At 41.7% G+C, this 72089-nt stretch overlaps 2 protein-coding genes across 2 annotated transcripts in view; both read right to left on the bottom strand.

The window, feature by feature from the left end:
• LOC306899291 (uncharacterized protein) overlaps positions 1-9658 on the bottom strand; it is an 11357-nt gene extending 1699 nt beyond the window's left edge. The window contains exons 1-3 of the mRNA XM_079465445.1: positions 9195-9658; positions 2205-2257; positions 1-1206 (exon numbers count right to left, since the gene is read on the bottom strand). The exon at positions 1-1206 is cut by the window's left edge and continues 1699 nt beyond it. Of these exons, the coding sequence (XP_079321571.1) occupies positions 540-1206; positions 2205-2236 (699 nt within the window). The 5' untranslated portion in view covers positions 2237-2257; positions 9195-9658 and the 3' untranslated portion in view covers positions 1-539. The remainder of the gene's footprint in view (positions 1207-2204; positions 2258-9194) is intronic.
• A 4467-nt stretch (positions 9659-14125) lies between these two features.
• nwd2 (NACHT and WD repeat domain containing 2) lies at positions 14126-54118 on the bottom strand (the record flags this gene model as incomplete). Its single annotated transcript, XM_079482223.1, has 8 exons — positions 14126-18025; positions 20202-20791; positions 22288-22438; positions 24405-24608; positions 33125-33241; positions 48221-48309; positions 53379-53550; positions 54104-54118. The coding sequence occupies 8 exons, from the start codon at positions 54116-54118 to the stop codon at positions 14126-14128; spliced, it is 5238 nt and encodes a 1745-aa protein (XP_079338349.1).
• Positions 54119-72089: the final 17971 nt, after the last annotated feature.

Below are 72089 nucleotides of genomic sequence, written 5' to 3'. Positions count from 1 at the left end.
ACAAACAGAAGTTTGACCATTATTAAAGATCTCTAAAAGTAAAACAGTTAAGTAACCCAACACCTGGACACTGGCTTGTAATTTGGTTTTTCGCTTTGTGCAGAACAGTGTGAAAATAAAAAGTAGTGCTTTGACTGAATTATCTCAGCTGAAAAATATCTGACCATATAGAGCTTATTTCGTTATAACAGTACAGTTTATACGCATTTAAATTCACTAAGGAAAATCACGCAACGTGAATTGTGTGAGTTCATCCCCTGAATCACAAGGAAACATTCACACGACCTTCATTTCCGGCAAGTGTGCTGTCTTTAAGTGGTCGATTTCTGGTGTGTAAACAAGAGGCAGCTCCTGTTGTCAAGTCTTCATTTCAATTGAAAGTTTGCTTTTCAGTCAGTCAAAATCGACACCTATAGAAAGACTTCATTTGATGAAAGCTATTATTTTGGCTATATTCAAATGTGCAGGGTGTGAGGGAGCCGGTATGGAAATGATCCACATCTACACAGCGCAGTACCGCGCCCTTTCTCACCTGGCCGTCACTCAAAATCCTCTCCTGCCGTCGCTGCATCCAGGGCAGCAAGAGCCTCGGCCACCATAGAGTCTGTGATGCTCAACCCATCGCTTTCTTGCTCCTCTTCTATAAACGCTGGCTCATTCTCCTCTCTGTCGTCTAGAACAAGCTTGGTGTCCGCTGAGGAGAGGCTTGTGCTGCTCGTGTGCATATCCACAGACAGCATGCTCTCCGTGTCTGGAGTGCTGGCTACCCTGCATCTCATCTCCGCGTATTCCTCCTCTTGTCCGTAAGGACAACCATCTGACCCCTCTGATACCCCCCCGCTGCCCAACCCGGAGTCTCGAAATCTCTCCTCCCGCTTGCAGGGTTCCGTGCCCAATATCGGCTTATCGCATAAGGTTTTGACGGGGGTCCCCTCGTCCTCTGGCCTGAGGATGTATCGGCTGGAGTCATGCTCAGGTTGGCTGGATCTGACCCGCTCGTCCAGAACATTAGCGTGGAGTTGATTTATGTGGTTATTGTCTATGTCGAGTTTGGTAGGGCTGGGTTGGGTGCTGTAACCCAGGTTGTGGAAGCCCTGTTTTTTGTGGATGTGATCTGCCTCCTCTGGGAATTTGTTAGACTGATAGAGAGAGCTGGTGGTGGGGTCATGCTTACAACCGGGAACATCCACAGGGTCAGAGATGTAACTGAGGAGAGAAATGCAGGAAGTGCATTAAAAAAATGCAGATAAACACGAGCTTGAGGAGACAATTTAAAAAGTAAAAATGCTACAATGTAAAAATAGGTCCTCATTGGTGACAACAACTTTATTGGCATAGAAATTAAATCATTATTAGTTCCTTAGTGTCGTCAAATTTGATAGCTGGGAATTAAACCCATGACCTTGCCGTCACTAGTGCCACATTTTACAAGATGTGCCACACAAACCAACCACACTTGTTATACTCATTACAATAAATACATGCTTATATGGGGAAATTGATGCAACCAATGAATTTGAATGAACCTGGAATTTGCATGGCGCAAGCAAACACCCTCATTGACGCAAGCAAGACTGATCCACATTTGTAAAAACTACAGGTCTATGAGTGCTCCATTGCACTGTATGCTCATTCTTCTCCAAAGGAAATTTTTCAATCCGAATGACCTAACCCAATATTTCCATTTCTACATTTAGAATGCAGTAAACATTCTGCACTCCATAGGAATGGAAAACAAACTGTATATTGAACAGAATATGTTTTATTTCATGATTACACACGGATCCACATGCTGTTTAGTGCACACTATACAAAATCTAAAAGTTTGGACAAAAAGCCCATCCAAACACACACAGGTTAAATGCGATGTTTGTAATATTTGCATGAGACAGCTCAAGCTAAGCTCACAAATGTGACATTCTGAGTAATTAAAGGGCAGCGAGAAAGTAAGAAAGATTCATATGTTAACTGGGAAATGCATCATAACTCAAGCATAAATCTTTAAGCTCAGTCAAGCCTAAAGAACACATCCGCTGACAAAGGCCAGAGCAGTGCTGTCATACTGAAATAATGTTTAAACAGCAAACTGATCTCAGGTCAGCCTTCCATGACACTCCATGACACAACATGACCCCTTAGTCTGGCTGAACTGTTAAAGATTAGTGGTTAGGTGCGTGGGAAATACACTGCTAGACTTCGCTTACCCTTTTATCATCCTACAGCAACTGCAACCCATCTGGACAGTTGTGTAGTGTACCTGGAGAGAGAGAGAGAGAGAGAGAGAGAGATCCATTAGTCTGTGTTGTTTTATGACTTACATTCCTGCACTTTCCTTAAATAATATTTTCCTAAACCAAAAACATTAACAAATTATACACCATCAAGACAGCATCTGTTTATTGGTAAAAGGCGGGAACTACACATTTAGTCAAAATTAAGTTAAATTGGAAACGGATACAAAATTCTTAACCGAAGAATCAATATTTTAGTTGGTTAAACTCTTGTTGTTCATATTTTTAAAGAGAAAGTCTGTCTGATGACAAACATTTTGTAGCATTATGTGAATACGGATGCACTTTCCATTTTCTATTCTTTCTACAAGAACATTACCTACTTAAAACACACAAGTTACATTTCTACGAAAGCTATTTGAAGAATCTACAGTTGTGTCAGATCCGACTTGCAGAATTGGTGCTTAGGAGAGTGAAACGGGATTTGAACAAAGGGCTATTCAAAGTGTGCTTATTCCTCACCTAGGCTGTTGGAGCATGTGGACTCGCGCGAGCACAGTCATATCAGTGTTAAGAACACAGCTGACACAGGCACAATATGCCAATTCTAAACCAACCAAAGATCTCTAACACCAAAGTGAAAATAACTGATTCTGTCCCATTGATGTTCGAAATGGTCCAGTATGTTGCTTCAGGTGCCGTCTTTAGTGAGGGGCAGCCACACATGTGTCGGTGACATTCAAGATTACTCCCTACAGCGCCCGCTCAAATAAAGTCTATTATTAAAACATCCTTATTCTAAGAAGAGCGACACAGATGGCTTGACCTTTCCGAGACCTCCAGCGCCAATTCTGGCATTGCCATTTCTTGTGCTTTTTATGAGCAAGTTGCCTTGTAAATAATTGATGGTTCAGTCTGGGAAAAAGATCTGTCCAATAGGACAAAGACAATCCCAGACACCCTCAATTTCTCCTGAGAGGAGGGAGGATGGAAAAACAGACGCAGCCTCACGTGATGTTAGACAAATGAACATTCAAAACTATGAGAGCGATGCAGGCCTGGCCCTTCTTAGCACATTATGAAAGTTATTTACAACGAGTTTTCATCTTAATCCTGATATCAGAAAATTCCATCAAACTATTTAATACAAAATAAACTATTTACAATAAATATTTTCTACTGTTGTACTTGGTAGCACTGAAACACAAAATATGGCTTACATCATCAAAAATAGTAAATAAGATCATCAAATACAAGACAATGTTTGTTTTTTTGTTTGAAGGTTTATTGGCAAAGCAGATGATGGTGCGTAAAGGCAAATGGTTTAAGCCACCTGTCACCAGTGGAAAAATTCAAATCAGGCCAAGATTTTCATTACTGTGAACCTGTGTGCCTTTCAAAGCTTTAAAATGAAGGTCACATTAAAAAGTGCTATTATTTAAAGACAATTATTAAAAAACTATAAATGTATAACTCCTATCTCACAGCTATTAGACAAACCGGTTGGAGGTTAGCAGACAGATGTTGAACACATCAGACACTTGTTAGGCAGCAGGACTATGACATGGGCACCTGGCAGCCTCTTTGTCAGCTGCTAGGAATTATTGTATTTTACAGTAGTCAACACAGCACACCCTCTCACTTCACAATCACAAATCTTCTTTATCACATTAATGACACAAAAAGGTTTGTGTAAGAAAAGATCAAATGTGACTCAATGAAACGTTCTATAGATCGAGATAACATCTGTATGAGAGGACATGAACTGGTCCTTTAACAGTTTTCTAAACTGATTGGTGTACCATACAAACAGATTAAATGAATTTGACGGAATCAAATCGAAACCTATATAAATCCGCAAAAATACTTGTTGTTGTTTGTTTCACAAACCGTGTCATCACACTGAAGAGAAAGGAAAAAGATAAAACAGGACTTCGAAAAGATTCACACTCACATACAAGTATAATATCACTTGGCGGAAATGTTTCTCCTGATTTTATAAACATTTTGATCTGAAGCATAATTTGTAGAACTTCTTTCATTACAAAGCCAACATATTCTTGCTACTAACCTTAAGAAGTAATAAACATATCGTCTCTGTCCTTCTGAAACCTTGGATGTCCAAATTAGCTTTTTTCAGGTAATAGAAACAAACATTGTACTAGATGATTGAATAAATATTAAATGTTGTCAAAGTTGACAAGGATTTTTTAATACTTTTTACTGGTTAGATATTTGCAAAACCTAATGACTAACATAAAGGCGACAAATAATTTATGGCAAAATATAAAAATCACAAAACATGGAGAAGCAGTACGAGGTTTCAGAAGCACAGCAGTGATAGGCAAGGGGATGTAAATGATGGGTTCTGTATGACGTACATTTGATTCGTTTTATGTTAGTGAAAGTGATATACAGGCACATCTTAAAATTGTACATGACTCTTGATCTGAAAGTTTCAACAGCTTAATGTGTTCCAAACAGCCAGGTCAAGTCAAAATACCCTGTCAAACTTTTCAGTGATGTCAATGATTCCCTTTAAAGTGATAGTTTAGCCAAAAATAAAAATTCTGTCATCATTTACTCACCCTCTTGACATTTCAAACCTTTGTGACTTTCTTTTCTCCGCAGAACACAAAGGAAGATACTTTGAAGATACAATTTGGTAATTCCCCATTCACTTCTATTGAATGAGGGCCAGTTAAAAACTTTCTTCAAAATATCTTCTTTTGTGTTCTGCGGTAGAAAGAAAGTCAGGTTTGAAATGTCAAGAGGGCGAGTCAGTTTTATTTCGGGGTGAACTATTACTTTAAGATATACCTCTTCAGACTTAAAGTTGAAGGGGACGGTTAATAGATTGGAAGAGGATTATCTACGATATTAAACTGTAAAAGTCATATCTAGGACTCCAGAGAATTCAAATCATCTGGAGATAAGGTCATGGGTAGAGGAGGCTAAAACGGAGGCAGAATGAAACCAGGAGTGTGATGACAATGGCAGACTTTTCTCCATTGGAATAAATTGGTGCAGGGAGTTTCTCATCTCTGTACCCTCCAGCTATACTCTCCGCTCTGCGCTGAATGTGACAAATGCTTAATCTCATGCACGAGAATGAGTTTTTTTCCCATTCCAGAGCCCTTAACCTAAGAACCACACACAAACAGGTAGGCTTTTACAAACACGCACACAATCACACACGGATGTTGAAGAAACAGGCAGGCTGACGTGTTTAGACTTAAAGGCAGACATACGATATTACTGACAAACACACATTTTAGATGACGCTATTTTCTCCAAGCGCTATTAAAATGTTAAAATCCCTTCACGGACTCAGCTGTGCCGCACAAAGAAACCTAATCTTCACACGTGCTGGCCTTCAACAGCCAAGATAAACAAATGCACAGGCGACGAATGTTTCATTTCCTTTCAATTTGCAGAGAACCAAGCCAAGCAAACAGGCAGATAAAACAGCATTAGGAGATAATTGGAGCTACCAATGAACGGCTGATATACACTTCTGATTCACACACATTCTCTGAAAGACACCTGTGAAATGTCAGGGCTCAAAATAAGCATGTACATAACCTACTATGGGTTCAAATGGCTTGATAATGTATTTTAAGAGTTTAAAAGAACGGTTTGACGATTTGACAATGAACCATTGACAAGTGCCCCAGAACTGTTTGTTTCCCTACATTCTTCAAAATATATTTTTTGTGTTGAACAGAAAAAAGAAATGTATAAAGCAATTTTTCTTGTAATAGTAGTCAGTGGTGGCCAAGAACTGTTTGGTTACACGCATTCTTGCAAATATCTTTCTCTGTGTTCATCAGAACAAAGACATGTATACAGATGTGGATACATTTCTTTGGGGTGAACACATGTACAGAGAAAATATCTAGACCTTGAATGCACTGCAAGTCGCTTTGGGTAAAAGTGTCTGCGTAATTCAAAAATGAAAAATGATTTAGCCGTTTCCCGTAATACAATTTGAAATTAACTACTTGCACTTAATATATACAATTCCTAATACACTTATTTTACCTGTCAATCATCCAATAAGAATTCAACATCAAAAGATTTGTTTTTAAAATGTTTAATGTAAAAGTATACTTCGTTTCATGAAAATCATAACCAAAGCAAAGTTACACGTACATTAACATTCCAGTTGTGGATCGATTTTAGGGTTCAAGTTCACATGAAGCCGCTTCTTTACATTTACATCTACGCATTTGGCAGACGTTTTTATCCAAAGTGACTTACATTGCATTATACTACACATTTGTTTCTTAATATGTGCAATCCCTCAGATTGAACCCACGACCTTGGTGTTGCTAGCGCTATGTTCTCATCACGGAGCTACAGGAAAGCAGTTTTGGTATTTGTTTTGGTTGTTCTTTAGTTTGGCCTGTTAAAAACTGGTTTGTGTTATCAGTAAAAACATTACACAACCCTGTATGTCCCATCCAAACACAAAAAAAGAGCCCATAGCCAACTTGAATCTCTATACACATTCTGGGTCATATCCAAGGATTTTATAGTATAGGACTTCAAAAGCCTAGTCTGGGGTAATGTTTAACTTTTAAATACTATTTTGCTGCTCAACGACTGAGCAAATGTTTCACAAAGTGCATTAGCTAATGCACAAACACTGTGTATGTGTCTGTGCTAAAAAGAGGTAATGTTAAGGGATTAGTTTATCTGCCAGTGGCGTGTGTGTAACTCAGTATTGGGTTATGTGTACATCTTTTACAGGTTGAGGGTTACTACGTAGGGGATCAGATTAAGGAAGGTGTGTAGCAAAACTGGTTTCTCTCTCTCTCTCTGTTATGCTCCGCTTCATTTTTATTTATGGCATATGGAAACAGCCAGATGGCATGAAATTATATTCCATGTACATTTGACAAGGGTCATTAACAACGCAAGAAACACTACGAATATTTCACAAAAGCCAGAAACATTTAAACAACATTTTCAAGTCTACTACACTTATCATTAATAGACGACGTTTATTAATCTCGTTTTGCTGATTTCTTTCATTTCTGTCAGTTCACATTTGTGTTTTTTTTCTATCTTTTTACATCTAAAAACATGCCACCACATGTGTTCTTTTCATTCTAAACATCAATTTAAAATAATGATGCTCCCTTTAAATATCGCCAAATATGGGTGGGTTGCCCTGGACACTGTTGCCAGGTTCTCAGTACCAAAGACCAACATGTGCAAAATGAGTCCTCTAGAGGATGGCCATATCATCAATTAATACCATGCTAAACATACCAAACACACACACACACACACACACACACACACAGACCATACAAACTATGTGTGTAATCACTAAACATACTAATTTCTTGCTATTTAAAATTTTATTTCAGTTTATGTGACTTTATTCAATTAAACTGGTTTTATATCCAGTTCTTTGAGAAGTCGATATTGTAGCTTATTTGAATATTATTTCAGGGTTTTACATTTGAATTCAACTGCATTCCATACGACTACGTATACTACTCCATATGGCTGGTAACACCGTTCACTTTGCCAAACCATAAATTTAAAGCATAACCCAAAATCAATAGTTAAAACTACATTATACCTGATATGAGACAAACTAATTTTTTTTCACAATACAGACGCCGGCTGCAGTGGAAAACTAACTCTCGCACAAAGCGAACCGCTTTTTCTTCCAAGAACACCAAGAGCAAAGTGTTCAGAAATCTCACTTCATTTGAGTTTTTCCTCCAAAGTCCACTTCATTCTTTGTTCAATCATCAATCTACGAAACACTAGTTATCACCACAATCAGAAATCCAGTCATGGGACCCCACGAGTGGGAAGAGGCGCGCATAGGCCCTGGGCGCTTTGTGTATTTTCATAATTCATCTTGGGGGTTAACTAAAACACGCACTCACTGTCGAATGCAATACACTTCTATCAAAATGACGATCACAAAGTAGGAAATGGCAGATGGGAATGACACAGATAGATCAAATCCGTGACTAATGAATCGTGGAAAGAGGTAATGCTTTGTTCTACACCACGTCATGCTTAGATGTACAATATAGGCTTGTGTACACACCAGTAGTTTAAATGTCAAGCTAAAATGCCATAGCCAGACCTAGATGGAAGCCCAGTGGCCACACCTTGTTTAGCACAGGCAGACCTCGCTCTAAAGTCAACAAGGACTGTAAACACCTATTCAAACTGAGCGAACCTGCTCGGACCCCCCAGTCCTAACACTGCCCACAGCTATAGTCAACACAAGCTGTACATAGATTGACCTTAGTGATCAAAATGACAAAAACGTGTTTATCAAGGGGTTTAAAAAAGCAAGTTCATGTGTCATGTTAAGCCAACGTGCAGCACTGGACCTGCATCGGCATCTCCATTCAGTCCCAGCTTAAAAAAAGCTCCTTGTTTTAGAACACAAATATTTGGTCATTTTTAGAGTTTATTGCTATCTCCTAAAAACATCACACTGTAATCGTATACTCGTACTGGTGACGTATACCAGATAATACGAGATACAAATTCACACAGAAATGAAGGATATGAGTTTGGACTAAGAGGGCAACAAAATGACAAACGCAACTGTCCCTTTAACACACAGACAATGCACATATAAATGCACATGTCGTACATATTTAATGGAAGGAAGAAAAACGGCATCCCTTACACATTCAACTCTTCCTTTTGTCTTCTTTCAACTTTTACGACAAAACAGCAGATCTGCGTCACTGCGACTCCGTTTGCTTAAACCGAACTAGTGATCCTTCCTCATATAAACTAACTTTATTTAAAACTGTCATGTGTCGTGACTTCAATCCAGTGAAAGGTGAAAGCGTTGCACCACAGGTGAGAATATAACACAGTCCGGTCAGAGCGCCAAACATCAACGCCGAGTGTCGTAATGTATGACAGTGTTGGAAACACGCCGAAGAAGAAGAAGAAACCCTTTACCTGTTACACGGACGAAGGTGCGGCGGTTGTTTGCCAGTACGGCTACAGTTTCACGGACAGGTCTGCTGCTCATTTATTTTATTCCCAGTTCGTAGCTCGTCTTCCCATTTTAAAAATAACAGCGGTCCCAGAAAGCGAAGCGTCCCAAAAACTTATTCCATGACCAGAAGACGCGTCGCGCGCACACCGCAGATCGTTTCCTCCGCCTTCTTAATGTTTACTTTCTTTCTCCCTTGTGTTAGTGCTTCCGAGAAAAAGCAGGTCCCCCGTGACTCTCTCCCATGCCTCCCAGCCACGTCTGTCTGAATCTCCGATGGCAGACCAAAGGAGGGCCTGTGCAGGGCACGTTTAATGACAAACCATGTGACGAGGGATCAGGAAACAGTTTTAAATCACTGGTGCGCAGGGCAAAACGCACGACTGCTCTGGCACACTGACTGACAGGTGCATCACTAACCAATCACAACAACAAAACAACAGTTTTCATAAACGACACTGTAAGATGAAGTTGTGTAAGTGTTAACTGCGAAACCGAAGGTTATGTTTATATGTCATTTCACTTCATTTCTAAAAATATTCTGCAGTGTATGTCAAGTCAGACATCTTCTGTTCAACAGGTGTTTTGTTTGTGTTTTCTTGGTGCTCTTTTTCTTTGAATTTTGTGTTGATATGTTCCGCTTAATGGTTTGGGGTTCTTTGCCTTATCACAACAAATTTCTGAGTGTCAAATTCTCACCTGCAGTGTGAAAATCAACACTTTTTCGGGGTTTATATAGGTCCACACTAAATTGAGTTAAATATAAACTTTTAAAAGGGTTATATTTTTAATACTTACACAGTGTTAAAAACACTCGTAGTGTTCATATTTAACACCACTATAGTGTAACTTTTACTTTCTGAAACGGCACATTTTACACCAAAGTAGTGCTGAAATGGATTATTTTTAACAAATAACATCTCAAACTATCAAATTAATATTTATGTCTACTATCCTTTGAGGTCTATGTATTTCAACTTTTTCTGACTTATGGACAATTCCCTATAATGCAAAAAACGTGTGATCTGTAAGTCACGCAGACATTAAAAAGTCTCAATGGTTGTTATAATTATCAAATGTTTCTAATAATTGTATTTAATTGTTTAACTTTCATGCATAATTCTGCAGAAGGAGTGTATTCTTTGATTGGTTAATCTGAATAATACAGGATAAACTGACTCTGATGAGCTGCACCTTGAATTACTCTGGCAAACAACATGAAAGTGTTTGGTTACACCATTGGTAAACACTCCACGCCTTTCCAAGCTCAGTCTTCAAATTTTCTTATCTGATCATGTATAGGTTTTGTAATGAGTTGCAATGATATTTCATGTTCTGATAAACACTGATATAATTTTGCTGTAAATATGCTGTATATTAGGTGTAGGCCTACATGTAAACTTTGCTTAATTTTTCCAACTAACCAAATAAAAGTCCTGGAAAAGTTACTTAAATTATGTTAAGATTACAGTTAATAAAATGACACTGAAGAAAACACCACAGAATTATAAAAAATATGTATTTAAAAACATACATATGTAAAGATATGTTCAAGTTTATCTGTTAAAAAGTTTTAACACATACACAACATATAGATTTAAACTACTTTTAAACTAAAAGGTTAGTAAAAACTAAGGTTAGTAATGGAAATAGTTTGTAAGAACAGTTTTCACCATTTTACAGGAAAATCTATATTTAAACTTAATGTAATAACAACAACCTACTGTCTCTACTCAGACCCCAACCCCCCGTGTTTTTGGAAATGAGAATGATGACTTAAAGTTGGTGCTTGGAACATGCTCATACCAGGAAACATGAGAAATAAACAGAGGGCGATCAGGATAAATGTGATATATTTAGCAATGCAAACATTGACTGTTTGATAACAATTCTCAGTCACAGCTCAAGGACTTCCTTGTGAGAAATGACTTGCTCAATCATGCACAATGCTGATTTGGCAGTTGCCAATGGGGGCCGAAGTCACAGAGGGTTCGACAGTTTCCTTAGAGGCCAGACACACTACTATTCCCGCCCGGATCTTCTGTTTGTTTACTGACATGCTTGACTGCTGCACACTTTTGTGAGAGAATCCAGGTGAGCAGGCATTCATTGTAATATTGCACCCACTGTGTGTTTGGAAAATATAAAATCTGCTCATCTGCACACTGCACAGGGGAGTCAAATTGTTGTCAAGCATCCAAATCTTTCAACGTCTCAGTTTCTAATTGTGCCATGTAATCTTTTAACAAAGCCTTGCTCGTGTAAACAATGCCTCTCAAGAGATCTCTGAGATAAAACAAGTTCATTAAACTAAGCTGGATTACTTTAATACAAATATATAAATCAACCTTTCTCTTTCTAACAGAAAACCAATATAGAGTACACAGACAAACGTAATGAAAGCATAAAGAAATAAAGCGAATTCAAGAGGCAGAAAGAAAACCATTTTATTACATTAAAATGTTCCATACAAACAATGCATACACACAAAGTCATATTGCTTTCAGACACGTTTTCTGCTATGTTTTCCAGAATACTTAAACAACTTTGTAACAAAATGTAAGTACAACATTTATGAAAATATATCAATCTCTAAACAGGTATTTCATCTTGACAATACAAATAATACAATAAACACATTCAATACCAGTATGTGAACTATATTTTGGAAACATGTAGTTAAAAGTCATTCAAGTTACATAACATACAATATACTGTTCAACTGCTCTCATATCGACACATTCAAATATAATCTAAAACTGGCATTCCAATATAATAGAGATGGACTTCTCTATGGAAAGATAATGCATCTTCACGCTATTTTCATGGTTACTCTAGAAAACACAATGAAGCCAGAAAACTCCAACACCAACACCATTTGACATTATAAAGAAAGAAAGAAATCTAAAATAAAACAGGAAAAATAAATAAATACTTTGGCAAATATTGTATACCTATCACTCATAAATACTTAAGGGCAAAGTTAATATGAAGAGCATAATTTCGACAGAAAGATAGTTTGAAAAGAAATTCTAAACAACCAATTGGCATGAGTTTGGCGCAGAATCATCTGTTTGGCTGACAAATGGCAGATGGGGGCGCCGTTTATCAGCCAGATAGCCCCACCCCAAATTCACTTCATTGCTCGAGTCAATGTTTTGAAGCGCAACAAAGCCACAATGTTTAGACTTTTTGCGGAACTTAATATAAGAATAGCTTACTTATAACCTTCTTGTTATACTAGACTCTGGGATGTAAGCTGAGATAGAAGAAATATTTTCACATAGAAAAAAATGAAACACTTCAGCTTTAACAAGACCTGAATACTGCTACAGGTTGTGAGTTGTACATGGGCCATGTCTCAGTATTTCCAGAGGTAAACATACAATTTGACGGAATAGCCCTTGAGGTATGGAGAAAAAATAGTTTGAATGGGGCATGGCTGATAATTTTGATAAAACTGCTTTCTTTTGCAAAATGCCAGTAAACACCCAAAAGTTAACTGAAGGCAAAAATACGGTACACCTTTTCAATGTCAACCTAAGTAAACAACCTGTTTAAAATAAAGTGCAACCACCTCGCCCTGCCTTGTGACAAACAAACTGTACAGGCCATTCATAAATCAACCTTTTTATGATAACAAGTAGTCTATTCATAAATATATCCAAGTCTATAACATGAAAATACTTTTTTTCTAGCAGTCATTCAACCATTACCTCACAAGGGACATAAGCTAACAATTTCAAATAGTTCAAATAAGATAACATGACCGAACTGTTTAAGGTGTAGATACTCCCGATGAGATGCTACATAGAAATTCTCAGTCCTTGAATACATTTTTTATATTTGTAGGTCGGCACAGCTGTACCACTTTTTTTAAGATGACCTTCGCAGTTTGCCGGTTCAAAGACTTTCACTGAGGTTATAAAATAATAGTTAAGTAAAACCTACATTACTTTTTTGTCAAATTTTGGCCAGATATGAATATTTCAGAATTATTGATCAAGCAGTGACAATAATAACTGGTGGTAAACATGAGGATGGATTTCACACTGTCTCTAATACTGTATAGTATTTAGTATTTAGAGTAAATACCACACATTTCACAATTCCACAGCTGCTTCTCTTGTCAAACACATTCTGAATACTAGCATACTTTTCAACAATGCTCCTTTAGATATAGCGGCAAACCATATTAACCAAATTATTATTAATTGTATGTTAATCATAGAATGTTTGTCGCTATGATATCTATTTGTATCAAGGTATTTGTGTTTAGAAATTCCCTGCAAACTTTTCTTCACCAGTTTCTGTACGAAAGAAAAGGTTAAAATCCAGGCACTCACTTGATTGCATTTAGCACAACGTAACATTTTTAAGTAGTTGCACAAACTGCAGCAGCCAATATGTACACATACGTACATACATTTTCCTTGTTAGTACAGTACCAGAGAACATTACTTAACAGACATAAATTAACATTTAGAAAAAGCAAAAATGGCAGCAACTCTTATATGGCTACAAATGTATTACATTTCTCTATGCATCTGTATAAAGTGACATTATGGCTTGATTTGACTAAACTCACATACGGCCACATTGGCGTAGACATAATATGGAAGAACCTATCAAATAAAGCCCACCGGGGGTTTTGCAATGAATAATGTTCATACTTTCATGAATTCGTTCCTCGAATATGATCCTGACCAATAACTTAATGATGAGAAAGAAAAACAAATTGATTGGTTGCAGCTTAATAGCAATTGGCCGGTTGTTGTTGTGTTACACAGAGAACTGATCTGTGCAGCTGAATTAAAGTTGCTGTAAACAATAATCACCTTTACCCAAACCTGGCCTTGTTCCACCAAGCCCCCAGAGTCCTAAAAGGGCGCTATCATTGCAGCAGTTCAGTTTTCTTTGTGGGCGTCGTGGTCTCTGGCTCCCCACTGTCAGACACATTGATGGGACTGTCTCGAGAGAAGACCTCCGTGGACTCCCTCCACACACAGTCAGCAATGGTTTTGAAGGCATTGGTGCTACACTTGGGTCGTACTTTCTGTGAGGCATTATTTACTATTTGGCGGCTGTTTGAGGTGGCGATCTTGATTTTCAAAGCGGCGTCCACGCGGTCCACTACGGTGTAGGTCCCGATGCTGCCATCCTCGAATCCCACAATGATGTTAAGTGCTCGCTGTGATAGGCACAGGTAGGTTGGCGTTTTGTAGAGGGAACAGGTGCCAATGCTCTTACCGTCTGCCAGTCTCATGACAATCAGACTTGAAACCACACCAGCCTCATCATCCTCATCGGAATTACGGAAACAGATGTACACTAAGTAGCGTCCATCCCGTGAGAGCTTTTGCCGCCATATAATGCCGGCGGCATGGACCAGGCGCAGTTTACCGCTGTGCAGGTCTAGGATGTTAATGTTATCATCACCTTTTGACACAATCCCAAGTTTCCCATTTGGAGATATTTGAAAATCTTCCAGGTTCTTCAGAAAGTTGCTGGGTAGCTGCACTCGCCTACACACAGACTCTTCAGCGACGCTCCAGATGAAAACTGTTTCTGTGGAGGTGATGAAGACGACGTAATCTGGACTGTCTGGGACTAATTTGAAGTTAACAATTGTTATCCCATCATCACAGATGAACTTTTTGGACACACTGCCTGACCATAAACTAACAGCCAACAATTTATTCTTGTTGGTACCCACAAGGAATGTGTTTGCTGTGGTAATGAGAGCATGCTGGAGTGTAACCAGAATGTTGCAAACCTTGTGACCGGTCGCAAGCCTCCAAACACGAGAGGCATTTTGTTCGCAGAGGGACACTACAAACTGATCATTGTGTGTGATGAGAAGCAGCGATATCCTCTGGCCATTGATGCGGAATATATTCTCACCAGTGTTCGTGTGCCAAATGTACTGGCTACTTTTATCATCGGATGTCACCATGAGGTCACCCGACATGGTCAGAACGCAGTTGTCCACAAGTCCTTCATGCTTGAACACCATCTCAATGAAACCTGTGCTGTAGTTCCACTTGTGGATGATCTCGGACCCATCCATGGTGTAAACAAAGTCCTCTCTGCCAGACAGCTGTAAGCTTTGGATAGGTTTGCCTGTTTTATCAATGTTAGACATTGCTGTTATAATGTCAATGTCCCAGACGGAAAGCACGCCGCTGCTGGCCACGGACAGTAGTAAGTTGTGGTGGGTAGATTTGATCAGCTTTACAATGGCTCCAGATATCTCTATCAAGCTGGCCATGCACTGTCCACTATCTCTCCGCCACACAAATATGGATGACGTGTTCTCCATGGAGGCTATAATACTCTGACTATTCTTTGACAGAACGGCCGCCACAAACTTCTCACTACGTTTGGCCTTGAACTTCTCTGCCATCTTCCAAATCTTGGTGTCCAGCACCTCAATGCTTCTCGCTTTGCAAATGAGGATGGATCGCTGATCCTCGGAGAGCTCTATGCTCACCACCTCACTTTCATCTCCTCTGCAGTCATAATCCTCCATCAGCTTCGGGTTTGTGATATCTTTGGTGTTCCACACAGACAGACTGCCCTCATTGTCAATCATCACCATTTGATGGATTGTGTCTAGAATCAAGATAGACTTAACAAAACCACCAGAGAACTCAGAAGTCATTGTTGCGAGCTTGTCGCCACTTCCAAGGTGAAATATAGTTGTGGTGTTTAGATACTGTCCACAGAATGCATACATACCATCAGGGGAACACTGAACACAGGTTACCTCATACCAACAATGGAACTGATACAATGGCCAGCCATAAAGTAAATCAATCACGTTGACATCTTTGCTTGCTTCCAGCCAAGCTAAGGCATGGTGGCTGGACAAAGTGAATCCATTGATGAATGCTACGCCACCAGTTATGCCGCAGTGCTTGGACCCTTTCACATCCACTTCAGACAGCAAGCAGGACTTGTGGTTGTCATAAATGAGGAGTGTGTTTTTTGTAGTGGCCACTACCAAATACTTCTCATCAGTGGTTAACCTGATGCCTAGAACAACTGACCGTGCTGTGTCTATCTGTCTTATCAACTCTCTACTCTCAACGTCCCACGTGCTGACGGAGCCGTCTTCAAGAGCCACAATGACTATGTTTGGAGCTAACGTGGGTAAAATCTCAACTATTTGCATGTAGCTGGTAGAGAGCGGTAATCTCTCAGGACTGTACGTGACATCCATGGAGGAGTGCAGTGGCACAATGGAGCAGTATTTAGGGCCATCCTTGTCACACTCGAGAAGAAGGTGTCTAAGCTTGGGAAGGGATGTGACAACAGGAAGGAGCCTTTGTTGCAGCTCAGCGGACAGAGACGCAGGATTCTTCGTCACTTTCTGTTTAATGCTGCGAAGCGTAGTTGCGAGAAACTTGAGCTCTTTTTCTTGTGTGCAACTGTAGGCTAGATCAATATCCGTTAATGCTTTGTCAAACTGCCCTATTTTTATCATAGTGTAAAGCCAACTGAAGTTCATGATGACACCAAACATGAGGTCATCCGTCCGGCCACTTCTCGTTAGGTGGTATGTTAGCTCTGTCATCTTTCTGTGGTTAACAAAAAAGATGTCTGGTTCCAGCAGGTTACATTGGAACACCCAAGGTTGCTCAGGTGTCTGTCTGTCATAGGAGTGCTTGTCAGCAGAAGTTTTGTCATGGAGGCTCTGCTGGTGATGCGGGTTTCGATGCTGGGAGATGTTTAGCGAGGCAAAGTGATTATTGTCGCAGTGGAATATCTTCTTTCTACCCCCTGCCCATGCCCCGAGGAAGTACTCGGCCAACAGGCTGTGCATCTGATGTACGTCTTCTTCGTTACTGAGGTATAGCTTTTGCGCTATGAGATGCAGATGCCGATTTGCCCAGACCATCAGCGTAACATTGCGGATCTGACGCTCCACCAAGTAACCCTCTAGTTCCTCTTTGAGCCGGGCTATGAAGTCATAAGAAATACGCAGTGGATTTTTAAGATTTGAGCTCACCATAATGTCCCCAAGGACACTGTTGTCCAAAGACAAGATGTCCTCCAGCTCCAACTCTGTCAGCCCCGCCCGTGCCATCGTGACGTAGCCCAGCGCCCGAAAGACAAAGCGTGAGCCAAGCTTCTTTTCAATGGAGTAGAAAAGTTGCTCAATACTTTCATGCACTGTAGAGCACAAAGATTTATCATCCACATCCTTATGTGACCGCCAGTGAACTACTTCTCGGTAGATGAGGTTTACAAACATGGGCAGCGTGCATTTGGCGAGAGCTTCGTTTACGTATATCTGCTGACCCGAAGTCACTTTCCTTTTGACACTCAGCAGCTGTTGTTTAAGTGTCTGACTGCAGGCTTTGCGATCTCTTTGCATTAGTTCAACATAACTGTCCTCGTCGTGTATAAGGCAACGCAGTTTCTGAAGAATCCCGTGCTTGTTGGGCAGTGTGGACACTATGATGCGGGCCGTACGTGGGAGGTGGACAGGCAGCCACCAAAGCTTTCTAGCCTCATCAACATCTGACAACTGCTCCAAGGCATCCAGAATAATAACAAGAGGTCGGTGGAATGACGACTCCCCTAGTAAATTCACCAGCAGTTCCTTCATCTCTTGAATCTTGTTTGGCAAGAAATGGATCAGGCACCGGTAGTTAAGGGCGATCTGCTCACAGATGCTCTGTAGAAGGGAGCGGAGGTCTGTGGAGAGGTCAGTTGAACCGATAAATCTTATAATGACCACTGGGTCTGTCTCAGGTCCCATCTCTTTCTGTAGCCACGAATAGGCCTAAAAGAAAGAAAATGAAATTGTAGTTTAGAAATACAGCACCTATATATGCATATTGCAATATTTTCTTGTAACATCATTACTTTTTTTAAACCCATTATTGAACGTTCAGTATATTCAAGCTAGACATTAAACCCATGACCCTGGCATTACTTGCACCAGACTTTAACAATCAGTATGCTCCATAACATAGAAGTAAACCAATTCTATAGAAAATAAACGATTCATTTAAGTACCATATCCATTTAAAAAAATAATATTCAAAGAAGTGACTAGAAGTTATTATCTAGTACAAAACAGGACATTTGCTATGAAAACCTTTGGTGAAAGTCCCAGATCTGCTGTGACCCTGAGCAATGTGATTATAAGCATGACTCCAGCAAGTAAAAAAATGACAAGAGTCCATCCATTATTTAGTAGATCCACTGTACACTAACCTTGACAACTGTGTGAGAAAATAAAACCAAGAGGAATGACTGTATAACAAATAATCGAATGCACTCAACGGTAATCAATTCAGCACTGGCTTTCTTGCCTCGAGTGCAACAAGGACTTTCTAAGTCAGTTTGATTCGTTCCCTCGTCATCTGAGCACATTTGTATTCTTGAATGTGGTTAGTGGATGCCCCCAGCTGTGATTCAAGGAAACGTTAAATATTATTTCTCTCTGATGATGCTGACCGTTAATATTGAAATGCTTTGCCAAAGCCATCATTTCCAAGAGGACTGCCTCCAAACATGTGTCTTTGTGCATTTGTGTGATTTGTGACAGGTTGTGTTTGTCTCCAGTGTTAGTCGTAACAAACATGAGTGAGAAAACAGGTTAGGAGTAAATATGAGACGTGGCGAATATAGACACACCCTTGAGAGACTATTAAAGGTGGTGTGACGTGTACGGATGTGCATTGCAGAAATAGCTTAATTAAAATATTTTAGGGTGTCTGTGTCTCTGTATTGTCTATGTTAGATAGTAGGACACTGAAAGACAGAGACAGAGAAAGGAAGAGAGAGAGAGCATAAGCAAGGACGAGGGACTTAGTCAAGGTCCCCAGGCTCATCATCTGTGAACTAACATTAGAGGCTGAGGTCTTTGACGGGTTGCCATGGGTGACGGGAAATGTCAACACTACCCTTCCTCCTTTGTTCCTCGCCCCCGAACTTATCACCACCATCGACTCTGACCACCAACACATTTAACACACACACACCATCGATCTCTACCAAAGACAATATCAGCTGAAGCTTACAGATGGGAATAGCTAGAGATCTGAAAAACTATAAAAGCTATAAAAACTTTAAAAAAGCAATTGAAAAATGCAAAAATGCAATGCTCGTGGGAAGATGCTCACAAAATAGCACAGGACATGATTCAGTCATGATAGGCAAATACATCTGTCAGAATGTGTACGGCTGTAGATACATTTTCTTAAAAATCTTACAACTTTTTGAATAGCATGCTAATAAAAGGCCTATTCCGTAAGTATTAAAACAAAACAAAAACAAAAATATATTGATACTAGTAAACCTCAGAGGTTGGCTAATTGTTTGCTGCACCATAACTCAACATGAATAACTGTTTTGACATGAACTAACATTAATACAATTCAATAATACTAAAAAATTTCTTAATGCATTTCATACTGTTAATAAATAGCGCCTAATGGTAAAGCGTTACCACTTGGATAATACACTTTAAAAAATGGGACTAACGGGGACAAACCTTTGAATGAACCCCCCCAAAATAACTTTTGACCCAACAATGGGAAAAAACAGCCCAGCATTTTCGGTTGAATTAGAAAACGTTGGATTCATCCCTCTTTGACCCAACGCTGGGTTGAAAATAAACCCATCATTGTTTAGAGTATATCAGCGATTTTTGTTTTGTTAAATATGTAAATATAACGATCAGTATTCTGTCTATTTGGCTTGTGCCTGCATATATATTGGCATACACAAGAAAATGTAAAATGTAAATGTACCAGTAACCCAAAATATTTAAATGTTAATTTAAATCTCATTGCACAACATGTTAATTCAGAGGAAGCAAAGATCAGCTTGAGGCAAAACCCAGGAACATGTGCCGTCATCCAGATGGCCTAAAACATATCTCAGGTCAGTATGTTCGCACTTGCATTGCCTCTATTTCTAAAACATACACACTCATTAATACTTCTTACCTGTTTTGCTACCTCAGCCAGTAACAAGGTCTTTCCGGTACATGGTCCTCCGTACAGCACGAGGGGAGTGATCCGTCCGCCTTTCGAAGGATACAGATATTCCTGGACCATATCCAAAGCTTCGCTCTTATACACATAAAAAGATGAAAAAGTCTTGCACAGCGACAGATGCTGTATAATCTCATCATAGAGCAGATCTGTCTCCGTATCAAAGTTCTGCTGCACAGTTGCCTGTATGATGTCCACCATGTCTTCATAAAACTGTTTACATAGACCCTCAACATAGTGGCTCTCTACTTCCTGCGAGTAGCCGAGTTTCATGTCGCAGTGTGTGACCGACGAGTACACCCGAAGATTGGAAGCAGCCACGATCATTGGAATGAACTCATCCCGGACCTTCAGTAGGCGCTCGTAGGCTTCCTGGTTCCTCATGACGCGGTCTTCGCTCACCACGATGTCCATGTAGCGTGCCATCTCGGGGAGTTTGGCGAAGCGATCGAAGTTGGAGATCTTTCGGATGTAGCAAACGCATTTCTTGAGGAAGGCTGGAGTTTGCTTGCCTAATGCAAAGTCAAGTTCATCTTCCAATGCTGAAAGACAGGAGAAAAAGACAACCGTCCATTTTAGCAAAACTGTGCTTTTTTTCATGTAATGGTTTTCTGCTCTGCCACTATATACTAATTAGACACATCCAGCACACACACAATGTCACTTTGAGAAAACAGGCTAAATTTGATGTCAGAAGGTGGACGCTTTCCACACTTTTGGCAGTGTTTAGCAAATGATTAGATCCAGCTCTCTGAGCAGCTTTAAGGAAAGAGAAATGTGATATGATCTCTTAATCCAGCATTGCCTGGTTTTATCAACCTCCAAAGGCAGCGCTCCAGTGAGCCTGCCAACCCCATCAGCTTAGTGTTATATACTTTGTAAATGTGAGGAGATGGGGTTCCAAAGTACATGATTGCAAAACTGCCCAATACCTCATATCATAACGTATCATATCATAATATATCATATACCATACCATCCGTCTGTCTGTCTGTCTGCATGCCTGCCTGCATCTATCACACATAAGTTGATGGTATGGAACAGTACACTCAATTGTATGTTTACATAAATAGCAGGCACAAAGTTTATTCATCTTAATGTGACAAAATGAACTGATAAAAAGTTTGGGAATAAACAATGTTTTTATTTCTAAACCATAACTGACATGCTGCAATAAGTAACCTACTAAAAATTCTTCAATATCTCCATCCTATTGAAGCAAATAAATCCTCAATACAAAAAACTCCCACATTCATATCTTTCAATAAAATGTTTCACTACTACAATTTGTGATGTTTGCATTAAGTAAGAAAATAACGGCCAAAATGGCACATATCTCGGACAGGAAGCGGATCAGAAATGACTTTAAAGCCAAATTCTGTTTTTTTTCTGAGTTTGAGAGCGGATTGTTCTTTGCATAGAAAATACCTTGCAAATGATCTAAAACACAGACATTCAGCGGTTCCATCCCATGTAAAGATTTAGGTGTTTCAGTGATATATTTAATTATAAGATCATGCTCTCAGGATGGCATCAAGTAGTAAATCTGTTCTTTCTCCTGGCTCGACCCAAAGTCCCTAATGTGGAGTATTGTGATGAGATTTAACCGGATCACTGAATATTGGATTAACCTGGAAGAATTAGGTTAGCCTAATTTGATCTTCTCTTATGCCGTCTAATGTGGGCAAACTTTAATTTAGTCACAATGGTTTTCAAGAGCGAGATAAAAATAACATTAACATTCATTATAGGCTTTGAACAAACCCTCTTTGAAACCACAAAGCTGTAAACTACTGCTGTGTTAAAGAGTTCAGTCTTTTCAATTATGCATATGATTCAACAGACAAATAATCTTTGTTGTTGAAATGTAATGTGCCATTGAGGTCTTTTAAAGACCCTCTGATGTCCTTCACACAGGTGCCAGTAAACAGTATCACATATGCAGTACTTTTAAACCTAAATGAACAACTCACTCAGGCATACCTGAACGTTTATTAGCAGTGAACTTAGACATAACTACAGTATAACTAAAGCTTACCAGAGCATAAAAACTTCTTGGCCTGACCGGTCTTCATGGTTCCCTTCTCCTGCAGCTGTAAAACAGAGGTTCTGAAGATCCTCTTGATGTCCTCAGAGACCGCCCTCCACGCTTTGTCGTTCTTTGACTTGGCTACGCTGCTTGACTCCATCTGTGGGGGTAAGCACATAAACAGTCATCCAATTATTCAAGGTTCCATTGTACTGCTGTCCTTCTAAAACCTTGTATCTCCATTCCTGGTGATTTTTATATTGTCACTGGGTTTTGCAAATATCTAACCAATAAAAAGCTTATTAAGTTTTGACAACACAGTATTAAAAACTACTGTGTTTTTTCCATTTTCTGGTAAACAACAAATTTGGACATAAAGGATTCGGAAGGACAGCGACAATATATATTTTTGCATATTTTAACACACTTCCTCCATTGTTTATAATTATTCCTCTATACAAACTGTACACATGTTGGCAAATGTTGGTACATTTATTTTACATTTATTCATTTTGACTAAATTTTTCAGATCTTGAAAACACAATAAAAAAATTATCTAGTATATAGACTAGGGATGCACGGATATGTAAATTGTGTCCGATAACCGATGATTTTTTAGCATTGGAAGTCGATAACCGATATATTGGCCGATATACAGTATCTAGATATTAATATAACATTTCCTAAGACTGAAACAAAAGGCAAGAACTGGACAAATGATATTATATGAGAAGATTAATTGCAGTTTTAGTCCTCTTTTTTACCCAGCCTATTTTGCAGTAGTTAAAGATTATTTAAACTTTTCTGGTATATTTTTATTTAACAAACAAATTGATAAATGTTCTTCCTGAGCAACCCAGAAAAAATTTCTTTATAGCCACAAGTCTAATAGGTCTCAAGACAGAAAGCATTCAGACAGCAGTCAGCTTCAAACAATATGCTTCTGTTTCTATAATTTCGGCATTCATAAATACTGTATCTACATACTGTACCAACATCAACAATGTTTTGCTATTAGCTGTAAGTGAATGATCATGACAGAAAGACAGTACTGTACAGCATTTTAACTGTGAGCAGCGTGAAGCTGAAGAAGTTTAACCAGAGAAAATGATTTATCCGCTATAATATATCGGCCCAAATATTATTATTGACCGATACCGATAACATAAAAAATTACCATTTACCGTCCGATACCGATATGGCCGATAATAATCGTGCATCCCTAATATGGACATTATTAGCACTAGAACCCTTTGTCTTACAACGTGAATTCAGATCAATCGTACCAGCTTTTAATGTTTTTTCTAGATTCTATTTAATGTTAAAGACACAAGATTGTTTCCCTATTTGACAGTTTAGTAAGTATTTTTCATGAACCCTTTTCAAGCAGAGAGACGGCTAGAGAGAGAAGAGAGATGGAGAGAAAGAGATCAGTGGGTGTTTTTGCTGAGTTCAGGTGAAAATTCATTGCATGCTGTTTTTCTCATTTAAGTCCAGCAGAGACCCTCAGCATCACAGACGCTCCCTCAATTTGCGGCCTCTCTACGTTAAAAGAACCTGATTTATACACACGCTCCATGATCTGTTTGTATGTGCAGGCATGATAGAAAGTGAAACGGAATTTGTGAGCGAGTTCAAGAGAAAAAGAGTTGCAGTAAAGTTTAATGAAAGACAAACTGAATTTATGAAGCTAATAAACTCCAGAGCCGGTGAACAGTGTTCTCTCCTGGAGCCGTTTATGCAGCGCTCAATATAAAACAGCAGTCAGGCTCTGACATTTACTGGCTCCTTCACTGTGAGCTGGACAGATCGGGTCTGCTGGAATCTGGATGTGGAAGCTTTAAAAGGGCCAAAAAAGCTGACTCAGGGTTTGCTTCATTGTAAGACTGCTTACTTTACGTCTAGACTAAAATATGGACTTTTAAATGCATTTGTGTTGTCTAGACAAGCTCTTTGATTTATGCATATTCTTTTCGGTTAACAAAAGCACATTCTTAATGAATATAATGATTATTTTTATTGATCGCAATCATTGAAAACAATGCTCCAGTTCTAAAAGGTAACATAATTACAATTATTCAGATATGATCTTTCTCTGTCTCTCCTTTATCTATTCCTGTACTCACAGAGTTCTGATAGTTCTTCAGCATCTCAGCTTTTGGTTTAAGGTAGTAGGCAGGCGGGACGGAGTTCTCATCCCGACAGTACCACTCCTCCAGGATCCGTGTGTCTAATCCCGCCTCCACTGCCGCATCCAAGATCATCTCAAACTCGGCTGACTCCACCTCCCCTGGGACCCGGATGCTGCCATATTTCTCCCCAATCAGCCCCTGGGAAAGAAATGTAATTATATTTCATTTAATATTAAATATCAATCACAACATACAGAGAAACGTGTTAAAATGAGTAAACATGCAGAGAAAATAGAGAAAGACGCATAGGAGGAGCACTGAAAGACAAAGGTAAGATTTCAAACAAACCTTCAGACAAATGTGTCAATTGTATGTCACTATTTCAAGAAAAATGGCGACATTTGAATAAATGTTGTGTCAGGGATAATGTACAGGCAGCTGGTTGTTATCGCATAGAAATAAGAAATAAACTCCCTGTACATTATCCCGTTTATTACAAGGCTACTTGCCACATGAGAAAAAAACTGGACATGAAATGTGAACTTGAAATATTTTATTAGCTCATTTTTACCTTCCGCAAGGAAATGCGGTTCACTTTCGGTTTAAAGGTAAGAAACCTCGTTCAATTGTCACAAATAGGCAATTTGGTTTAATAATTTGTAAATATAATGTCATATATGTTATTAAAATACATATTTATAATGTCAAAAAAACCTGTCAAAATTATTTATAAGGTATTCGTTTTGATAGGTTGTTATCTTGAAATAACGAAATTGAAATGTCGCGACTGGCCAATCAGAATCAAGCATTCGAACAAGCCCTGTAATAAGATGCATTAAAGATAAAATGGTTGATAGGCTGATAAAAGCTGTGTTGTTGTCAAATTCTAAGGTGCTCATATTTCACAGGGTTATCTTTAAAACATAACAGTAACAGGGTTGACATTTCATGAAAACGGTTAAACAGATTTGCCCTTGAAGAGTTCCCTTGTTCATCTTTATAAAAAATATGACAAGCTGCTATTTTGGGGTTAAAAATGAACAAACATTGAGTAAGTTCCTAAAAGAAATAGTGTGGAAATCTGCCTTACTCTGATTCACGTAGGTATATTGTTAACAACAAGTTCTTAGAACGATATAGTAGCCTACTGTAAGTACTGTATGACAATTTGAACATCCGAGGTTTCGGAAGAACAGCAGCAATATATATTTTGTATTTTAAACACTTCCATCCTTGTTTTTAGACTGTTCCTTTATACAAATAAAGGAATACAACACATTTCTGGTGCATTTATATACAAATATGAGGGGAAAAACTCCATTCTGAAATATTCTTGAATGCTCCTCAATAACAGGGTTCATTCCACAAAATCATTAAGAAACTAATTAAAACGGAGTAGCTGTTGTTTTAACCGAGGCATCAGATACCAGGAACCAAAGGAAAGCAGACCACCTTTGACATTTACCATTTGTAATGATTTACAAACATAAAGGCTGCTGGACTTTCTTTCTTTAGCAAGCTATTTAGCCCCCTCTGTGTTACGGCTGAGATTAGCAGAGCTAATTCGCTATATTTCCAGTGTCTTCGTGTCGCCATGACCGTAGCTGCCAGCTGTGAAGTAATATATAATCTGTCAGTTTAGTAACAGTAACCTTTCATTTGAGAGCCATGCTGCCAACACCTGTAAAACCTTGTTTTTCCATTTTAAGAATATTTCTAAACTACCTCATATGCTGTCCATCATGCATTCATGACGACAAGACTAGAATATTGTATGGCACTATTAGATGGCCGCCCTGTGGGCCTATTACAACTCCAGATAGTTCAAAACGCAGCAGCTCAAGTTCTTACACGAACTAAAAAGTATGAGCATATTACCCTGGTTCTATCAACATTGCACTGGTAACCTATTAAGCAAGGCATTCACTTTAACATCTTACAGATAATTTATAAAGCCCTACACGGTGGAGCTCCTCAGGACCTGAGTGAGCTTCTCTTGTATTACGGTCCTGCACGTTCACTATACGTTCTCAGGGCTCCGGTCAGTCGGTAATACCTAGATTTTTAAAATCAAGTGTCGTTGGTAGATCCTTTTAGTATCTAGCGCCTAAACTTTGGAACAGTCTTCCCTGTACTGTCCGGGAGGCAGACACACTCTGTCACTTTAAATCCAGATTAAAGACGCATCTTTTCAATCATGCAAACACTACACTTCCATAACATAAATTCTCGGAGGGTTAAGGCTGCATCAGTTAGATCAACCGGAACCTGGAACACTTCCAATAACAACTGACGCCCTTGCTGCGTGTGGAACGGTACTCTACTCTCGACTGTCTTTTCTCATTGTTCCGAGGCGACCTGACAAGAGCTCCTCACTACAAAAATGTCAACTGCTATAAGATTGTTAATGATAATATTAAACCTATTATCTACCTTTTTACTGTTTATTTTGTTTTTTTTAGCCTAGTTGTGCAAGCACTGTCGAGCTTGTAGAGATGCTGCAGCTTTTGCCAGAGGGGGTTTGCATGCTGTTTTGCACTGTTTGCCTGACCGGGTGGGGTGTGGCGTTGTCTGCTGACATCAGTTTTTAAGTTTTCGTATTTATCCATTTAGCTTTTAAATGTGATTTATTTATTATTATTATTTATAGTCCATTTGACCTGTGCTTCTCTCTTTTATCATAAATGTGTGCTTCTCTGATAACCACGCTGTGTGTGCATGCGTGTATATTGTGCTCTGTGCGTGTGGAGTTGTGTTTTGTATAACTTTAATGTTTTCTCATTCTGGCTGATGTCAAAAAGTCAGTTTTGCTCAACATTAGTGGCCCAAATGCGTTACAGGCATCACCTCGAGCAATAATAATACTGATGCTAGCATCACCAATAATACAATTTATATTAAATCCAATATATAGAAATATGAATAACGAAACCTTATATATCAATTAGTTCACTGGTGTAACTTTGTGCAAGCAAGTCTCATGTATCGCACACATCCACACTGAAAATCATGAACAAAGCGAGCTCAGAACTATACAGTGCTCAGCCTCCAGCAATTCTTAACATGTCAAAAATCATCTGGCTCCAATTTCAGGCGTCTCAAATTCAGGATATCTCATAAAAATAAACTTGGAATATGAGCTATATACAACCCATCTCTCAGTCTTACTAGTGTGTAACTGTAAAATATATAACACTCAACTGAAAAAACAGGTTCATGAAACTCCAACAGCTTTTATAACCAGAATAAAGCAACTGGCCATTCTCAATGTCCAAGAGATATACAAGCAAATTTATCACAAGCGTGTAACAAACACCTCAGATGTCGTGAAATCCATCTCCTCTCTTCTGGTGGCGAAAATACATACTATTATCTCACCCCCGGGCAAGAAGAAAAACAAGACGTATGTTTGTGTGTCTGTAAAATAACACTACAGTGCTATCTGCTTTACCACAATAAACAGTGTATAGAATACCTCTGAGGTGCTTTGAAACCAGCTTGGCCGAAACATTAGGATGTATTATATACTATGCTATGTGTAGCCTCATAAAAAGCAACACCAGCGGGTGTAAATAATCCAGCTGGACAGTGTGCAGAATTCCTTGACACTGGGCATCACTGTATTAAAACAAACAAGACACTTTGAAGTTGTCCTAGAAGTGTGTATCAGCAAACACTTGTTTCTTCTCTCCAAACTCTGTGTTGTTTGGTTTCTCTGTTACTGTCCTTCATCTCTTTATACTGTATGTTTGTTTCCCGCTTCTGGCTCTTTCTGCCCATCCCCGTCTCTCTCTCTCTCGCTGTCTCTCTCTGTCTGTCGCTGCCTCAGGCTGTGTGACAGTTTCAGCTGTGTTTCTCTGCCGTCTCCTCTTGCATGAGCTTTGATGTCAGCCTTACTGTCACTGAGCTGGGAAACCATAACCTCTGAGTGCAATGTGGCCTTGTGGGAAGTATTGCTGCTGTTGAGGATTAACGGATCAGCATTTTTTAGGACATTTTTAAATATCCTCAAAACCAAAAATGCCATTAGGTTTGTTTCGAAGCATTATTTTTAACACTGTAAATTACAGTTGATGGTTGGGTGTATGCTTACATAATGCATTATAATGTTATATAAATGCTGTAATGTATTGGATCTAGTGACAGCATATGTGATATTTCGACTTGCAGTTAAATGAAAATCATAATTGTGTTTTAAGTAGTGCATTGACTGTACACAATGGGTGAAGGCATTCTGTGAAAATTGACAGCATGCAACAGATACTGTTGACAGAGCTTCTTATTAAACCAAGAACAAATACAAATGATTACAAAGAAACCTGAATTTTCATACAGCAACACACATTTTCAATGCCATGCCGATTCCATTCATTATCACGAACGTTGTGTTGAATTTTTTTCAATCCGTCACATTAAGATTAAATCATTCTGTTTGGAGACCTCCTCCAAAGACACGCCAACAAGCACAACCCAGAACTGTCAGCAGCAAACCGTCTTGCACGCTCCCTCTCTCTTGCTCTGATCAAAGGCTCGGTTTTGACTCGAATACTACCATCTACCGCCACGCAATGACAACACAACATCGTCGAACAGCAGGGAGGAAAATGGATATTTAGATCAAACGCTCTGAGAGCTCAAACTGTGTCAGGGTTTGCTTGTTCCACATTCCAAACCATGAGGTCTAAAGGGAACTGTCTCTGAATTTAAGGCGGCTTTGGGCCAGCCGAGCTGGGCTTTGAGGGAAACGTCTTTCTTCTTTAAAATTACCACCATTTCAAATATAATGAAATAGTGAAATTGGGAAATTTGGCAGCACAGTTTCCAGGAAACTTACTGGTAACTACTGAAAGTACACTAGGGAAAAATACTTATTATAAAATTTTTGACAAGGCCACTGAGCAATATGACCTAAATCTTTCCCTTGTTCATCTAAAATAAGTCCTTGGTTAGTCAAATTATAAAATAAACACTTGTCACCAACCTAATCAAATGCATAGCACAAAGGGAGATCTACGCACATCTTACACGTGCATGTCTGCCAAAATGATGTATTGTCTTTGAATAATCTTTTTTTGGGCGCTTTCTCTGCAAATATTGATCTGTGAGATTAATCCGCATCTCATCTATTTAATTCGATTTTAATTATTTACCCACTCTTCTTATTTGCCTATGACCAAAATGAAGAGCTTTATCTTACATTTGGCTACTGCCGCATAACCTGGCAACTAATGCTATCGCATGAATGAGAAAGGCTCATATGGGTGAAAGCAGACGCTGCCCTACATGGAAGGAGGTCAAACCACTTCATATCATTTACTAATAGAGGATGGGAATATGGACGGTAGGGGGTTAGGGGAAGAGGACGAAGGAGAGGGTTAGGAGAAATAGCAGACACACAAATCATTGTACAAGGTGAAGTGAAATGGATGAAAGACACTAGAGCGCTGAATGAAGAGGTGAAGGCAGGAGACAGAGTGTTTGGAGTGCATGGAACAGAGATGGAAAGCTCTCAGCGGTTGAGAGGAAGGGGAGATGGTCGAGAACATAATTAAAGAGACAGTTGAAGGGCAAAGAGATTCTACTGAATGAAATAATTGAGAAACTTTAAGTTACGAAAGAAAAATAACGTTACTGTCAGGAAAGATTTTTCACTTTCCGGACATGATGCGAGCGGTGTTTGTCTATGAAAAACGTGGCAGAATTATCGAAGGTGTTGTGGGGGGTTGCCAGGGTGTTGCTATGCTTTTGCTAAGGTGTAAGTGCTAGACAAATTGCAATACACACTCAATGGGAAAACGTGGAAGGATGGAACATAATCAAAAACATTTATAATATCCAACTCTAGGCTTTCAGCAAAATCTCATGGGAATTTGTACAATTTTATGTGTACGTTTTAGTACAATTAGTTTTTGTGCCAGTGATACTGGGTTTAGGGGTGGCGCTGGGGGAGGGGTTTCAGTATCGCTTTTTCCCCAATAATCATACGTCACCCAATGAAATAGTTACCGGTGAGCTCAAGTTGAGCTTTCCTGGACTACCCAAATGGTGTCAGTATAAGTATAAGACAATAAGTATAAGAGAGAGAGAAAGAGAAAGGAAGGACAAAAGTGTTCATATTCCCTGTCGAGTGACTCTCACACGCTCCACTTCACTTTCACACACACACACGCACGCAGGGCCGCTGCTAGCCATTTTGGTTCCCTTAGCATAATTCCATTATGATGACCCCCCCCCCACCCCTTAAAGATGCAAACTTTTCTTCAGTAAACAGAATAGCAAAACAAAAAACTATCAATGTTTAACAGTAAAATCTCAATTCAGATTGCAAGCTGCACCGAAATTAAAGTTACTCGCCCCGCTCTGCACAGGCTTCGAACGGAAGTCGGTCCGAATGGCAGACGGGCGATCTGACGAGGAGGCTAAAGCGTCTCTGTTGGTCGAGGAGTGAGGTTTACACAGTACATGGACTTACCTGCAAGTGATGCACGGGCATCATCTCGCAGTTTTTTCTTCTTTCTTTTCTCAGATCCTGAATCCTGCTGTCTTTTCGGGGCCATTTCCAAATAAGTTGCCTAGGCTACCGTCTGTCAAACTGCGTCAGGCGCACGCGCGATCAACCGGCACTGCCGCGCTGACCGTACATGGGCGGGTGGTGGTGTGGATGAGGTGATATGGGATTGTTCAGCCGTTTTTTTTACATATACATGGCTAAAATGTGCCTGCCTAATAATTTTTCTATAGCCTAATGAAATAATATTAGATAAAAACATTTTTTTCATTAGGCTATTTTTGGTGCCCCCTCAGCACTTGGTGCCCTACGCACAGCGCGTGATTCACGTGGTGGGAGCGGCGGCGCTGCACGCACGCACGCACACACACACACACACGCACACACACAGTCTCACCTAACCCATCGCTCCCTGACTCCAATTAGATCCCAATCCACTCCCTAAGATTGCCCATTTACATTTTAATATTATGAAATCAATCTCTCTCCACACCTGAGAACTGACTCCTAGACCCCTCCCCATCAGAGAGCATGTGGTCATGTGTGAATTTATATTTCTCATTACATGTAAGCCCACTGATCTGTTAGTAACACACTGCTCTGGAGCGTGTGTGTGTATGTATGTCTGTTTCTGCATGATGTCACAGCGCTGAGAGTCACTCTGGTGAGCGTGTATGTGTGTGTTTGTCAGCAAGCCACAGAGGCAAAATTAGCTCCATCTTGCCAGTGAACTCAAGTGCTTGATTCCCATATGTGTTCAGCTCCTCGGAATAAGGCTGAAGACACATCATCCGTCACTCATAAATAAAAACATAACACCAGTTCCTCAATACTGTCTGACAAGGACAATAAAAACACCATTATTTTGTTGAAATATATTTTGGTGGGGCTTGAAACAGATTAAATGCAACATTGTATTTATATACTTCCGATGAGGGTTTTATTCAACTACACAATACTTGCAGCATTTATGATTTTAGTCATAACATTTCATTCAATTCTTAAAGCTCACAAATAAAAAACTGAACCCAAAGAGTACCCCAGAGATTTTTCTATGGCAACCCGTAAGCTAGATCCGTACTGGTTCCCTCGACCGAAAGCCTAAGCATTTTCCCCATAAACTTTAAGAAGATCGCAAAAAACAAGATCTATGATTAACAAAGGTTTATTATGTTTAAACTTTACACGTTTTGTCTGTCAAGATAATCTTAAAACAACTTTTGAAGCCTAAATACAATCGGAAGAAGTGAAAAGCTAACATAAAGCTATGAACACACTATAGTACAATCGCTCGATATCAACGTCACCACCACCAAGCCTCCGACAACTTTTTCAAACTTTATTAAAAATGTATTCCATGGTAACTTATTACTCTGTGAATGAACCCCATTGATGTTTTCAAAGATTTGTGCCCATGTTGCATTATTTGTCGAGATTTATATGCGCAATGACATCTAACGTCCCCACCAAAGGGAGTGGTCGCTTTTAGCAAACTTGTTAGCAACCTCCGTATTTTAAACCCAACAAAGCTTTAAAACAAATCACGAGTGGTGTGTTTTACGTCAGAGAATAAAATGGGAAATACTTAGAGGTTTTGTAAACCACAGATCTTATTTCAGACAATTTACCAAAGACTCCAACTCAAAAAACCCATAGACTTTGGGTCGATGGAACCTGGAAGTGCTAAAACTAGCTTCCAGGGTTTGCTTACAAAATACGTCATCTCAGCGGTACTATAATTGCAGTGCTTGCATGGTACTGATATCATTTATCAAATATGTATTTTTCTTTCCACGGTTTATTCAAACTAATTCAGCTTTATTCCTAAAACCTCATCTTGATATATCAGATTCAGGTTCGAATCATTCAATGACGTACATTGGTTGAATTTTTGCAATTCAAAATCTGACTTACGTCACTGTAGTATTTTCATACTAAATTCTGATTGGTCCTTCCTTCATCTTTACACCAAAAAGCTGGTACATTGAATACGGAAGCATTCCTTAAACTATGACTACGTCAATATTGCATAACACTACAGATGTCGATCTTTCCCTATCTATATTTTATCTATATGTGGGTTTGCTTCCTTAAACGTCATTGCTTTGCAAGCACTGATATTTCCCTGAGCAAATACAAATAAACCCTGATTATTATTCCTGTGACTTGCTGGTTAAGGGTTTGATAAAATGTTGTATATACCCACAACAAAGCATGGACCGGCTGAAGTCTGCAGACATTCCTCTAGGAGTTTCATCCGTAGCCTCTGCAGTTCTGGACTGTCCCACTCCTCTGGATCAATGCCCCAGTACAGATCCACCACCTAAACAAATACACAGTCAAAAATAAACACAACTTCCATTTTAACTGTAATTTAAAGTGATGCATAAAAACCCTTAACTAAAGCCTCATTATTTTTTGTAGTGAATCCTGGGAGAGTATGAATTTCCAAACTCTTTCAGTGCACATTACCACTATAAAACGTGTGAAATGTGGAACGAGACAGAAAATGTGAGAGAACAAGAGTGGAGAAGACATGAGCGAAAGCAACGTTCACAATGCGTGTTCCTAAAGTCAGCTAAACACTGCACGCATGCTGAGAACAGATTCCACGGCTAATCTAATTTGTGTCTGTATACGTGTGCTCGCCGAACAAGTAAAATATCTCAAGAATGCTATGCATTTACCATAACAACCTCTCACAGCCTTTCGTATTCTCTTCCTTATGCTCTCCAGGGTACTACATACGGTACAGTCACAAAAACTGTCTTTGGCACACAATTAATAGATAGATAGATTTAAACAAACACGCACAATATCCACACACAAATAAAGCTGTACCTGCATTGGTGAGACAATAATAGAGGAACGCGAGCGGGCAAAGGAAAAAGAGGAGGCTTGTGTCTTGGTGTGTGTTGTAATGGACTTAATGAAGAGAGACAGGCCATTTCCTCAGCACCAGTATGGCAGGACACAGGGATATCCCTGGACACATTTGTCAGAATCAGTGTCACTGGCGCAGATAATTCAAACGGCAAACAAGCTGCAGGGAAAACCTCTCTCTTTCTCCCCACACGCATGAGAGTGTACTGAAGGACTGGGGTTTCATAATCACATTATGGGTTTCAAGTGTGTGTTGCATTTAGTATGTGTGATTTGCATGCTGATCATCTCTGTTCAGTGATTTTAATTTCACGTGTTTTATGCTTTTCCACATTCATGCATTCACAATGCAGGTAGAATGAAATTCTCTTTTCATTTGTGTTGCGGTGGCTCTTTAAGATCTCAAGACACATTTCTCTTGCTCAGCTGGCTAATCCAAAACTATATTGCGCCCTGCTTTCCTCCCAGACTTCATTTAACAAATACAATCATGGCTTCCGTCCAAAAGCGCATAGAGCACAAGGGACTAGCAACATAAGGCGAGCTCTATACCCAAGATCTCAATGCTAATCAACCTTCTAAGGAGAGAAAAATGCTTCTTATGAACAATGTCTCGCTTCATTATAATCTGAAAGAGGAAAGTAGAGGTTGCTTTTTTCACATTTGGTTTTAACAAAATGCCATCAAGGCGGATAAAACATGCAAGAAAATGTATACATTTATATGAAAACTAAAGAGACTTTTAAAGTCTACTAGAAATACTATAAATTTATTTTGGGGTAAAACATGTAAAAAAAACTGTATTGTATTGTATTGTATTGTGTGTGTGTGTTGAAGCAGTATAAGATAATTTTTTCAAACACACTTATTACATGGCGCTCTGGAATACTTGATTCCGACTGGCCAATCTCTACATTCCAAGGTCAGATTTTCCCAGAAGGCTCAAAACTAATAACACATGGTAACAATTATATATAAATATGTCTCTTAATAACATATATGACATAATATTTATGAAATTAAACCGAAATTCCTGTGCCTGCTATTTTGTCATGACCTTAAAATAGAAAAAACTCAAGCAAACAGGTTTTCCCTCCGGTCTGCATTCAATAAAGTGAGCTAATAAAATATATCATATCAAAATGTAATGTTGAATGACCTACTTATGAAGTAAGTAGTAAACAGTATAATGTACAGACAGACAGCCGTTATCGCACTATGGTCACACTATCAGGGTTTATTCTTCCGATAACAGCCGTCTGCATGTACATTATCCCTTACTTAATATTTAAGGGTGTATTCTTTAGAATCTAAAAAAGTCTGTTTAATCCCAAAGACAGATATTATATCCAAAAGGTTTCAACTATGATAATCAGTGTCTGGTTATAATTGATTTTTTTTGTGCATTTTTTAGATATCATCAATATCATTCTGTACCATTTATACGCTTTTTTGCAGATGGGGACCCAAGAGTTTTTTGCATTCAGGTGTATGTCCCCACCGGGATACAAAAACAAAGCCTAATGTGGACACTAACACACTTTAGGGTTGATGGAGCTAAACTATTAACTAACCAAGCAATTACAGTCTGACAGCAAATCCCTCGGGAAAGCCCGATAACAAGGTATAAGAAGCCGAAACATCTGGATGTGACAACACGGATGACAAACTCCTCAGGTTTCACCGAGAGGGGGACAAAAGGAGATCATTAGCATGCATCCGGTGTTTTTCCCCCAAAACAAACACACAAAATTTAACAGAGGAGCTGACAGAGTATAAAAAAGTTGTGATCTTCAGCAAAACAAAGATATTTTGGGGAACTAAAGCCACAAAGCCATCGGATTTGTAGTAAGTGGATGAGCCAGCGCAGTCCAGCATGTGAAGGATATTAATGATGAACAAAAGACAGAATTTATAAACACAACGTCTGCTACTGAATCCCTAAATTATGACAGCTGTCATCTGCTTTTATGATAGTCATATCTGTAAATGACAAACAAATCACACTGATGAGATATCAGAACAGATAGAATTGAATTGAAGGATAAATGTTGACTGTTATGCTTTCTTTCCTTTAAATTTACTCAAACAGCACACGTTTAAACCATACCATACAAACTCATGTTCTTCATGGATGCACACATCTCACAGGGGATATTATTAAATGGGATTTATTACACCCAAACACAGGGGGAAAAGACAAAAATGCATTGTTTTCCACTAACAGTGCTGTAGTAAAGAAATGATGATGAGGTTTACACAGACACTGAATGCTCTGGCTATAAAATTTTATTTCCTAACAAAAATAAAATATGACTGTTTGTGCACACAGCATGTATTGAGACTTCATTTGAGAATTTGCTAATTTAACTGCGGGTAAATCTTGTATGGCTGGCGATAAGGGGTGAAAATGTGTCAAACTGGTCAGTTCAGATGCTACAATCCGTTATTGAAATGGACACAATGTAACATAAAAATCAAACAAAGTTGCAAACAACTACTTTCATATTTTTGGTTTCATCGTGTAGAGTTGCGGGGAGAATGGTGCTATTTATTATGAAGTAGCACAACAGCCTGAATTTAATTATAGAATCTGCAAGTCTACGGATACTATTGAAATCTTAGATTTACTTTTGCTTTACTGCCTGTGGTGATCACACTTAACAGAAAACTCTTCATCTTAAAGGTAAAGGGCAGAAGAGTCAAGATGGAGTGGTTTGATGCAGATAGTTGTGAGCCGAATTCACAACCAGCTCCAAAGCAATTGAGCAAAGGATGCACATCATTTAAGATGCAGCTGCCAATTTGATCTCAATAAAAAAGGCCTACAGATTCTCCTGAGATGAGAAGAGAAGACAAATGTGTGAAGTGATGACCCCCATTAAGAGACAATTAAGAGAGAAAGATGAAACTCTGAATTAGCGCCCAATGCTACAGTAGTATTACTATTAAAACACTAAACACTTTTTTTGCACTTTACTTTTTGTTACTTAGTCAAGTCTTTCACAGGATCGGGTCTCACACCATAGGTCATGGTTTTCAGTGACAAAATGTATCAAGTTCCTATGCTTTTAGAAATCTATGGATGAAAAAAATGATTGCCATTTACGTTTCAATTTACTGAACCATGCTTGAGACAGTCACGCATAGGACATTTTTGAGATTTGCTGACCCATGCAGCCATGCAGAGAACCACGTCCCTCAGACCCTTGGAGCAGTCACCAATCTCCATGCCTTCTTCTCATTTCACACACTACCCACAATGCACTGCTCTTGAGTGCTTCTGCAATTAGACTACTGCTATGGCAACCAGCTGCCTAGCCTGCTTGCCTTTCCAATTTAGATGAGGGAGAGTCAGAGAAAAACAGGAAAAGATAGAGAGAGAGAGAGAGAGAGAGAGAGAGAGAGAGAGAGCAGCCAAATGTTAAAACCATAAAACCTTACATCAATCATGCCTGGAATGAAAACGGCCTATTTTCCTGCAAATGGCTAATCGATACGTTTGAAGTCAGAACGAAGAAGCCACATTAATTCCATACAAGGCCCTGGATCAATGGGCCCGGCACAACAACACACAAGCCCCAAGAGAAGTTAGCATTTGTACCTCGATCTCTGCCCCTGTATATTTTCATCTCTTCCCGTTCCTGTTACCCTTCAGCTGTTTTCCATCCCATTCCTCACCTTCTCATCCGATGAAGCCCCAATGAATGCTGACAGAGCCAATGTGCTATCGCCAGCATGGAGCACTCACACAACTTCCCAGTGTGCCAGTAGAGGTTGATTTATGGTCTACTGAGGAGTGCGAATAAGCTACAAGCTAAAGGGTTTCATGGTTCACAATCCACTTTATCACCTTTATGAACCTATGAATGCAATTAGCCCCCTTAGTTACTGGCACAAACTGCTCATCTGTGTTTGTCTACTGCAGGTCAACACACAATTTCTGGATGTCACAGAGTCTATTAAACAGAGTTCCAAAAGAAATTTGAAAAAGAAGTCTACTTGGTGACACAGTTACAAAACAAAAGATATTTAAAGAGCCTTTTATCTTATTCTGACATTACAAACCTTATCAGAATGACGTCGAATTCACTCTAATGACGTAAATTCCTCTTTTTACCTGCTCAACTTCACTTTTATATGTATGCCAGATTTTTTAAATAAGAAACTTGGCCACCAGGCCTTACGTTTTAATACATTTCAGGCAATAAATTAATAAATTTTCCCTGTTTGACTCCCATAATGCATGTTTAAAAGTAACACACAGCATGATCAACAAACATCTAATACGCAATGCTTTATTCTCGGTGAACTTTGAAATACATTTGTTTTTTACTTTTTAAAAACCCAAGTTCCCTAATATGCTGTTATTTGCCTTATTGCCAATATTTTGTACAATTAAATATTGTACGATACCATAAAGGAGGACCAACAAATATTAATAACAAATAAAATTAAATAATAAATATTTATTTGGTTTTTAATGCATTTTTTTCACATTCAAATTATACCTATATTCCTTGATATGCTGCAATTTGCCTTTTTGCCAAATAATTGTCCAGACAACACATTCAAAAGCATTACAAAGACACATTTTAATCACTAGGTTTGATGGCCTGAATGTGTCTACACCGGATGCGACAGGCGTACCTCGCCGCTTCCGGTGTGGACACATTTTAAAATTATAATGGGTTCTAATGCGTTTCTAATGTCTTTTGTCATGTCGCGTCACGTCCGACACGGTGTAAGGCGGCTCAACTGCCCTTCCCACAGCCTCGACTTCAGCCTAGTAATCAAAAATCGCCTCTGCGGCCGTCGTCATGGCAGCCAAACACTATTACCAGCTATTTGCAAGTGGCTACAGCTCGTCTCCTGCTCCCTCATTGAACTATTAAGACCATCATTAAAAGGTATTTTTTGTATGAAAGCAGGACGTCATGGTGTGCATGTGCATGTTGAGTTGAGATTATGATGGCTGATGTGATTTAGTTAACTGGAAGCTTAATGGGAGCTTGTTTGGATGGTCAGTTAGACCAAGTGTGACCCTCTGGGTAACAGCGAGACAGGGATGTGGAAGTGCTTTTGGACAGACTGAAATAAAAACATTGTAATATTTTGGACACATTGATTTTTTCAACCCTTCCTTGAACCGCCACCTTAACGTGGTGGAGGGGTTTGAGTACCCGAGTGACCCTAGGAGCTATGTTGTCGGGGGCTATATGCCCCTGGTAGGGTCTCCCAAGGCAAACAGGTCCTAGGCGACGGGTCAGACTAAGAGTGGTTCAAAAACCCCATATGATGTTTACAAAAACAAGGACCGTGACGTCGCCCGGTATGGCGCAACCGGGGCACCACCCTGGAGCCAGGCCCGGGGTCGGTGCTCGTATGCGAGCGCCTGGTGGCCGGGCCTTTCCCCACGGGGTCCGGCCGGGCTCAGCCCGAAGGAGCGACGTGGGGCCGCCTTCCCGTGGGCTCACCACGTGCGGGAGGGACCATAGGGGGTCGGTGCATTGTGGATCGGGCGGCAGTCGGAGGAGAGTGCCTCGACAGCCCGATCCCTGGACACGGAAGCTAGCTCTAGGGACGTGGAATGTCACCTCGCTGGCGGGGAAGGAGCCTGAGATGGTGCGGGAGGTTGAGAGGTTCCGACTAGAGATAGTCGGGATCACCTCTACGCATGGCTTGGGCTCTGGAACCACACTCCTCGAGAGAGGATGGACACTTCATCACTCTGGAGTTGCCCATGGTGAGAGGCGGCGGGCTGGTGTGGGTCTGCTTATAGCCCCCCAGCTCTCCCGCCATGTGTTGGAGTTTACCCCGGTGAACGAGAGGGTCGTTTCCCTGCGCCTACGGGTCGGGGTTAGGTCTCTCACTGTTGTTTGTGCCTACGGGCCGAACGGCAGTGCAGAGTACCCGACCTTCTTGGAGTCTCTGGGAGGGGTGCTGGAAAGTGCTCCGACTGGGGACTCGGTCGTCCTACTGGGGGACTTCAACGCCCATGTCGGCAACGACAGTGACACCTGGAGGGGCGTGATTGGGAGGAACGGCCCCCCTGATCTGAACCCGAGCGGTGTTCAGTTATTGGACTTCTGTGCTAGTCACAGTTTGTCTATAACGTACACCATGTTCAAGCATAAGGGTGTCCATCAGTGCACGTGGCACCAGGACACCCTAGGCCGCAGGTCGATGATCGACTTTGTGGTCGTTTCATCTGACCTGCGACCATATGTTTTGGACACTCGGGTTAAGAGAGGGGCGGAGCTGTCAACTGATCACCACCTGGTGGTGAGTTGGATCCGATGGCAGGAGAGGAAGCTGGACAGACTCGGCAGACCCAAACGTACTGTAAGGGTCTGCTGGGAACGCCTGGCGGAGTCTCCTGTCAGAGAGATCTTTAACTCCCACCTCCGGCAGAGCTTCAACCAGATCCCGAGGGAGGCTGGAGACATTGAGTCCGAGTGGACCATGTTTTCCGCCTCCATTGTCGAAGCGGCCACTCGGAGCTGTGGCCGTAAGGTCTCCGGTGCCTGTCGAGGCGGGAATCCCCGAACCCGGTGGTGGACACCGGAAGTAAGGGAAACCGTCAAGCTGAAGAAGGAGTCTTATCGGGCCTGGTTGGCTTGTGGGACTCCTGAGGCAGCTGACAGGTACCGGCAGGCCAAGCGGACTGCTGCCCGGGTGGTTGTGGAGGCAAAAACTCGGGCCTGGGAGGAGTTTGGTGAGGCCATGGAGAAGGACTATCGACTGGCCTCGAAGAGATTCTGGCAAACCGTCCGGCGCCTCAGGAGAGGGAAACAGTGCCCTACCAACGCTGTTTACAGTGGAGGTGGGAGGCTGTTGACCTCAACTGGGGATGTCGTCGGTCGGTGGAAGGAGTACTTCGAGGATCTCCTCAATCCCACCGTCACGTCCTCCATTGAGGAAGCAGAGGCTGAGGGCTCAGAGGTGGACTCGTCCATCACCCAAGCCGAAGTCACTGAGGTAGTCAAGAAACTCCTCAGTGGCAGGGCACCGGGGGTGGATGAGATTCGCCCTGAGTACCTCAAGTCTCTGGATGTTGTGGGGCTGTCTTGGCTGACACGCCTCTGCAGCATCGCGTGGCGGTCGGGGACAGTGCCTCTGGGATGGCAGACCGGGGTGGTGGTCCCTCTTTTTAAGAAGGGGGACCGGAGGGTGTGTTCCAACTACAGGGGGATCACACTTCTCAGCCTTCCCGGGAAAGTCTATGCCAGGGTACTGGAGAGGAGAATACGGCCGATAGTAGAACCTCGGATTCAGGAGGAACAGTGTGGTTTTCGTCCAGGCCGTGGAACACTGGACCAGCTCTACACCCTCTACAGGGTGCTGGAGGGTGCATGGGAGTTTGCTCAACCAATCCACATGTGTTTTGTGGATTTGGAGAAAGCATTCGACTGTGTCCCTCGCGGCATCCTGTGGAGGGTGCTTCGGGAGTATGGGGTCTGTGGTCCTTTGCTAAGGGCTGTCAGGTCCCTGTACGACCGAAGCAGGAGCTTGGTTCGCATTGCCGGCAGTAAGTCGGACCTGTTCCCAGTGCATGTCGGACTCCGGCAGGGCTGCCCTTTGTCACCGGTTCTGTTCGTAATTTTTATGGACAGAATTTCTAGGCGCAGCCAGGGGCCGGAGGGTGTCAGGTTTGGGGACCACACGATCTCGTCTCTGCTATTTGCGGATGATGTCGTCGTGTTGGCCCCTTCAAACCAGGACCTTCAGCATGCACTGGGACGGTTTACAGCAGAGTGTGAAGCGGCTGGAATGAAAATCAGTACCTCCAAATCCGAGGCCATGGTCCTCAGTCGGAAAAGGGTGGCTTGCCCACTTCAGGTTGGTGGAGAGTTCCTTCCTCAAGTGGAGGAGTTTAAGTATCTCGGGGTCTTGTTCACGAGTGAGGGGAGGAGGGAACGGGAGATTGACAGACGGATCGGTGCAGCTTCTGCAGTAATGCGGTCGATGTACCGGTCCGTCGTGGTGAAGAAAGAGCTGAGCCGCAAGGCGAAGCTCTCAATTTACCGGTCAATCTACGTTCCTACTCTCACCTATGGTCATGAGCTTTGGGTCATGACCGAAAGGACAAGATCCCGGATACAGGCGGCTGAAATGAGCTTCCTCCGCAGGGTGGCTGGGCGATCCCTTAGAGATAGGGTGAGAAGCTCGGTCACCCGCGAGGAGCTCGGAGTAGAGCCGCTGCTCCTCCACATCGAGAGGGGTCAGCTGAGGTGGCTTGGGCATCTGTTACGGATGCCTACTGGACGCCTTCCTCGGAAGGTGTTCCGGGCCCGTCCGACCGGGAGGAGACCCCGGGGAAGACCTAGGACACGCTGGTGGGACTATGTCTCCCGGCTGGCCTGGGAACGCCTCGGTGTCCCCCCGGAAGAGCTGGAGGAAGTGTCTAGGGTGAGGGATGTCTGGGCATCTCTGCTTAGACTGCTGCCCCCGCGACCCGGTCCCGGATAAGCGGAAGAAAATGGATGGATGGATGGATGATTTTTTCAAAAATGATTTGATTCAAGGTTTTTATGAAGAATAACTCAATACAAGTCCAAACAAATGCGCAATGCAGGTATTTTCAGTCAGTCGGTATCAGGCATCACAATAGTAGTGTACTGGAGATATTCAGACTTAAAGCAGTCTAAGATCAGTGCATTCTTTGATGTCATTCAATTTCCAAATATTGCTATTCTAATTTCAAGAGAAGACCCATTGGGAATACACAAAATAATGAAAATAACGTGTTAGAAAAAAGGTTATTCTATTAAAATCTATTAAAAATAAAAAAACACATTGTAACACACTATCAAACAAACCACTCGCTCCGTCATTTATATAAGATTCATCTACTTCAGCTCAATGAAACTAAAGTTTCATGTATCTTATCATGTATTCTTATCATTATTACCGGTACTTGTCACATTAAGCAGATTATAGCGTACACCTCAATTCTTTTCTCACACTGTCGAAGCCTATTACAGTTTATTTTAGATCTGATGGCCACACTGTTACACACACACACACACACACACACACACACACACACACACACACACACACACACACTCTCTCTCTCCCAATTCAATTTTTTCAAGGTTCTCTCTCTCACTTTCTCTCTCTCTCTCTCTCTCTCTCTCTCTCTCTAACAGCACACACACCATCCCTGGGACACCACAGGAAATAGAATCAAATAACGTTGACCAGAGAGAATCACGATTTGCCACATCATATTTGCCGGTTGAGAGAACTTCCCTCTTGGTCTGTTTTCTCTCTCACTCATTCCTTTCAATTTATTTGAAAATAAAAACATTTTAAATGTAAAGCCAAGATGACATTAATACGATTTTTATGAGCCATGTTCACGCACACCTGTGACCACACATTCAGTAGGAATGAGTCAGACTACATAAGCTACAATGATTCACCAGTACAAAGGCAAAGGAATTATTAGAATTATTCATAAAAATCATTTTATGGAAAAACAAATTTATATAAACAGTTTGCAGGGATGCACGATAAATTATTGGCCATACCGGTATCGGCCGGTAAATGGTCATTTTCATGTCATCGGCAGTGGCGTTGCTAGCCCCCTTAGCTAAAGCCCCCCTTAAGTTCTAGCTTAGCCCCCCTAAAATATTGTAAGTACAAGTCTGCACAAGTATTCGAGATCGCTTCATAGTCCCCTTTAAAACTCTTATTATGAAAACGGCTGTAGGCTACGTTATTTAGCGCATTCTTCAGTTCATAGCAGCACAGATTGGATTGAACGTAATAAGCAGAGTACAATGTGACATCTGCATCTTTGCCATTATTTGTTATAAATGCAGCTTACATAATATGATGCAGGAGCAATACAATTCCCTTTCTCATCCACTGTAAAACATTTTATCAGCGTTCACCCCTCGTCACACTGTTAACTAGTTGTTTACGTAACCTCTAGCTAAATTAAATCATGTCACACCAATGACTGCATACTTTAGAAAACAAGCATGATGATGTTGTTGCGCACAGAAATGTGACATTCATGATGATGTGTTGTTTTATTTTTCTGCACCTAGTTATTGAGAGCCGGTGGTAGTTTCGAGGGCCCCGGAAAGACCACGGGCAGATAGAGTCAGCCTGGTGCGGCTGCTGTGTTATTTATTGTTCTGAGTTTCGAAGACGAATATTTTTATTCATTTAAAATATATTGTGGATGTAATACATGAACACGCAGTCATGCACAGGAGTGACAGCACTCGTGCTGATTAGAATGAATAGCAGGGAAAACATATCAATATCATATCAAGTTATTTCTTTCAGCAGTTGATTGAGACATTTATTATGTGGATTTATGACAGTTATTGTCACTTTGAATTATAAATGTTGCAGATCGATCGATTAATGTGATATTCATTTAAATAACTTGTCTTTAATCTACATATTCCTTCTGAATAATTTATTTTAGTGATGTAAACAGTATGTGGTGCTAAGAGAGGGGCTATGTATTATTTATTTATATATATCCTCATTGGAGGCTGAGCCTCCCTAACATTGAAAACCTAGAATCGCCCCTGGTTGTCGGTATCAGGCGATATTACAATTTAGGCCGATATGTTATAGCCGAAAATCTTGAATCATTTCCTCTAGTTGAACCACTTCAGCTGCACGCTGCTCACAGTTAAAATACAGTACTGATATAGCAAAACATTGTTGATGTAGCAATGTAGATATTTATGAATCTGTAAATTATAGAAACAAAAGCATATTGTTTGAAGGCGACTGCTGTCTGAATGCTTTATCTCTTGAGACCTGTTAGACTTGTGGTTATTAAGAACACCTTTCTGGGTTGCTCTGGAAGAACATCTTTAATTTGTTTATTAAATCAACATAATACCAGAAAAGTACAGAAAAGTTCTTCTACCAGAAATAGAAGAACGAATATTTAGTTGGAGAACAGTAGACTTGGTACATGAGTTTTAGGAGAAAAATGGGTATATCGGTCAATATATTGGTTATCGGCTTACAATGATAAAGAATTATCGTTATCGCAAAACGGGACCAAGAAACCCTACTATTAGGCTAACAGGACTGATACATCTGAAAAACTTAGGAACAACCAACAGTGAAAGTAACAGGGAAGGTTTGGTAGGTTCCTTCTGAAATGAAAACTTAAAGTCAATACTACAGGCTTTGAAAATACTAGCTAGTTTGTAACTTACGCTGTACATTACTCGGTTGCACCCCTTGCTCTAAAAGCAGACATAGCTAGTAGTTCGTAAGCCCTCCGTAAAGTAAAGTATAGTCGCATAAAACTACATTTACCTTCAATAGTCCAAAAGCAGCCTTTAAATTCGTGAGTAAGAGTGTCGAATTGTTGTGAATTTCAAACGTTCTTGGCATTAAAACATATTATAAAAATGATTTGTATTATTTAAAAAGTTGTATTTATTAACGGTAAAATATGTTTTTATTAAAGATAATAATACCTATATAAGAGTTACATAATAGGTAGTTTATAAAATATTCTAAGTTAAACAAAATAAAAAAAATGCTGATCTTTCAACAATACGAGTGCAGGTGTTTTCTGCTTTAAGTCTATGATTTGGGCCCAGTTTCACAGACAAGGCTTAGCTTAAACCAAGACTATGCTTTATAGCCCCGGTTTCACAGACAAGGCTTAAGGCTAGTCCCAGACTAAAATGAATGTGTGACCTGTTTTAACTGAATATAACTTGCCCAGAAATATCTTTATAAATATGCCATTGTTGTGTCTCGAGATGCACAACAGTAATGTATCCTGTATCCTGTAGGTATTTGTATAAAAGCGACATAAATATTTTAACTCAACTAAGGCATAGTCCTGGCTTAAGCTAAACCATGTCTGTGAAACCAGGCCTTAGTTAAATAAGTATATTTAAAATCGCTTCATTAAAAGTGCATTAGGAAAAAAACATGCTTACTGATATGCATCTTGAGACGAAACAATGGCACTGGCATTTTTTAAGATAGGCCTATATCAGGGCTATCAAGTTATTTTTATTTAAGACATCTCAAACATTAATTTTAGTATGGGACTATTAGTATGGGAGAAATTGAAGCCTTAAGCCCATTCATTTTAGTGGTAGCCTAGCGACATCCAGCAACACGAGCGAAAGTGACCACTGCCAACAAGAAGTGGGCGTGTCTAGCGACTCGACAGACTTGAGATTTGCTCAACTTTATGCACATGATGAATTACTTTCTGCACGGTGCGACTACCAATAAGAGTGAAGCAGCGGAGCTCACATCAGCCGTCTCTCGTCCGGTACTGCAGGGTTTGTTTATAAATGTTTCTAGCACAACCAAAGCTAGGAATGACTTCGGATTCATGACAATGTAAGCACTGTTTGAACTGCTCATCTATGATGATAGGATGTGGAGATACGGTAATTGTACTGGCTTCACCTCCAAGATCAACTATATGCAGATAAGCAGTAAAGCAACGAGAAAACAACCAATAAGAGTGTGAAGAGTAAGCCATTACTTCATACATTTAGATGGAGAGGCTAAGTACAGAGGTCAAGAGTGCAGAGACTCTGTGACCTTTAGAGATTAAATATTTGTATCTGAGGACAAACCCTACAGAGACAGAGCACATTTAGGCCACGCCCACATTGGGGGGAAACAGTCCAACCCTCTCCATTGACTTTCTATTCATTTCTGACTTATAACAAAAAACAGAACAATGTCTAAAAGCTGCTGTCTGACAAGGTGTACAGTAAACAATCTAAAAAACGCAAAACTACGTTTTTATAAGCAACCGAACTGTAAAAGCCAGAGTTTAAGGAGACAAAAGTGGATACAGGCAATATGACGTGAAGCATCAGCAGGAAGAAGGGGTAAATTGCCGGATCCAGACACACCCAGTGTGCTTAGGATATTATGCGTAGTTCTGTAGTTTTTAGCTTGTTTACTGTACACCTTTTCACATAGCAGTTTTTAAACATCCTTGTGTTTTTGTTAGAGGGAGGCAGCTTCCAACAATGGACAAGTCAATGGAGAGGGTTAAATGGTCCCTCGCAGTGGGTGTGGTTTTCATATGATGCGTTGCTCTCTGTTTCTATGCTGCAGTATGTCATGCATTGCTTGCATGCTCTGAAATGCGTGTAAGCCCCCTTCTTAGTCAAAATGCCCGTCTGGGCATTGACAGCTAAGGGAAAATAAAAAGGGTGAGGAAAAAAACAGATGTGTCAGTATATTTGATCTGTGCATTAGGTCTGGCGATGTAAATGCAGTCTAATAGACCTGCCACTTACCATTCATCAAACATCAATATTGACATAAAAAGAGAAGTCAGTGCTCTGGTCTGGTTAACTAAACTCTGACTGCATGGAAGAAGTTTAGAAGGTCCAATGTGTAATTTTTAAAATAATATTTTTTTATAACACTGCATATATGAATTTATATTCCATCTGATATTTGACCTGTGTTTTGACTTGCATAACCTTATATGTTTTGCTAATGTCAATATGTTTTCTCGTACAGCTGCTTTGTAACAATGAAAATTGAAAAAGGGCTACATAAATAAAGTTGGTTCGACTTGAGTTAATGGCAAAATTTGCATCATTGTTTTTTTTGTTGCCTTTATTAATAGTTGAACTTTTTTAAATGTTACTTAACTGACCAAGACTTAAGGGCTTTTAGTTTGTGCTGTTGTATTAAAATGTATACTGAGAGTGGTGACATTTCACTGGTATTTGTATCAAGCACTAAAATAATGACAATCCAAGTTGTCTTTGCACCTTAGGTTGCGGAAGCACTTTAATGTCTAAAACATGTCCGCTTTGTTCATATGGTTAAATGTTTTCTAAGAAGGGGAACTATTTATGAGACTGCAATGTATAAAAGACTCACAAAGTCACTTTTTTGGCAGCACCAAAGACAAACCCAAAATCACAGACTAGGTTGCTGTTTAATAAGGCATAATATCTTACATAAAGATCTATTCCTTAAGGGAAAACTCTCAGAATCAGGTCAAGCCCTATACCTATGTCCAATCTCAGCATGCTGTCTGTGCCACTGGCCATGGTGCCTCTTCCCGAGTCTGCATTTGCATTTGTTTATCAAATTGCATGATATAAATCTCCCCACTGCTCCACTCTCTCAAAAACAGACCATTTGCATTGTAAATACCTCTCCAGAGAAGAGGAAGAGAGTGGAGAATTTAAGGCCATGTTCCTGAGGGCGAATATAAGAGGCATGTTTGCGTCTTGCAAGTCCATATCATTGCTGAGATCACACACTAGTCCCAAAGAAACTCAATATTTTCGAGCAATTGACAAACAGAGGAAAGCAAATAAAAAGAAACAAAAAAAGAGAAGAAATGTGTTCACATTTTTCATGAACCTAACGGCTACTACAGACTGAGATGTACCCACAGATAGTCTGTTACCTGGAATTCAATGCCATAGTTTTCCCTGCAGAAGTCCCGTAGTTTTGGATAGACGTGTTCTTTAAGAGCATTTCTCTCTGCTTCTGTGTCTGTAACAAAAAACAAAGAATAATCAGAGAACAATTGTCTGTATGTGTTTCTTTGTAATTGTCTGTATCTTACATTGTAACAGACTGTCAATGAAAAAATAAATCTCTGAGGTGCCACCATTGTATAGTGGTTGTTTCAGATGGTACTACCACAGTTCTTTAATGTATACCATGAAACAATGATCACTTATAATTACCCATCTACCATTATATTTATGTTGTACTTTAAAGAATCATGGGAGTACCCCGGTGAAACCATCTTTACCATGTTAATAGTTGTTAGTTCGCCCCAAGATATTTTGAGACATGTCTGAGTGGTATTGTGTCCAGCCAATGCTATTTGGTAACCATTCTTAAATATCTTCTTTTGTGTTTGACAGAAGAAATAAAGTCACACAGGTTTGGAATGACATGAGGGCAAGTAAAAAAGGAAAGAATTTTCATTTTGGGGTGAACTATCCCTTTAAAAGCAAATCACATACAAACACATACAAATGCCTTGCTCACAATTCCTTTCATTCTCTTAAAGACTCTGTTCTTTCATACATTGTATTTTCTCTCACTGGGAGTAGCTGCCAGAATTATTTGAAAACAGAGATGACCTTGTGTGTGTGTGCGTGTTTAAGGTTCACATACATGTGTATTGTACGTGTGACGCTGCTTATAACATGACACTCTATAGGCCTTTTCACATTGCTCTTAACCCCGGGTTATCTTCATTCTAAACCCCAGTAGAATGATACGACCAGACGCTTAGCAACGGACACCCAATCAAAAACTGAAAAGCGTTTACCTCTTTTCACAAGCTGTGCACAGTCACAGAAACTCTGGGCGATGTGTAAACAATCCTTTGAGTTTTTATTTATCGGAGTAGGTAACGTCACCTTTGGCTTAAAACGCCCAAAAAGGATTTGCAAGGTGTCATTTTTTCCCGGATGCGGAACAACAAGGTATTTTTATTCCGCCAGTTTGACGGCGCAGTATTTTTCCAATCATGACTGTTGACAGTGCAAATATGCACATAAGAATGTTAACCCAGGGTTTAGTGATGTACAGTGTGAAATATCAGGTTATGAATACCCAGGGTGATCTCTTAACCCCTGGTCAATTATAAACAGTGTGAAACGTGAAACAGATAACCCAGGATTCGGTTTACGTGGGGTTAAGAATAATCCGGAGTTAACAATTTCCCACAGGTTTGAAATGACAAGAGGATGAATAAATGCCAGAACAGTTAACACTGCAATTACACCCCCTTAATGTCTTCTAAAGATTACAGATTTTGGCTGAGAATACATGATGGCAGTCAACTGTTTCATGGTCACGTAATATCCCTACGCTTAGTGAAACATCTCTTTGTATGCTCTCCTCTGTCTTTCTTCGTCTGTCATTCTTTGATTTACCTCCGACTGACATCTTAAGCAGTTTTCTGTTCTATGATGTTTCAACTCCTGCAACATCGTTTCCTCTTTTGTCAGTCGGCGTCAGTTTTCCCATTTTCAGACATCCGCCGATAGCTGACAGAGATCGGGAAACTCTGACTTGAGAGCTTAAGATGAGGTCAATCATGTGCTTCTACTGTAGATATCTGTGTCAACCCATTCAAGAGTTTTTGTCGGGTAGAGCAGCTTGTGGACCTCTAGAGTGTTAAATCTTTCATATCTGTCCATTTTGTTCTTTTTTTAGGATAGTATTTGGGCCGTCCTTTAAAGTATCCAGTCTCAGCCTCACTTCTCTCGAGCATTCTTATTTTTTTGCAGGACTGAAAAGTGTTGAAATGAAATGTGTTTTAAATGAAGGATGCGAATACCAGTTGGATTCAAGCTTTGGTTGAAGGGAAGATCAAAAGTGATTCAAGTGAATTAAGGATTTCTGTACTTCATACAGTATGTTTGATAATTTTGGAACAGATGAACTCATATGCTTACAGTATAATGAACTGTCGTATTTAAAAGACCCATATAGTGTCTTTAAAAAATGACACTTTTCAGTTTAGTCTAAAACGGAAATGTTCAAAAGGTACACATGCAAAACCTCAAGGCATAAAAAATCTAATGCTTTCATGATCAGTGACTTTGTCAATTAACAAGACTTATGCACATTGATCTAACACCTAAATCACCTCATACTGTGGAAGACATTTCACATGCCACACACATTTTCATATCCGATCTTAACTTTCGACTTTTATACATCGAGAGCTGTGTTAATGAAATAAGGTATGAAATATTACATTTACGCATTTGGCAGACGCTTTTATCCAAAGTGACTTACATAGCATTGAACTATACAAGAAAACATTGAACTTTCACATACGCATGTACCATGTTTGGCGTGATTGACGATAATGAAAACAGGGACAACAAGAAAGAAAACTAGTGAGGTCATTCCCAATGGGGGTGGGCGGTTTTATCGAAAAGGAGATAGGATTGAATGGAGGAAGGGAAACAAGTAAAGATGAAGAAGTGAGTCGTACGTTGGGGACGAGGGAAGAAAAGATTTGAACGTGACTTATAATTTCTATAATAAAGCCTTGTAGCCCCAATCAAAAGCTGAGATTTAACATCATCTCATACAAAAGGAATGAAAATTGTTCTTTATGTTACACATTGAATGACTCATCCCTAACATCTCTCAGCCTCCCATCAACTTTGTTCTATCCCTGAAAAAAAAACGTACTTTCATAAAACCCTAACTTCCTTAACAATTCCCTCCTGTATCGCGTGCCTGGAAAATAATAGACGCCACGCAACATTTACACGAAGGATGTCTTCAGAAAAAGCTTTTTACAGTCATTTAATGTTCTAAATGTGCTTAAATAGTTTATGAATATCCACATCGTTTTGAATCCCAAGCTGGAGCTATAACAGTGTCATGTTTAAAATCTGAGATGTCGCTCCCATGGGGCTTTCACATGTGTCTCCGGCAACACAATAACCGCATATAGATGAGCTCAGTGTGATAGAGCTGTTTGATGCCGAAGCAGACGACTCTGAGGGATTAGGAAAGGTCTCTTCTCTTGCAAGATGGAGGACGATGCAATGAGAAGTGGCCCGTGATCATGCGTGCTTAAATCCCTTAGGTGACTAAAACACGTCCCTGTTAGGAATCCATGAGCTACATGACATTAGTAAACTAATTACTAAATGCTCAAAGGCATCAATATTTTCTGAATATTTAAAGCACATAATTACCCATTATTATGATAAGCTGTTTAAGTGTTTTCTAAATGCAATGCCTAGAAAGCAATGATTTTTGTGTTTAATATCAACTCTTAACATCCTGTCAAAAAATAAACATTTATTACAAAAAATCTGTGTTAAATTTGGACCCTGGTCTCTAAACTTGATTTAACTCTTGTACTAAGTTCCGTGTTAAAATACTGTGAAAGCACATTAATAAATCAGCTCGGCAAAAAACGCACTGTTTTATACAGTAGGGTCATTCAATTCAAGGTCTTTAAAGCAGTACAAATGTTGCACATAAAACTGTAGGTGCCGTTGTTTGCCCCAAAGAAAAACAAACAAAACCAAACAAGCATTTTAATGTTATCTCACACATTTCCTCAGACGTCAGCAAGATTCTTACAGGTGCTGTCTTGAACTAAATCTGACCTCAAACCTGCCTCTAACATGAATTGAGATAATTGCTCTCAAGTCAGAGAAATTATGAGAGTCACACAATTGAGACGTGAATGTGTATTAAGGTCAACTCCCCTTGTAATTCTGTGATGCACAAATTGCACCCTCTAGTGCTTAAGGGGGAAGAGCATTGCACCAAATTCCAACAGCAGACCGTTTCAGCCACAGAAGGACAGAGGATACGCATAGTTCTGTATCATTAATTTTCCACCTTGACAATTAAATGAATGACCTCTGGGTTGTACATTTATAAGTCCGCCACATCGCAGTTCAAAGTACACCTTCTGGTCACACTGGTCACCTCTGCTTCTCACTAAATCATCTCCATCTGGCAGTTTCTAGAGATGACCGTTGTTGACCGGAAGAAAATACCTTACTATCTAATGCATTAACAGTATACTAGTACAAGACAAGGATGCATTGCATCATTTAAATAAAAGTGCAAGGTGATACTGCAAAAAAGTGAATGAGGTGTGAGCTGTCTCTTTATGCAAAAATAGAATGTTTTAGTTTGGGCAGTTAATAATGGTCTGTTTTTCAAAGAATTATATCAAAACATTATTGTGCATTACCACAATACATGACAGGTGAAACATCTTCGGTAGAGAATATCAGTGTTTCTTTTGCTATTCAGTTCATCATCATTTTATTAAGACATTTATCAATTCAATGTACCCAAAGGTATCTTCATCGTCAGCTCTCCACACAACTTACTCCTCTCTCACTCTTCCTCTTCTAACCCACTTCTACAGTACTTTCCCTTGGCTTGTTTACTCCTAGATTAGAAGTACTATTTTAAGGTCTCCCTGCAGCCCATATTTAAATGTATGGCTGCATATGTGCCGCCTAGTTCCCGTGGCACTCATTTATTTTAAGGTCAATTCTAAGAAGGATTGGGTTTTAGCCTTTACGTGTATAAACGAGAAATCGATGTTGGAAACGAGGACCGACTGCGAGCAAGAATTTTCTAGTCTTGAACTAATTAAACAGCGTGAGAGATTCCCTATAACGCAACTAAGGGAGATTGTGTAACTGTTAAAAATTTGTGTCACGGTTGCCAAGTCTTTGCTTCTGTGGACCAGCGGTAAGACAGACGGCTCCACTAACCGCTGTCACTGCTGGTCTTGTCAAAGCAAACGGGACTCCTGCAAACATTCGAGACAGCCGGATCTCCGAAGACGGCAGTGTGTGTTATGAAACGGGATAATATGGAACCGTCTGAATTCGTTACTGTAAAATCTGGTTCATTAACACATTTGATGATATCACGCGTCTTGCGCATCGTTGGCGCATTAACAGGTGTCCTTCTGGTTGACGGAAAACTTCCTGTAGCTCATTTGGCGCAGATGTCATGGGTTTGATAGTTCACACATACTAATAAAACGTAGATCTTGCAATGCACTGAAAACAGGTACTTTGCGCTCTTACCGTCGGGGTTGGCACAGATGAAGACTCGGACGCTCCTGCCCGTGGGGACGTGGAACGGAGGGAGCGCAAGGACGTTCCCACTGATGGCCGCTCTGCGCAAGGCAGAATCACGGGGACAGGGCTGCCTGCTGCCGACTCCAGACGGCCACATGGGTGGCGACTTCCAGCGCGCCTGCAAACAGAGAAAATAATCCAACGTGTTTACAAAAACAGCATCATCCATGAATGCCTGCGCATATACACGCGCGTTTCGTAAACTCTGCATCTTAAACGATGAAATTGACTTATAACCATTGCCTATAAAAACCAACGCTTGTAATTTTCTTAATGGAAGACCGGCGCTTAGTAGGAATATATTTTAGAAGAAATTCAAACATACAGTGTGTACTTACGTATCACTTAAACCCGATTTCCTGTGCCAGTGATGTGACCAGAGAAGAACGCATACGCGAACCGCAGTCCTTTACTATGGTCCCCGCACAAAGGGAACGAGCGATCGACGATGTCCGTGTATTCTCAAACAACGGATCTAAAGCAGTTTCAAAGAGTTGAAGGTGGCTTTGTCTTAATCGCGTTTCTTATCACATAGCAGATCTAGAGACAAAGTTGCGCGTCAATCGCACAGTAAACCAAATTCCTCCGAAACGCAATGTCTCGCAAACAAACTCAATGCCACGAAAACGTTAAGCATGCTTACACACTAACACAACACACTTGAAGCGCACGTTCATCCTCTTCATCCCGGAGCCTTGCACAGTATCCGATCAGGTATTCACGGAAATCAGCGGAGACGGCGATACAAACGCCCACTTAATTTCTTTGGCTACAAATCAATCGCAAGAGTGACGGTCATTTCCCAAAGCTCGGCGGTCAGCATCCTCCTCCTGCCGCGTCTTGTAAATGTCTGCGCTCGGCGTTCGCTGTCCGCAGTGCTTGCGGAAAACACAAGTGAGATGACAGATATGAGAGTGGAGGGATAGTCCTCTCATCGCCAGCTGTCTCGTAATGCGCAGCGGCAAGCAGAGGTACGAGATGAGGAGGAGGGCTCTGAATCGTTTTCAATAACTGCTCATCGTTCGCAGCGCGCTAGAAGTTAAAGTGAATTGAATTCATAGATTCGACCGCATTGCTGCCCGCTTGGGGAAATGCCTAAACCTCCCATATTTCCTTCCCAAACATGGTTTTTGTTCAAATAAAAAAGTGCACGGAAACCATGAACGTGACAGAAGTGTTAAAACTAATGTACGTGCCTGCTCCTATGCGCTGTTCTTCAGCACTTTGCTAAAATCAAGCACCAAGATTTTCCAATAATCACAAAGCTTAAGATGAGGAAGCATTTCTCCCCAAGCATTGCATTTAAAAATCAAGCATACAATACTTCATATAACATTAGTTTAAATTAGTATCTTACTGTTCTTAAGGATTGCTTTGTCGTTTCCACACTGGGTTCTGTTGGCCACGATGCTCTAATATAAGGGCCGGACCCTCTGCATGAGGCACGTGTGAACACTGCAAGAGGAGAGATGCTGAAACTGGCAAACAGCAGTGGTTTAACCTTTCTTTCCTCTCCTCTTCCGGTAAAGCTGTAATCCCTCCAAGACGGAAGCAACTCCCCTCTTTCGACTCTAGATCGGTTTGGCAGTGCCTACCTTTGTGGTACAGACCAGGCTTCGGATGGCTTGTGCTGATCACAGAGCAGTGCGAAAGATCATATTCTCTCATTCATGTGAGTCTTACAGTGAGCGGCGTGAAACTAATGTAGAGGGGTTTTGTTTAAACAGCCCCAGCATGCCGCTGGCAATTAGGGAAAGTGAAAAGTGTTGATGCACACGCACACACATTTATGGATCCAACTAAAATGATTGAAAATGTTGAAATCAGTGATTTAAGGTTGTGTACTAACAGCACATTTGCAATGTTTAAGTGTTCGGGCAGGCCACATTCACACACAAACAGTCATCATTCCGGCCATATTCTGACCATCTGCAATAACGTGGATGTATTATTATGCTACAGAAGTAGCCATGCAAACAGAACAACTCTATAGGGACAATGTTGGAATCCATATGGTTACATGGTTTATGGTTCTCTATCCAGACTTGCTGCTTATTTTAGACCACGAATGCACCAATGTATGGGTTCACATACAATACATGTAAGAGTATCCTTAAATAAGATTTGAGAGTGTAGGTTTGTTTATAGTACATGCCATTCGAATGGAGATATATGCGCGCTATAGAGACAGAGAAAGACAGACTAACATCTTCGCATGAATGCACGTTTGTGCATTCGTCCTTGTGTACCGACATTGACGCCAGAGACACCAACCAGCCAATGAGACCCATAAATCAAAGCCCAGCTTCCTTTCTCTTCCCCACACCTGTCCTTTGTCTGCTCAGAACCCTCCTATACATCTGCTACACCACCAGCATATCCTTGCCTCCAGATAATCCCTCCGCAGATCGATACCCTCAATCCCCGGGACAAATGCATGCATAGCTTCCATAGCTGGCCAGACAGAGGCTTTGTCTTCCTCTCAGAATGCATAGAATGTGAAAATGGTTTGCCTCCATCTCAGAGAGCGAGAGACTCACAAGGTGAATGTACGAGATCAAGGGCTTTGTGGTGCAGAGACCTTCATTGACGGATAGCCTATTGGCACATAGCAATTTGGGGCAAGTGTAAAAGAGAATAGATTTAGGCGATAAATATAGCTTGACCGAGTGGAGAAAGCTGATTTGTGTGGACAAACTGATTGATGTCATTTTTGACAGATTGTGAAAGCACCTGGGTTGTTTTATAACAGAATATTGTTTTCTGGTTATATTGGAAAATAGAGCCACTTTTTTGCTCATTTGAAGACATCGGTATTATTTTGAAGGAGATTTGGAAACATGAGAAATAATTTCTACTTCAGTATGAAAAACTGTCATTTAGGTTGGGGGCTTTGAGGAAAGCACATTGTGAGTTTTAAGAGGACGTATTTTGAACATACAAGTACAATACACTCTAATATAAATGCTGGGTTATTTTCAACCCATGGTTATGTCAAAAAGGGAACAACCCAAACGTTGGATTAAATAAACCAAGAAAATGTCCATATTTCATCCAACCAACCATATTTTATCTTTTAACCCAATGGTTTGGTTTGACCCAATCATGGGTTGAAAAAAAACGTCCCGGTTACGTATGTAACCTCTGTTCCCTGATGGAGGGAACAAGACGTTGTGTCGAAGCCGACAGATGGGGTTCGCCCTTGAGAACCAATCGTCTCTGACTATTTTGAAAAGGCCAATGAAATTGGCGAATGAAATTTGCATGCCGGGCTCCGCCCCCGGATATCCGGGTATAAAAGGGGAGCCGGCGTGCTCATTCATTCACCTTTTGTGCTGAGGAGCCTGAGAGCATCTCGTGACTGCTGCAGCGGACGGCTATTGTCGTGGCAAGAAGGACACAACGTCTTGTTCCCTCCATCAGGGAACAGAGGTTACATACGTAACCGGGACGTTCCCTTTCTGTCGGTCTCTCGACGTTGTGTCGAAGCCGACAGATGGGGTTCCTATGGAAAACGCCACGGCACTAGCCGCGTCACAATCTCTAGCGAAGCGACGTTGACCGGCCTGGGCGAGCCACACGTGAGCGCTATCGCGAAATTTGTAACCTTCCAGTGGGCAGGCAGGGGCTCCCAGAGCTTTTGGCAAAGATGAGTAGCCCCTGCCCTCTGCCAACTCGGACGGCCCCATTGGCGAGGGCCATCCAGTCGTAGGGCTACTGGGTAAGCGCTGTTCCTTCAATGAGGACGTGCGCTACGGAGACCACTTCCCACCCTAGGGGGGAATACAGTGGAGACACCAACATGGTCTCACCAAATAGGGGAGAACTCATGGGAGGTATGTGCGGAATGCCGCAAGGTGGATGTCCACCTGGGGAGGTCATGGGTTGCCACGCGGGGAACCATCTCATGACGACATCTCAGACGGAACCACCCTAGTGGGGGGTTACTACGTGTGGGGCACTAGGTCCGGTTAGAGCTATATGTAATAACTCAGCTTGATACCCGGCCATAGGCGGCAGGGCTGCTCCGCCGAGCCCGCCGCCCTGAGTGCTATTGATGGATGGACGGACTGCCTATTCTTCACCCTTGGGGAAAGAAGGGAGGCAGCCCATAGCGCACTGGTCCACCTCAGAAGGGGAATGGCGCTATGCGCAGGCGTACGCCCCACGACTGCTGGTCTCACCTGCTGGCAAGACTCGAGCTGCCGACTCCCCACGGAGGTTGTAAGCCTCTGCGAGGTATAGCGTAGCCCAACCCGCAACTCTACAGATGTCTGCCAGAGAGGCGCACTAAGCCGATGCCCACGAGGAGGTCACACCCCGAGCGGAGTGTACCGTCACTCAAATGGGCACGGGCTAGGATCGGCACGCCGTAGTGACGGCGTGTGCGACCCAGCGCTACAACTCTCCTCGGATACAGCACTCCCGTTGCTGACCTCCATAACAGACAAGAGCTGCTCAGGGCCTTGAAGCCCTCAGTGTGGTTCGAGTAGAGGCGCAATGCGCTTACTGGACACCCCACGTACAGGTTGGGTCTTTCTCCCGGTGTGGGAGCGCCTGCAAGTTCACCACCTAGTCCCAAAGGGGGGCGGCGGAACTTTGGGCACGTAAGTCGGCCGGGGTCTCAGGATCACGTGAGAGTCACCGGGCCTGAAATTTGGCAATCGGTGGACACGGAATGCTTGCAGGTGCCTCACCCTCTGGATGGACTCGAGCCCCAGCAGGAGAGCCAACCCCCCTCGCAGAACGAGGAAGGGGCTCTCGGCAGGGCCCGAAAAAAGGGGACCCAAAGGTCCACCTTAAGGTCCCAAGAGGGTACGGGGCGCGGACGAGGCCTTAGCCCCTCGCGCCCTAGAGGAACCTAATAATCAGGTCATGCCGCCCCAGAGGCTCACCAGCAACTGGTACGTGATAACCACGACAGCGGGTACCCACGTTCCAATGTGGAAGGGGAGATTACTCCCCAGCCTCTCCTGCAATAGGACAGCACGTTCCTGAGCGAGCAATTCCGCGGGTCTTCTCCTCGAGAAGAGCACCAGGACGAGAAGGGGCGCCACTTAAAGGCATCCAGCCTTGTGGGCATGGCCCTTGCCTGAGTGACAGTCTCCACCACTGAGGGGGGTAGGTCATCCAGGAACTCCTCGTCCCATCCAGGAGCCAGACCCAGAGGTCCGGCTCGAACGCCACAACGTGTCCATCCCCTGCGAGTAGGCCCTTCGCCAGGGGATTTGGCCAGGGGGAGTTGTCGTCAGGAGTATTAGCTCCGAGGACCAAGTGTAGTTGGGCCCGTAAGGCGCAACTAGCAGCACTTGATACTCCCTTCCCAGACCTTGCACAGGACCTGCGCAATGAAGCTCACTGGGGGGAAGCGTAGTTCCGCTTGTCCCGCGGCCAACTGCGCGCTAGGGCCTCCGTGTCGAGGGGGGAGCCTCGACCAGGGAGTGCCCAGCGGCACTGGGGGGTGTTCAGGGAGGCAACAGGTCCACCTGTGCCCGCCCAAACCACACCCAAGCCGGCCGCAGTGGTGGAGTCGTCACTTCGCACGAGGTGTCAACTGACGAGAGAGCGCTTGGCTGTCTGGTTCAGGACACCCGGTGGCGTGTGACCTGCAGGGGCCTTGCCACCTGCTGTCTCCACCAGGGGTGGAGTCGTCACTTCCCACGAGGCGTCAACTGACGAGAGAGCGCTTGGCTGTCTGGTTCAGGATATCCGGTGGTCATGTGACCTGCAGGGGCTTTGCCACCTGCTGTCTCCACTGGAGGCTGCGCGCTAGGGCCTCCGTGTCGAGGGGGTCCTCGTCCAAGGAATGCCCAGCGGTACTGGGTGGTGTTCAGGGAGGCGACAGGTCCCCCTGTGCCCGCCCAAACCACACCCAGGCCAGCCCGCAGGGGTGGAGTCATCACTTCCCACGGGGTGTCAACTGACGAGAGAGCGCTTGGCTGTCTGGTTCAGGACACCCGGTGGGCATGTGACCTGCAGGGGCTTTGCCACCTGCTGTCTCCACGGGAGGAGGCGTTTTGGGCGAGTTGCGATGACTGCAGCGAGCGAGTGCCACCCTGAGGTTTAGTACGCTACGCCGGTCGTGCTGTCCGGGCCAGTATGCTGGCTCTGCACGAGAGGCCGGAGCCTCATCAGTGCAAGCAGGACAGCTAGCAACTTGAAGGCAGTGATCTGCCAACGCAGGCGGGGGCCCGTCCAGCGACCCGACACTGCGCGCCCATTGCACACCGCACCCGCACCCCGTAGGGAGGCGTCTGTCGTTCCACGACCGGCCTCAAGACCTGCTCGGGGTTAGGATGCGACGGCAGCAGGTGTAATGACGATACGCCTACTGCCGGTGCGCCACGCTCTCCAGGGAACTCATCTCTGTAGTCAGTGCTGTCGCGGTCCCATGTGCGTCAACCCGAGGGGGACAGGCCACCCCCGAGGACACCATGCCCAGGAGCCTCTGAAACTGATTTCAGGGGACCGCTGGCTGCTGCCTGAAAGTTCAAGCAGCTCAGCACTGACTGTGCGTGCTCGTGAGCGAGCACGCCGTCATGGAGACAGTGTTGAGTTCTCTACCAGGAAAAGGGGGAGCTCCGCGCCAGGGAGAGCTGCTCTCTTTTTCCCGGCTGACCCATTTACTGACATGCCAGCCCCTCGACAGTGCCGAGGGAACTGTACATGAGAGTATGCGGTCAGTTGTCATGAACCACTCCTGGCGTCTGACAGACACCAGGACGCGCTTCTGCGCCTCCCGAACGGCACCCTTGCAAGGTGCTGCTCAAGGTATGCAGCGACCCCTGGTTTTGGGGATGATGAAGTGCGGCTGTCGAAGCCACTGGACATCTCGGCCGAGGGGACGGTTCGATCGCCTTCGCCAGAGGGGTGGCAGCCCCGGCCTGGAGCACAGGAACATCCCTGCCTCTGCTGAGGTAAGAGGATGCCTGAAGTCCGGCGGAGGTCTGGCGAGCTGGATCGAATGCCGAGACGGACCACACTCCCAGCCACCGTGATGGTTTGAAATGCTAACCAAGCACCCAGAGACCTCACAGGGGGGGCTGCGATCTACTTCATCAACCCGCGGGGGTTGGTTCAATGACTAGCAGTGCTGTTCTCCCCGGGGGGAACGGCTCCGCTAAATCACCTGCCAGGCGATGGCGCAGCTCGACGCACCGTCGAAGCGAGAGTGCTGAGGGCTGCTTTATACTCGTCATTGCGTGCCGCCACGACGCAACGTCGAGTTGCCGAACACCATCTTTCAGAGGGTGAGAGCGGCTGCAAGTGGGACCCAGAGAGAGACCTCTCCTTGTGAGAAGGCGGGCACTAGGCCCCCGAAGGGGCCCAGAAGGTGTTTGGGACGCGGCAGGGACCGCCCCAGTCCGACCATCCAGCAACCCAGGCTGGGTCGGGCCCGATGGTTCAATCTCTCTAGGTGGTCCTTCTCTTGACGTCCTCCTCCGGGGGGCCACCTGCGGGGGCACCAGAACCGGAGTCGACGCTGGAGAAGGCCAGGGCTGCTGGGGGCAGACCACGTGCGAGACCTCGACGGCCGAAAGGCGGCCGGGTCACAGCAGGCCGGTCTGTTTCTACACTGTCAAAAGGCTGCTGGAGCAGTCCTTGACAGCGCCACCAATCAGCCGACCTTGCGAGAGGGGAGTCGGGAAAGTGGCCTTTCTCGACATCGCCCCCCTGCGCAAGATTGGGTCCGAGGCATCTTTCCGGGCCACTGATGTGGACATCGTCCGACCCAGCCTGCGCTGCCACCGCGGTCCCCGGAGGGCCAGTCGGCGGCGGCACTACTTGGGTCGGTCTTACCCCGTGGGGCTCTCTTTAGCGCCCTGGCCTGCAGGAAGGCCATGCGTAAGAGTGGAGGCAGCTTGGTCCACGGCACTGCCAGCCTCAACACCAGAGATGTTGAGACCTTACATGCCCTGGACGGTGAGTCTAGGTCAAGCCCCCCAGGTGGCCGCCGTCTGCGGATACCCGCGACTGCATGCTCCACCCAGGGTGCATTGACATAGTCCCTAGCTGCCTCCCCGCCCCGAGGGAAGAGAGGGCGATAGAGTCAGCTAGACGGAAGCGCGCCGAAAGGGACGCTCCAGGTCTTACTGAACTCCTTATGCAGCTCGGTAAAACTTGGCACTTGAGCCGGGCCCAATGTGCGAGTACCCAGCCGCGAGCACCAGGGCTGCACCGCAACCCGACGCTCACGGCGGTCCGAGCGAGCATGGCTGACATCTTGACGTCTGCTCTCACCTGTGCTCGACCTCCCGAGGGAGGGAGCTTCAGGGAATCGCCAGAGTCTGATGCCAGCAGGTCGCGCTCCGATGTTGCAAGAGACACCTCATCTCCACGGCTCGTGTCCGAGCGCGTGGCTGAGGAATAAGATGGCTTAGGACCATCCTTGGGGACCTGCTAAACAAGCGAGACGGGGCGCGAGCGGTCCGCGAGCCGACCGGCTGACGGATTAACGCTCACGATAATCCCCACATCACCCTCGCTGCTCGCCGCCGCTGACGGCAGGGCCGTAGCCGCTGCGGTCACAGAACGGGAAGCAAACGAGGTGGTGGCTTGCTCTTGACAGAACGTAGCCAACGTGACGCAACGTCTGAATAGCCGTCCGCCCGCAGTGACGCAACGTCTGACTAGCCATCCGCGCGCAGTGACGCAACGTCTGAATAGCCATCCGCGCGCCGTGCGGGCAGGACGAATCCACGAGGCTGCCACAGTGATCGGACCCCCGAACACTTGCGGCAACCACCGTGTCCGTCCCCGTCCTCGATGAGTGTACTGCACCCAAGAGATCAGCGGGCAATGCCACGCTGAGGAAATTGCTCTTTTAGAAAAATACCTCAGGAACTGCCAGGACGCCCAGGGGAATCTCCGCTGCACCGCGTCGTAGAAATCGGCAATTCGAAGAATGTCATCAGATGCGAAGGCTCCGAAGAACAAAAGGTGAATGAATGAGCACGCCGGCTCCCCTTTTATACCCGGATATCCGGGGGCGGAGCCCGGCATGCAAATTTCATTCGCCAATTTCATTGGCCTTTTCAAAATAGTCAGAGACGATTGGTTCTCAAGGGCGAACCCCATCTGTCGGCTTCGACACAACGTCGAGAGACCGACAGAAAGGGAACCCAGATTTCTTTTGAGTGTAAGCTGATTTATTACACTCTCAAAATATTGGGTTAGTTCAACACAGCACTGGGTCAAAAATGGACAAACGCATCTTTTGGGTTAAATTACCCAATTTTTATTTGACCCAACAATGGTTTCAAATAACACCGCATTTCGGGTTGAAACAACCCATAGGTTAATTTGTTTGACCCGACACTGGTTTTAAATATCCTACATGTTTGAAGTGTACTGTTAGTTGTAATGTGCGCTATGCAGCCTGTGGAATATTCAGAACCATGGACAGCGGCCTGGTGCAAGACTGCAACTGCAAAACAAAAACACTATTACACCAACCCAAATCAACACAGTCTTGCTCCATTCAGTCAATGTTGTTCATTTGATACAGACATGCTCGTCCATTTTACTTTTAAATGGAGAAACAATTGGTTCAGGGCGCACTAAATATGGATTACAAATCTCAAACTTACTGAAACATCGAGCACATTGCCAACGTGTGAGGGCAGGATAGTCCATCCATACAATGGAGTGGTTCAGCATGCCAGAATTTCCCGGCAGTCCTGGTAAGCGTGGCTGCTAATCCTGTCAATGAGTCTGCAAATGTAAATGTTTTTGTTGAACAAACCATGCGCTTCACATGCCAATAAAAGCCTGAATGATGAATGAGACATCCTTAACGTGTCGTCTTAATCTAGCTATTAGCACTGATGAGACAGTGTGTGTAAAAGTCCTCTGCTCAAAAGGATGGGATTAAGAGACGTCAAACAAGGGCATATAACATCAGCTTCAATACCAATCTGATCCAGTCATAATGATAGAATAGAGATGTTCCAACAGGTTTGTTGGACAGATGTTGTTTATATGGTTTATGCTTATTTTTCCCTCGCGAGAAAAGCTGTCTGATTAGTAAATAGACACTGATAGAGAAAAGACCGATGGGTTGTCATGACAATAATTCCGGTGGCAAGGTATATATAGCTGTGGAACGGGAAAGATTTCAACAACAGACAATTAAGAAAACGGAGAGAAAGTGTTCATGTGCTTTCAAGCAACCTGTAATCGATTTAAATTGCCGAACAATGAATTTCTTATATTAAGAACACATTTAACCATTTAACCTTTAAGGTTTTGCTTATGGCAGGTCATACAAATTACATCCCCAAAATATACTGTACATGCATGTTAAACATACCAATATCTCAGATAATGCATAACTGGCAAAGCTGTCATCATGACTGCTCACTATTAAACTATTTTATTCTGATAGAGGGACGCGCAAGCACATTCACAGCCTTGTGAAAAAAATACAAAAGAGATCCATCTTCCATTAAAAGAAGCAAAATACTGAAAAGTTGACAATGAACACATTTTCCAGCATATCAAACGATTTCCAGAGCGCTGGGTGAAAAAGGCATTAAACCTTCTTTCTGTCAAAGGATTTAAAGTGTGCTGAATTGCATTATTCACTTTGATTTTAAGCCTGCGGGATTCTTTAGAAATTTCTAATTAAACTAATTAACGGAAGACATTGGTTGTGTAGTCATCACAAAATGAGTTTGGCAAACGCTGTGTTTGGCGAAAAAAATGCAATAACTACACATGCAATCTAAAGTGATCATGTTTAAAGGGACAGTTGACCCACAAATGAAAATTCTGTCATCATTTTTGGGAGAACGATCCCTTTAAGAATTGCTATGTAAAACAGCAGCGTGTCTACGTTCAGCATCATTTTAAAAACTACATTTCATGGAGCATGAACACTGAAGTTATAAGTGTGAAAATTCCTGACTTCACTTTTGAAAAAAGAAAATCACATGAGAAAACATAATACCTTGAGCTTTTTACCAGGAGTCTGGTAGATGCACACTTTCCAAGGGACAACAGACAACATTGTATTCAGCAAAGCATTTGTGGATTGGCGCTCCTTTAAGGCAGCGTATTTGACCATGAAGAGCTCAGATGTTTTCCTTAAACACCTTAGGAGAAATACGAAAATAAATAATTCAGAAATAGAAAGTAGATGTGCATTATAGTTTATATAGCTTGGTATTGAAAGAATTTGATGTAAAATGATAAAACTAAAAATCATTACCAAAATTCCTGGCAAAACTGATTGTATAGTTGACACAACTTGGGCATTCCTCTCATAAAAAAGGTCAGAAATATATGTCTTCTCTATTTGCTCTATATTAAATCTCACTGCTGTCTAAGATAAACAATTGAGACAATAATGAGATATTATTTGTCACTCCGCTTTTTCATGGGCAGCTCTATGAGGGGACTGTATCTAAATGAAATATATTTATTCCTGCTGTTTTTTTATTGTAGTTTCTCTATTTTTGTCGTTTCCTTTCTCCTCTTATCTTCTTCTACACATACACGTTATATTATATTGGCAAGTGAGTAGAATCTGACTTTGGGGCAGAGTAAGTGGGTTGTTTTGGCTTACCATTATGACATTTAAATTGGACGCCTTGGAAGTCATTAGTGACTCACTACCAGAGACTGAAAGCAGTTTTGACAGTTCAGATCAAGTTTGGCTTATATGGTTATGGGCAGTGAACCTGTTAAATGTGCTTATGGCTTGTGAGTCAATATTAGTCTTTTCTCTACATACTAGGTGATTTTGACATAGGGTTAAGTGTGTAACTCTTATGTTTAACTTGAAAGGAAATTAAAAAAGGAAGTTAAATAAAAAGTCAGCAGCAGCCTTCTCTAATGTGTTATTCTTATCTTTTTCAGAGCAGGTTAACTACATGGAGAATGGCTCGTGGGAGAATCTCTCTGACACCGTAGTAATGGTACAACTAATGGCGTGTACTTAGGCTTCTGTTCACCTAACCTGGAGTGATTTTGGTTGGATTTACGGCTGAAGATTTCAAGTTCAACATTCACTTATCACAGGATTTCTTCCCAAAGCAAAGCACGAATATACTGCAGACGAATTTAGCGTAAACAACATTTAAACGTCATGTGGCCCAAACTTTACTTCCAGTAGACCTCTGCAATGAACCAATAACAGTTGGGTAGTATTCATTTAATTAAATACAATTAATGTTAATAACACTTAATGAAATATGGATATCAATATAAATATTAAATATATTATAGCCCTAAATTGTTATATAACTAGCCCACAGCCATACCAATTACCAAACACATACGAGAAGTGTGTCCCATAAAACTCAGAAAAAACACTCCGATTAGCCTTTCATCAGCATTTCTTTAATATTGTGGTTATTCTGTCTGTTGAATTTCAACAAAAACAAACCTCAGGAGTGACAGTCACCCAACAGCAATGTGAAAGACTGTACAGACACATACTGAAAAAAAACAGGCTATTTTATCATACAGCATTTCCTATCTTGATCTAAACCTAAGAAAAAAACTGTAGTATAGTGCTTTGCTTAAAGATACAAAGTTTTATCTTTGCAATATTTCAAATTTGTAAACATCTTGGACCAGTTAGAATTTTCTGCAAATAAAATACAATAATATAATTTGGGAGAAATGTTGTTACTAGTTTACAGAATAAAACTGAAATGATAATTTGAGTACCTATACGTACATTCAGAAAAGCTTTAAATAATGTTGGAGTGATGTCTGAATTTAGGCTTTGAACAGTATATATACAAAGCTCAAAATACCCACCTACATATAAATAATTAATTTATGCATATACATTATTTTGATACAAACACAGCGATAAAAAACAAAGTTTGTGGCTGACAATCGGTAGTCCAAAAATAGAGCAATTGAGATGTGCTTGACATGGCATCAAGAAGATCTTTTCCTCTTTTCCTGTGAGAGGTTCACACAGAACAACTGCATGAAGGTAAGCAGCCTGGTGATATTGTTCTCTTGTCTGTGTCCCACGTCCTGATCTGATGACAGTCAGAAATGCTTTGTGAACGAGAACACTGACAGACGTGGATGAACCAATTGGACACATCTGCACACACGTCGCTCTTTTTAATAAGGTTGTGTTCTACAAAAACAATGTTGGCCATTTTTAGGGTGGGTAAGACGATTGTGTGTGACCTCCTTTTGAATGCCTAAGATGTTCCCATGGCGATGGGGTTCCTATGGGCTAATCTGTGTGAAAGAGCGTGGGCTTGTGTTCCCTTGGGGACACCTGTAACTGAAAGGTGAAGAGACGCTGGAGACGCCCTGCATTTTAATCCGTGACCTTCCAGACTTTTGTGGGAATGTGAAGGGCCAATATAAAGCTTTGCTATGACAAAACAGATCATTACAAAACAATTTGTCCAGATATAAAACTTCTTCACCGCTGTATTACAGCGAAAAACAGGATTCCTATGAACTTGTATAGCAAAACAAATATATCACATAGAATGTGTTTTGCTTATTTCCTTTAGTTCTTGCTTCTTGTTTACTGCAATTGTGAAACAGGTGGCATCTCTATCAAACATAATTTAATGGGTGTCCGGCTAAAGCACAAAGCAGAATAGACCATAGAGGAAGTCTGTGTTCTTTCCTCTGTGCTTATAAGTGACAGAGAAAGAAGACCTTGCATATACAACAACGCTATGACATTCAAATGAAAAGTGTTCAAAACATAACTTCATTTTTGTGCCACTATTGTTACATTGTTTTGCTTTTTATTATTCCATTCATAGGAATAATCGAGATATGATATTCTTATTTCAATGAAAGCAAGTCTTAGTCAACTAAATAATTATTTATACTTTAATAATAGTTCACCTAAATCCTGTTATAATTTGGAATAATTTTCTTATTCATTTAATTTTCTAAAAATGGTAAAGAATATTTTTATGTACGTATGTACTTAAAGGTCCAGTGTATGAAATTGCCATCAAGTGGTCACTCCACCGCTTGCCCCCTCCCTTTCAAAGCACTATGGTGGCCGACAGAAGATGTCGTCACGTTTTCGCATCTTTGCCGAAGGAGATAACGTATTATGAAACACGCAGTTTGTCTGTTAAGGGAAAATGTAAAAACAACATGACGAATTCCATGCAAGGGGAATTGTAGATAGAAATAGCTCATTCTAAGATAATAAAAACATAACACTTCATTTTGTAAGGTATTCATTCACCTCAGCCCGAGTTAGGTGTTGAAGAGTGTATATAATTTGCATACATCTCAATATACTGTATCTAATATCTCAATATATTTTATATCTTAAATGAAGCTTAAATGAAGAGCAAATGGAAATGTCTGCTTAAAGGCCCGGGTATAGTTAACTTTCTGATCTGTGTCCACAAACGTATCCGCACAGCTTCTTGAGCATACTCAATCGCGGATAAGCGCAGATGGACAAGTTACCTAGCAGACTCGGGCGATTCAATATCTTTTCACGCATGCACTGTTGTACGCATTCCGTCCGACAGGGTGTGCGGACGACCAGCAGACCCTCCTGCTGACGAAATTTAGGTCATGAGGGCAGGTCGCGGACGGCTGAACTATACTTTGGCTAAACTCTCCTGTGTCTCAAGTGTTTCTCCTGTGGCTAATCTCACAAATGTCTGTACTAGTTTCAGAGGTGGGACAGATTTGTCAAGTCTGCAATAAACTCTAACATTTCTCACTAAAGGTGCCCAAGTCCAGATGATATTACTTCTACAATCAACAATCATTTTACACCTCCATAATCTTCATGTATTTGAACAATTGACTTGTTTCTGTTTTTATTTCTTCAAGGTGTCAGGTCGCGGGTTTGACCTCCCTTCACTTTCTCAATCGCCTTTCCATGTGCACAGCTGATGCGGCTTGGCAATCTTATTGCTCATTATTTTCCTCCCTTTATATTCCTCTCTGTTTCTCTCCTTCGTTGCTGTTGCGTTTTATTTACTACATCACCCTAGCCATCCTGCCTTGTTGGATTATTTGCTAACTGTGCTTTCTTCCAGTTCCAGTATTCGTGTGTATTGTGGATTACTTCGTGTGTATTGTGGATACTAACAGATTGATCTGCTGTTTAGGATTACGTGTTTGCCTTCTTCCTTTGGACTCTGTTTGTACCTCAACTGACCCTTGACTGTTGTTTACCCTTTGGATTACCCACTCGGACTCTGTTCGCACCTCGACCGACCTACCGCCTGTCTGACCCTATCTCTGCCTAGCCCTTGGACTATCGGAAGCTCTGATCTGCTTATTATTGTTTTCTTCCTGCTCATTATTATTATTATCCGATTAAACCATTATTTTGAATCTGCTTTTGAGTCCTTACCTTCTGTACCTGACACAAGGCAATTTCAGGAGAAACGTCTAAAGCTTATACCTATTTGAAACACAACTGAGCAACCACATGTTGAAATCCATGCACAATCCTTAAAGCACATTGCAAAAAGGAGTTTAGTGACGCTACAGTCAATAAGAATTAATACATTGAATTATAAAGAAAACATTACATAGTGGGAAATAGTGACTGAAATAAAGCTTGTAAGTTTTATGTGTGTTTTTGTGTGATTGTTAACAGTTACAATATTGTCTAGACAACAACGATCATAGACAAAATGGAACGCAGCACATCATTAGGTGGGTGAATCTTTCAATGAGAGAAAAGACTAATGCGACATTGGTGCGTTTCCATCAAGGTGGTATTGGTAATCTAGTAACAACAGTAAATAAAAAAAGATCTGGAAACCATGTGTTTTCATCTCCCATTATTCGCATTAAATGTTTTTCGCAACAAAGAAACAACACCTCAAGTGAGCGTTTAAACCTTTTCGCAAATTAAAGTTTTTTATTTCAAAATTTGACGTTTCAATCACTCGTTTCTGATGCGAAACTTCAAAATGTGCATTAAACCGGGGTGATGGAAACCCGGCTATTGTAAAGGAAGTCTTGAGGTCTTTTTCTAGCTGGAGGTCAGAGGTGCCCATGTTGACAAAGAGGTGGAGAGTGAGGCAGAGGTGCTCTTCAGTTGCCTGATTGCAGATCAGAAAGGGCTGATGAGAGAACTTTCTGAGAGAGGTGAAGCACCTGGCGCTGATCCTGAAAAGCTGTCAGAGTGCTTGATATAGAGAATGGGAAGCTACATCACGCTGTGTTGAATGTAGCGCCATCTCGGGCGGATCACTGCTAGTGCGTTCAATGTCGTTCAGGAAAAAAATTCTCCATATATCAAACAATAGGAAATATAACTATGGTAGGTCGGTCTTGCTGTGTTAAAAACTTCAATAGCATTAACGCAGAGTCGTTCGGGAAAAGGCCATGGTTCTTTCACTTTTGATTTCTCCATATATCAAAATAAAGGTACATATCATTTACATTTAGTCATTTATATCAAAACAATAATAGCAGTGGAGTATATGATCCTCCCAAGATGGCAACATGGTGCATGACATCAGCTTCACATTCTCTTTAGGTATTGACGCTATGCTAAAAACTGCCACGTGCCCTTGACTAGAAGTTAATCATGTGCCTCATAACCACATTCAATAACAACATACATATGCCTAGTAACAATATGACTCTCAAGATTTATCTTACATAGCACATGTTTACAAGTGAGTGACACACCTTAATGAAGACATCTAAGCATTTATGTGTGTGTGTGTGTGTGTGTGTGTGTGTGATGATTCACATACATCTGCTGTGAGAAGTGAAGTGTCCTTACTGCAGAAACAGTCTCGCAGCTACATTTCACTGTATTCACACATAACAGAACTCACAAATAATACATTTCGTTGCACTGTACTTGTATGTGTGTAATGACAATAAAATGAATCCAATCCAAAATAGCCGAGACAAAAATATAACAATCACAGAGAAATGTCCAACCGTATCCACATGTAAAACAATTACAACCAATATTTCACCGTCTGAATGTCAAAGCCACAAACACTTAAGCACCACCTCCTTATGTAAACCTATGATTCTACATTCTGTCAGGTTTATTTAGACTATTTCACTCCCCACCATACAAACACTGACTACAGCTCCATAGAAACTCAGTGGCAAAGGCAGTGAAATGAGATCTTGTGTAACCACCAAATTACCCCGCAGATGTTATTTTAATAGTTGTAATGTTAATGCGCCTCAGGCATGTTGTTATTGCTGCCTTACTTGCATTCAATTACTAAAAGTCACTTAACACAACATTATGTATGGGCCGCTGTTGAACAAATGAGAAAAGAGACGATTTCTTTTCGAGTTTTTAATAAAATGACAATGTCGAAAAACAATGCATCACACTATCCAAGAGGAACTTACCCTCATACTTACCCTCGAGTTGTTCCAAAACTGTATACATTTTTTTGTGCTGACAGATAAAGAGGAGATGCATCTCCATCACTAATCCTCGAACGGCTTTGCAATCATTCAGGATAATGCCAAATCCACCTTAAAATCCTGTGTTGATATATGCTACGAGGGTTTTGTTTCCAGCCTGTTCTACCCCTTTTCCATTCACACTTCTTATGGATGTAGCTCCACGTGCTGGTCACATTACATCTAACATTTGAACATGTCCAACAGTACAGCTGCTTTTATAACTTTCAATTCATATTCACATTGAGGATATTAAGCGGAGAATATGTTTGCAAGTCTATGCACACGGTTTCTTCCAAATTCGGTCGATCACAAAGGTGGCGAACAGACGAGCGACATAATGAGACATACAAACACACACAACAACAAAAGCTGTGCTGGCTAATGAGGTCCCGCTGGACAACGCAAACCTAACGGTTTGACAATGAATGAACATACAGAAACAAACACTTTCACACATCTCATACACGTATACAATACATGCGTACGGACTTGTGGTGTCATGCTGAATATTAAGTCATGTGAATAAAACAAAATATGTTTTATTCCTTTCTTTTTCCCTTGTAGACACACACATACACGCAAAGGCACACAGTGCCGGCAGGGTGTTCATCTGTTTAATTAATATTGCATATACAACAGATGAAAAGTAAGAGATAAATTAATCTGGATCTCATCTGAGCTGAAATCTCTCGTTGTCTCTTGTGTTCCTATCGCTCTACTAAAAAACATTTTTTTATACACAGCTATATGCGGTGATCTACAAAGAAATCTGAAATAACTTTTCAATTGGATTCACTTTAAAAGCAGCTTTATAATAAAAACGTTTTTTTCAACCCCTCGGTGAACAAGACAAAGGTCAACGTGACAAGAAAAAAAGTTGATTAAGTAAATCAAGATGAAATCTTGGAAATAAACAAAACATGGCTGGACATTTATGTTTTTACCTATTGACATGACTGTACAGTGGTGGTATCACATGATGAACTATGGAACTTTGGTGTTCATGTTGCTCAATAGCGCGCGTTGCATTAGCAGTTAAAAGGTCATGGGTTTGATTTCCAGGGAACACACAACGATAAAATGAACCTTTCGCTTATTGTGGATAAAAACCGTCTGCCAAATTCCTATACAATAGACACCATGTTACTGAATGATTACAATATTCATATACAGTTCCAGAATTTACCTTTTAATTTATCTTCACTATATCAAATGAATAATTATAAAAGTAATTTTGTGCAATAAAGTGAAAGCTCACATTTACTTAACCCTCTT

The sequence above is a fragment of the Barbatula barbatula genome (assembly GCF_947034865.1).
Source record: "Barbatula barbatula genome assembly, chromosome: 1".
Lineage (NCBI taxonomy): Eukaryota > Metazoa > Chordata > Actinopteri > Cypriniformes > Nemacheilidae > Barbatula > Barbatula barbatula.
This window is presented reverse-complemented; position numbering and strand designations above follow the sequence as displayed.